The sequence below is a fragment of the Rousettus aegyptiacus genome, unplaced genomic scaffold (genome assembly GCF_014176215.1).
Source record: "Rousettus aegyptiacus isolate mRouAeg1 unplaced genomic scaffold, mRouAeg1.p scaffold_m13_p_4, whole genome shotgun sequence".
In the NCBI taxonomy this organism is placed as follows: domain Eukaryota; kingdom Metazoa; phylum Chordata; class Mammalia; order Chiroptera; family Pteropodidae; genus Rousettus; species Rousettus aegyptiacus.
This window is the reverse complement of record NW_023416307.1, coordinates 136,418,968-136,491,056: the sequence shown is the minus strand read 5'-3', so window position 1 is coordinate 136,491,056 and position 72,089 is coordinate 136,418,968. Positions and strand designations below refer to the sequence as shown.

General features: G+C 34.2%; 1 long non-coding RNA gene across 1 annotated transcript; it reads right to left on the bottom strand.

The window, feature by feature from the left end:
- Nucleotides 1-16,877: 16,877 nt before the first annotated feature.
- Nucleotides 16,878-51,960, bottom strand: LOC107517492. The gene is made up of 5 exons (XR_001598535.2): nt 51,838-51,960; nt 48,325-48,414; nt 29,420-29,587; nt 25,975-26,081; nt 16,878-16,972 (listed from the first exon to the last, which is right to left on the bottom strand). It is a non-coding gene; the product is annotated as an uncharacterized LOC107517492 (long non-coding RNA).
- Between the last annotated feature and the right edge of the window lie 20,129 nt (nt 51,961-72,089).

Genomic DNA, 72,089 nt, shown 5'->3' with positions numbered 1-72,089 from the left:
CTGGTCACCTCAACATCCCAAATAAGCACTCTAGTGACTGACACATTATAGCAATACATTTATTCTTTGAATAAATAAATAGTCATTCTGTGCCATAATATTAGATATTCACAAATTAAGTATATCTTGATTTAAGATATCAAATAAACCAATTCAGCGAAGTAGTAATGAAAGAAAATATAGAAAATGGCACTTTACTCATTAGAACTATTCCTTTTTAGAAGACACTAACCACCTGCATGTTGAAGCAGTAAAGGGCTAAGCTTTACAGTTTTTGGCCAAGTTTCTTACTTTCTGTTTCAATCTGTAGAACTGAATTCTGCTTATGTTCTAAGACATTGTTAGTTCATTGAACAACCATCTTTTTAAAACTAAGTATTTCAGAGTTGATTCTCAGATCCAGAAAGTAGATATTGTGGCAAATGAAAATGGATTCTAAATAGAGTGAGAGCTGAACAACTTTATTCACTGCAGTAGGTATATTTCTTTTACATCCTCTATTCATTAGAATTTATAAGTTTTTATTTCTCCTCCATTCAGTACTGAAAATTTGTACATAAGTTAAATATAGAATTTTCTAGGAATGAAAAGAATAAGATTTAAAGCCAAAAGACGTATTTTAGTACCACATATACCATATTCTACATATAATTTCTAAATTTACTCTTGCTAACCTAAGATTTAAAGTGGAGATAAAAATGAATACTCAATTTATAGCATTTTGTAGAAAGTTTAATGTGATAATGTAAACAAAACGTGTTCTATGAATAATTAAGATCAAGGCAAACACCAACCACTACTATTTCCTTATGAACTTGTCAAAAAGGGGATTACTTTCTCTAAGCTAATTATGTGTGTGAAATCATGATGTCTGCAACAATATTCTGAAACATGGCCCATCTGCAGACGCTTCACTAGAGTGGATGGAATATCCACCAAACAATTGTGCATGGTTTCACATCTGCGCAATGATTATTTCAAGGTTTCATTGTCCTTTTATACATGGTATCAAACACAATTCTCTTTTTTGGAACCAAGTTTTACTATGAGGGTCAGTTTAATCACAAACAGGGAATCAGATGGCAAGTTGGCAAGCAGAACTAATTCTCAGTCGATGTGTGAAAATTGGGACTATTTGTTCCATCTCTATCTCAACCTTTGGTTATCTCAACCTTTTCAAAGAGCGGGTTCTAGAATTCATCCAATTACCCACCTTGGACCTAGACACAGTAGAAGAGCAATGTTGCAACTATGACATTTTTTTTTCCCCCAAAAATGTAAGCAATAGGAGAGGAGTGAAATTCAATAGAAATCAGAAAAGGGTGAATGGGTAGAGATAGGATTCAGCTGCAAAAAGAGAGAATGGTGTAAGCGAGCTTCATTCTCTTTCAAAATTGCTTAAAGAAGTGCAAATTAGTGATTGATAGAGGGTTGTGGGGATGGGGAGCATGCCACAGGGAATGCAGTCAGCAGTAATAGTTATGTGTCTAGCCAGAGAGAACAGAGTAATCAGGGGGATCACTTCATAAACTATATAAATGTCTAACCAATGTACTATATACTTGAAACTAATAAATAAAATCTTAAAATATTTTTAAAATTGTATATTCCCAAAGTAGAGCTGAAGAGTAATTTGGTATGAAGCAAACAATGGAATGATAAGGATAAAAGAGCAGAGATTTTATAATTCAGAGGGTTGTATGGGATTTTGGAGGTGGTTAGGAAGATATTTGACTCAGGTAGGCCTTTTATAACTTCTGGGACTTTTGGCTGTTCTTTCAGGTAAAAGCCTTAGTTCATTAACAAGTGCTCCTCTGCATAGAACTTCCCCAATGCCATCCCAACTCAGGTAACTTCCCCATTTTTCTTACTGTTGTTGAGCTCCGGTGTGCTGTGAAACTGCTCCTGAAGTGCACATGGCTTCCTGACTTCCCTGTCATTTAAGTTCCTGGGGTTTCTTCCTGTGAAAAATGTAAGGGATTGATAAGAGCCGTGGGCCTCTCTAGATCTGAGCCACACACTTTCATTTACTAGTTTCATGACTTAGGAGAAGTCATGATGTTTTGAGATTTGGAACAAATCAGAAGTAAATTTACTTTCCTGGATTGTTGGAAGGAACACAATAATATAGTGTATAAGAACTTTTTAGTCTGTAAACTGATAATATAACCTTTAAAAATTAGCACTTTCCTTTACCAACTTCTCAATAAATTCTTGGCATTCCTGGTTTAGACCACTGTTTATTTATAGAAGATACAACATATATATGTGTATGTTTTTGTGTGTGTGTGTAATACATACTCAGACACACATTTGATGAAGGTCAAAATTTACAGGCTGTAAAGAACCATTTCTTTTTTTCCTCATACAATACTTCTGACACTAGGCATGCCGGTTTTCCACACATCAAGCAATTGTCTGGCACAGCTGAGTATCCTGCAATTTAAATCAATTCTGATACAATCTACCTGGAGATAGCATCAAACTCCACAATGTAAGGGCTCAGACCCATAAGACTGCTCCCTCCACTTCATATGCCAATCACAAGTCTCTGGTTATCTTTGATTGACAAGCAATATATTGGATTTCCTATGACCTCCTTCTTGGGTTTCAACATTTGCTAAAACAGCTCACAGAACTCAGGGAAACGCTTCCGTTCACAAGTTTATTATGTAAGGAAGGACATGAAAATGGATATAGACTGTCCTCAGTACAGGAGCTTCTGTCCCTAGGGAGCTGGGGTATGCCACACTCCTGGTGCATGTAGATGTGTACACCAACCCAGAAGCTCCCTAAATCCTGTACCTTGGAATTTCTATGGAGGCTTCATCATGTAGGCATGATTGATCATTATCTCAATTTCCAGTCCCTTGCCCCTCTCTAAAGAATGGCAGCTAGGGCTAAAAATCCCAAATTTCTAATAATTGGCTTGACCTTTCTGGTGACCAGCCTCCATCCAGGAGCCCACCAAAGGCCACTTCATTAGCATAAAAGACATTTTTCTTTTTTACCCAGGAAATTCTAAGGGATTTAGGAACTCTGTCAGAAATTAGTGTCAAAACCAAATACTGAAAAGAAACACGTTCCTAGTGCTCTTATCACTTCAGACATTACTAGAGTTTTAAGAGCTCTGAGCCAGGACCTGGGGCAGACCTTACAAGGTTATAGAATGATAATATATACTGTATATTCTATTATTTCACACAGGCAAACAAGGACAACACCTGAGCTTCACTGGTAGGGCTAGAATATACACTAGCAGCAAATTAAGATTACTTAATGAACCCCAGAAGTCAGTTTGATCTAGCAGCACAGGACATACCCTAAGCCACTTGCCTTTAAGTTCACAAAGAAAAAAATGTTCTAGTATTATTCTTTGAGATCCTTAGGTTTTCTACCTATTCAGCATGTCCTGGACTCACCGAGGCACCGAAATGCCTAGTAGATATTACTCTACCCCTAATCTTTTCTATCCCTAATCTTTTCAGTTCCTTTTGAGGCCACCTTTCTTTATTAGCTGATTTTATTTCTTTCCTTTTTTTTTTTTTTTTTTGGTCTTTTTCCCACCAAAGTGGCTCAATCTAAGGCCTAGAAACAGTATTCTTGCCTGGAAATGCCACTTGTATTTTTAAGGCTTATTAATTCTTGATAATTAGTTAAGCATGTTAACATATATGAAAACAGTTGGCAACACCTGGACCACATCAAATAGATATCACACATCCAGGTGTATCCAAAGCCAAGTTACCACTGATTGATTTTGTGTTCAGATTGCAAGTACCAGATCCAAAAATAATATCAAGAGCTGATTTTGACCACTCTATCATGCAGAAATGATTCATAATATGGCTAAAAAAAAATATTCAGTCCTCATAGTTATAAATATGTTCCAAGATCACCGTTGATTCTAATATATAATATTTGTATGGAAATAACGTATGTAACTTTTTATAAATATTAATTGTTAAAAATAGTTGAAATTTGCAGTTCAAATCACATTTGATCTTTGAACAATGTGGAGGTTTAAGGATGACCTCTTAATACAGCCAGGCACTCTGTATTTATTATCTGCTTTAATTCATGCAATTACCCCTTACCCCTTAGGTACTATTATCATCGCTAGGTTATACATAAGGTAACAGAGATTTCAACACATTAAGTATCTTGCCTAAGGTTTGGAATTCAGAGCCAGGATTAGTTGAATTTATAATTTCCTTTCTTTTCACCTTTATCAAAGTAAGCTCTGCTCAAGAGGACCTTAGAGGCTAATGAATAAAAGAGAACACATACTTATAAAACAATTAATGAAAAAGTAATACACAGTAAGATTAATTTGTGTAGCACCAAGAATATATATGAAAAAAACTAACTGCTAGGGGGAAAAAAATCCATGAATATAGGAAAAAGTTTCGATATTCACAGACATGGGACAAATATGGGTGCACTTACTTAAATAAAAAAGCCAGCCTAATTCAGAGCTGCTTACCCGTGCATCTGACTGCAGTGCTGCATTCCTTTCTCGTGGTTATTGTAACGAATTACTGCAAATTAGGTGGCTCGAACAATAAAAACTTCTTTTTTTCACAGTTCTGGAGGCTAGAGTCAGGAGGCTGGCAGAGTCACACTCAAAGAGAGAATCCACATCCTGTCCCTTTAGCTTCTGGTCGGTGCTGATAACCCTTGACTTGTACCTGTATCACCTTACCTTCTGTGTCTCTTGCTTATAAATCTCCTGCTTCTCTCTTATAAGGATGCACCTGAGTGTATTAAGGGCCCACCTAGATAATTCAGGCTTTTCTCCCATCTCAAGATTCTTAATCACACCTGCAAACATCCCTTGTTGGTTGCTTTGTTGCCACATAAGGTAATAGTCCCAGTTTCCAGGGATTAGGATATGGATATCTTAGGGTTTTGTCTTGTTTTCTTTATTTTGAAGAGGGGGGTGGGGTATTGTTCAACCTACTACAACTGTCTTGACAAATAATCGAAGACTAACAATACACAGGAAGAAAAATTTGAACCTGCAGTATATTCTCTTGGTTCCCTACTCTGTACCCTTAATCAGGCCCGTGAACCATCCCAGCTGCTATGAGGGCTGGATGCTGACTGCTCACAGCTGCCTTCTTCTCTGGAGAATTATCTGCTAATGGAAGATGCCTCCATCCCAGCCTGTAGCCAATGACTGACTGATACAAGGGTATAAAAGGCCAGCTCTACTGCCTCAATAAGTTAAACATGTCAACTTAAATATATGACTCTAGCAAAATGCTTCATATAGGAACCCAAATCAGTAGCAAATGAAAATCCTGCAGCCCACCTCTGACGAATGAAATTTTAAACACAACGAATTATGTAATAAATAACTCGAGTTCTCTTTCTTTGTCCTTACTGCCACTGTGCTATTGTTCACTTCAAATTTCCTACTTAAATGGAAGATTATGTAGCCCCAAAGTGATACAAACAATTCTATCCTTTACCAACTAGCTCTCAAATAAACACACGTAGCTGAATCTGCATGTGTTGGAACCCACAATATAAATGGGAGAATTTTGAATTAGTTTCCATGTGAAGTAGAACAGCTATTAAAAGATAATTAATAAAAATGTGTACATCGGAAGCTTACAAAGACTCAGCAGAAACTGAAACAATTATTTCAATTTGGAACTTAGATGAACCACAGGTTTTTAAAAGAGAACTCCAGGTATTGGGGGATAATGACACTGCTCTTGTTAGTTTTATTATTACTTTTAAGGTTTTTTTTTTTTTTCCAGAAAATATTTTCTATTTTCATCCATACCCAGGGCAGAACACTCAACCCTTGGATAAATAAAACAAGGAGTTTTGCTTTAATTGATGGCTAATGTTCAAGGAAATGTGAATTTTAATTTTTAAAAATAAATGCCATTAAAATTCTGTGATTTATTAGAAAATGAGGTAAAATAAAATTTAACAATTTTTTTACTATAGTATTTCTCAGATCTTTAACATGAAAGAGTACACTATAACCCTTTAATGAGAAGTTTTGCAGACTTTTTTGTTTTAACATGGAATTCTTTTCTCCAAGAGCATCTAAAGAGACTAATGTTCAAAAGATAATATTTTGGAAAACGCAGCTGTCGTGAAATTCCATCCAGTTCTTAAATAATACAGTAACTTTTGTTAGTACCATTGCTCTTTAACATAACTCTGGAGGTTCTAGTGAAAGCCATAAGGAAAAAAAAAAAAAAGAAAAAAGTAGAGAAAAGAACAAGTAACAAGATTAAACCTAGTGGAAAGAATGAATCAAGATGATAGCAATGATGCTATCATATCCATTTTTTAAAAGCATCTAGAGGATTAACTGTAATAGAATTAACAAGAAAATCCAGTAAAACAGCTAAATAAAAAAAGCAATAGATTCCCTACGTAGCAGTAAAGTCAGTTAGAACATAATGTATTGAAGTTTCCTTTAACAAAACAATGTAAATATGTAAAGTGTGTAGAAATAATCATTGCTAATGGGAAATGACTATATTTCATATAACCAAAGCTATAACACTAAGAGCTATTAAAATTTAAATAAAGAAACAGAATTTCCCTGGGTAACAAGATTGAATGAATACTGAAAAATGTGTTATTTATGCCAAAACACTTCCTACATTGGCTAAATCTAATTTAAAATTCCAATAAAAATAACTTAATATTTGACAAAGTACTTTTAAATTATTTGGAAGCATTTGGGGAAAATATTTATAAGAAGGGAAATAAGAAACTTTCATCAGATATGTATCAAATATATCTATTATAAAAGTATGACAATTTAATAAGTGATTTACTGGTGTAACAGGATAGGTAGATCTGTGAGCCAACATAAGTAGTTCTGAAACAGAACAAAGAATATGTAAGACTGTAATATATGATATGAGGTAATATATGATATGTCATATGATATAATAAGCATACAAATCAACACAGAGAAGGAATAGGGATTTTCCAATAAGCACTAGAATCCTTGTTTGCCTATAAATTGTGACTGGCAGAGAGATATTAATATAATTACATAATTATATTGATATATTTATGTGTATTACATTCTACATATGAGAGACCTGTGCTTAAGGTATCGTAAATACCTTCTCAAAAATCTTATTGAGAAGGAAGTGAAAAAAAGTCTTCATTTTAAAAGAATGTAGCTATCAGTTTATAGACTACAAAGTTATTTTATCTACTCTCTCTCCCTAACAAATTTGGAAAGTACAACACACACACATACCTTAAATGTTGATTGAGTAAAATACATCAAAATAAATCTAGAAATTAAAAAACTAACTATAAAAATAACTGAAAAATACCTAGAAGAAAATGAAGCTTTTAAATGATGACATCATGGGTAAAGATTTTTAAGTATGTAATAAATTCAAGAATTTCTATTTGCCTGCAGAATAATGAAAAGATAAATGGACGAAAGTAAAAATAAAATTTAAAAAAGATCTTAGAATATGTATCATTAAAATATATCATTTAAATCAATATCTGTAAAACAATGATATGCAAAATTTTAGAAAGTCAAATCAAAGAAGGAGGAATATGAATGGCTAATTAACAAATTTAAAAATATGTTGTCCTTTATAGAGAAATGAAAATAACATGATAAATACAATACGATCCCATTTTTCATCTATCAAATTGACATAGGTTAGAAATAGTAACGATGATCAAAGCCGACTAGGCCCAGGTAGCAGTGGCCAACGATAGGACTGTAAATTGCTACAGGTGACCTGGAGAGCAATTTAGCAATATATTTAGAGATTTTAAAAGGATTTATGTTCCTTGGTGTAGAAATTTTATCCCTAGGAATCTTTGATCAAGGAAATAACATGTGCATATATATACACACATTATAAGGAGACTTATCCAAGTAGGAGTTTTCCTCGTGTGTGTGTGTGTGTGTGTGTGTGTGTCGTGCACATGTTTTACAATAGTAAAATTTTGGAAATATTCTATATGTTCAAAAAAAAAGATTAAAAAACATATGACACATCTATGTGATGGATCATTGTACAGCTATTAAAATCATGTTTTCAAATAATATTTTTGAAATGGGACCATATAATAAAACATTGCTAAGAAAAAAGCACACCAAATTTATTTGTGCATATAGAAAAGAAAAAAAAACACATAACTAAATTTAAAAATTTTGAATGTTCTTTTACTTTTCTATAATTTAATTTTTTAGATAGCATATAATTTTATAATCAGAAAAATAAATATTCTTTCTTATACTAAATAGAAATACAAATTTGCCTGTAATTACATAAAGGAGTTTGAAAACTCAAACATTGAAACAATTCTCTGGATGCTACATTATGTTTTCTATCACTGAGCTTCTTAATAGTGTAATAACAGAAGACAAAAATCCCACCTCCCCCACAGAAAGCAAGAACAAACAACTAGTAAACACCACACACACAACTACATTGAAGTGTGGCTTAAAAAATAAATTATAATCAATGTCTGTATGAAAACTTTAACAGAACAATATTCTGATTTAGTGATTTAAACATTCCTTCAGTGATCTGGTATCACATTTGGGGATTATTTTACAAATAGAAGTTTTGAGTTTTGTCAATCTGAATTTAAAATGTCAACTTCGTTAGCATCACCCACAAACATGTCATTTATTGCTGCCAAGATTTGCAATGATATGCTAAGTACTGATTAGGAAATATGATTGATGTTTTTTTTGTTGTTGTTTTAATCCCAACTGGTTCAAGGTAGCTAGGTATATGCCACATTTTAGCAGTTACCTTTTTTCTATATATTTTATAGGAGTAAAATACCTCCTAACTAGAGCATTAGGTTATATGGAAATAAAAAAGGCAAAAAGGTTGACAAATTCTAAGAGGCACACTATTTCATTGCCTAAAACACACTCCTGATTTATTTGCATTGCAATAACTGAACTCTTCTCTACCCATAACCTTAATTACCACGATCGTTCATTCTATAATGATTCCTATTTCCTTTACTTCTTCTCTCCTTCTAGACTCCAATTTGTAATACTGCCTCCATGAAGATTCATTATCTGGCATTCTACATCGAGGCAGAGGGGATTTCTCTCTTCAAGCTCCACTCTGCATGCATTTATAGGTCTCTAAGGACTCTTGCCTGAATATATTGTGGCAGTCCTATCTTTATGAGGTGGCTAGCATCCATATGAAAAAAGAACCTTTTCCTATAAAGAAGAGTTAAACCAAATATGTTCCTTTTTACAACAGATGCAGATTTTCCATTAAAAAGAGAATCTTTCATTTCAAATATTTTAATGGGGTGGTCCAGGATACAGTCACTCCCACCTCACTATATTTTGGGTGCTCCAAATCTAATATGCATGTTTGCTGTACCATAAATATTATTATTAACTGGATATTTTTATATTAATTTTTTTTAACTTGCTACTCATATTTTAAAAGCTGGGAGCCATCTACGCTTATCCCTATCTAAGCTAGGAGCAATTAATTCTTGTAGGATGGATTACCCAAATGTTGCTGAAAGCTATCCTCTCTCTTTTTGCTATGAAAGTTCTGAAACAGAAGCTGACTACAGCCTTCCGATACGATGATCTTTCTGCCCACACCAATACATCTTCCTTTTTCAGAAACATACCTCTGATTATGTCATACCTATCTGAAAAATTCTCTAATAGTCCCTTGTATTAATTAGGGTAGAGCTAGTTTCAGTGACCAAGAAAATTTAAAATGTCAGGGTCATAACATAATAAAAGTTGACTTCTCATTTGTGTCCAGTGTAGGTGTTCTTGGTTATTTGGGTGGGTGCTATGATTCATCCAGTTTTTCAAGAACCCAGATTGCTGGGGACTCTGCTATCTTCTATGTTTAGCTTGCAAGGTTGCCCTGGATGTCATTATTCAAATAGGAGATGAAAGGCAGTGGAAAAGACTAAAAATAGTTTTTTCCTCACATTGACCTGGGAGTGACATGTAACCCTTCTGCTTACATTCAGTTAATAAACATTAGTCACCATCTAGATTCATCAGAGACTAAAACATGTAGTCTCCAGCTGGGAAGCCATTTTTAGTAGTAATTCTATATTACAGAAGGGGATCCCAAATTTTTGGTGGTCAGTTTGCTTTTTCTGACATAATTTCCATCACCAGACTTTTGAGTAGAGATGCAAGATGATGGTCTAGCACTTTCTTAATGTGCCTGCCTGCTAAACATGCCTCTTTTCCCAGGTTTCCCCTTTGCAGACTATATAACTCAGTACCTCCTAATGCATTTCACCATTAAGCCCCTAGATCTCTGCACAAGCTGTTTCTTTGCCTGGATTTCTCTTTCTCTTATTGATAGTTTCCTGAATCCCACAAGTAGAATTGGGGGTTCTCAAACTCATTTTTGTATATCAACTAATACACATAATATATATGATGCATGACTGTCGCATGTCTGAGTTTTCTACTTCATAGTGAAGTCTTGAAAACAGGAATCATTTTATGTTATTGGAGCATTTCGGAACTTGCCACCCCAAAATATGTTGCTCTGGCATACTGATTATGTTGAGCTGAAGACACTTGAGAAAGAGGAGATGGGGGAAGGTTTCTCTGACCTTCCCCTTTCTACCAAAAAGTGAGTCAAAATTTCCCATGAGTAAAATGCCCTCCCTGAACTGAGGAGGACTTTTCGTCACCTGACTGGGAGTCAACCCTGAAATGCATCTGTACAAACAAACCTACTAAAATAACTTTAATCTTCCATTGGTTTTCCCCATATATTTCCTAGACACGGCCCCATAATTTATTACCCTTAGTGACTTAACACATTCTCATAATTTATTATTCTTTGTTTAAAGAAGTATATAAGTTTTAGAGCCTAATAATTTCTTCGAGTCTTCATTTTTCTTTTAAAGACTCCTGTGTACACATAAAAATATGAAATAAAAGTTTTTGCTTTTCTCCTGTTAATCTGTGTTATGTTACTTTATATCTTAGGTTCAGCCATAGAACATAGGAATGCAGAAGGAAGGTTTTCCTCTCCTTCATTATTAAGTTTCTTTTGGGAAGGGAAATGCTTGCTTGGCTAACAAATGTATCTAAAATTTTCAGCACATGTCTGGGCATATAATAGATGTTCAATAAATATTTGTTGAAGTGAATGTGCCAATTTTTACATTATTATCTCTCTGTTGACAATAGACTCAAGAAATATACTTGCAAGGAAGAAAGTAAAAAGTAGGGGAAAAAAGGAGCAGGTGGCTGAGAGGGAATTTTGCTTGCTTTCGAAAGTCGCCTTCAATATTTTTTGGTTAATAAATAATACTGTTTTTTACATAAAATAAGTGAAAAAGCAAATAAATTCACATCACAATCAGACTTCTCCATGAACAGAGAAGGCAATGACTTTCCTTAATGCCCCTTATTAGAGGCTTCTCATTTATACACAGCACTAGCTAATCTTTAGTTTCTACGCCTCAGTAAATATTGTCTGAGGGAACCAGGAAGGTATTACCAAAAAAAAAAAAAAAAAAAAAAAAGCTAAAATGTAGAAATGTTCTGAATCTCAGACTGAAAATACTCAGAGAAAATAGAAAATAGGAATCTTTTATAGCTAGTATGAAAAAAATATATATTGTGTGATATCTTATCTATGTAAGAAACATAGATAATAGCTCATAGAAATCTCATAGTTACACAACTGTTTAGAAAGCAACTGAATGCTATATAAAACTCCTTATAAAAATCTAGAGTTTTTTTCAAATATTTGGAAATGTTCCATGTAATGTCTGTGAAAGTATTAATATGAAAGAATTTTGTTTTCCTCTTGGCTCTGTGCTAGTTGTCTTCAAAAGTGTCCAGCCAAAAGGCACTTAAAAAGTTTGGTGAATGACTTCATTATGTATAAAGGGTAATAAGCTTAAGTGTTTAGCACTGGTAGCTTCTACAAGAGAAATTTCCTCACTTGTTCAATCGCCTTTCCCTTTGGAAAACTTGACGTCTTTGCTCCAACAGCAATTCGATGATTGAAGCTTCAAAGGCAAAACACATTTTCCTCTGAGAACTGTACCTAATTATCAAACACTGAAGATTGCAAAGCAAAATGTTTCTTCTTTTTTTCATATAATCACTTAAATTTATATCTCTGATTTCTAATTAATGTATTCAAGATATGAACTTAATTACTTCTCATTGTAAGATTCCCTCATTTTATTTAATGCTCCTTAAGATTAGGGCCCTCTTAAATCCTATAAACTCAATCTCTTTTATAAACTCTATCACCTAGATTCAACTATTATTTTTATTTATTTAAGCTATTCAGGAAGTATATATTCAAAATGAAAATACAAAACGTCATTGGAGTGGAGTTAACTCTATGATCTTCACAAAATAATGGCAAATTCGAGATCTAGAAGAGGCACAAGGCTTCTTGCAATTGATTTTCCTGTGAAGCTGACTCTGAGTGAAGCTTAACATGCTGGGAGTTTACCAGGGTGTGCGCTGAAAAGTGCTCTCCCTATGGAAGGGAAATGAGAAAAGTACGATTGGGCAAAATGAGAAGCTGAATTTCAGTGTAATCTCAGTTGAAGTCACAGATGACCCTGTAGAGAATTATGTAGGCGGAATACTCCCACAAAGCTTTCCCCACTTTGATGCCGGATTGTGGGTTCATTTGACCTTTGATTAGTCATTGGCTGCAGGCTGTCCTGGAAGTGGACATGACTTTGGGCGAGGCAGATCTCTGTACTCAAGCAGTCCCTGGAGTGGGTTGAAAGCTGAAGCTCCAGCAGCTGGGAAATTAAGTCCTTCATTCCTGAAGAACGACATGGGCAGCAAGTTATAGCATCCACCGCAAGGCTATACTTCCACTTGGGTCAAGTAGCGCAGAGAGCCTAAGCACCTCAGAAGGTAAGATGCGAATGAGTGGTTGAAGTTCATGTCAAGAGCAGTAGTTGGGAGTGGTTGACATCAAACAATCACAAGGGAAATGCAATCAGTATCCTTTACTGGAGAAGCTTGGAAACATTAGGTGCTGTATACACAGTTCCACTTTTACTTCCTCAGTTGGAGAGTTGAAATGTTAAAACATTACTCACAATATTATTGGAAATATGTTTAAGACACTTCCCGTGGCTAAATGAACTGTATCTCTTCATTGATCTCAAGCACCGAGGGAAAAGAAGAAGGAATCATTCCAACCAACAGCATGGGAACTCTTTGCCGAGGACTCAGAAAGTGGCTGCTGCCTCAAGCTGATTTGATTAGCAGCTCATCGATATGAGTTCTAACTAGTTTCTATGCAACATTTTTCAGTAAGCACATATTGAACTCATCAACTACTGGGCCCCTGCTAAAACTCTGAGTCAACAAAGCAATGAAATTTCTCTAAATGGTAGATGACCTAGAAGGTAGTTTACATGCTAGAGGGAAGACCTGACTTGACTTCACACATTTTAATATTTATCTCATCCTTCTGATAATTAATCTTTCATGAAAGAAGCAGAATAACCCTGTACATCCTTACTGTTGTTTAAACATGGGAAAAATTTGGCAAACCGGTATGGTGGCCTGACCACATAATCCCAGTACACAAAACATGACATATTACAGTACCCACTGGGCTTGATATTCAGGTCCAAAGACCAAGATAATTATGTTTTCTTATCTAAATAAGATTATAGAAAGAGATGTAAAAGCAGTATTTATTTAAATATACATACAGAAAGTCATTTCCCATACAAGTGGCTACAAAAAAACCTTGATGAAATGTATTATATCATTAAAATTGTGATGTGAATGATTTTAAGAGTAATAAAAATTCACTTTATAATCTGGATTTTATTAACAATAAATGCTCAGTTACACTATTGTACTTTCACTAATCCATTAAGCTGATGTTTTAAAATTACTTATAAGAAAATGTTAGATGGGATATAATAAAATACCATACTGGTAGCTATAACACAGTAAATTTTAATTACTATTCTTATAAAATATGAATTAACATGGTAGCAATTCACTTGAAATCTAATTACCTTGCCTTGGTTATCTTCCTCAATGCCTGGAATAGGCAAATAATCTTTACAAAGTTAACATATTAATAAGAATATGATTATGCATTTTCCCCAATTTAATTTCTATTTAATTATATTATTACCAAACTTGGCTTTTTTCCCAGCAAAGTATCAATTTTGTAAATAATATCTTATAACAGTCACTTGATCATAGGTCTTAAAAACGACCCAGTGCCTTATTAATTCTGTGTAAATTAGTTGTATCTGTGCTTAATGTTTGACACCCCTATTTTCTGCCACTCCGCACTGTGCTCCTCTGGCTTCTTTGCAGATTTCTTAGTAAGCAAAATGAACGCTGTGGAATTGTAAGCCCCATGCCCTAGGCAGCTGCCCTGATAAATGAACTGATATGAATATACAGAAGGAGACTGGCAAGAGAAAGATGCCAGAGCGAGAGCAAGATAGCAATGTCAACTTATGAGTTATGGATAAAATAGTATATTTGTACAACTCGACACGGCATATTTTAAAAAATATTAATAATATGCTATTTTATTACTAAATAAATAGCAGAAAATTGGAACTCTAGTATACTTTACCAGCTACGCAGAGGCCCATCACAAGTCCCGTCTCCTTCATCACCTGGATCTTAAAGAAACTGGTTGACATAAGTTCAGGGACTTGTTATTTTCCTTGTGGGACATTACATATCATGAGAGTGACCAATATCCTTTGTTAAATTCAATTCTCACAGACTTTTTTTTATAAGGTCCCAATTACAATAACAACTCAAACCTCTTTGATCAACTACTTCCCATTCACTTGCATGTTAAGGAAAGGGAGATGGCACAGGGGAGGGCGGAAAGAAACTGTCCAGGTGAATTGATTGCATGTTCCACTTTTGCCTTGTATCCTGAGAGATTTCTAATTCCATCCTGTGCGTGCAAACTCCTGGCATTTTACGATCTTTAGCATCCGCCTAAAGGAGCTGTGCTAATGCTACATGCCAAACTTCAAAAGATGTCAATTTATATTCCTTCCTATAGTTCTGTAGACTTATTTACAGAGACAGCTGGAAATGATCCCAGGTATGAAGATAGGTTCTTTTTAACAGATTTTCATTCCATTAGCTAGAAAGGAGAGGAAAAGAGAATGCAGATGTGGATTCCTGCCATCAAAATCTATCTAGTCTTGATATTTGGCAAATACTAGGGGGAAAATGGCAGTGCATTTTTGGGACTATCAGGCATTTTAAAAATTAGAGGCTCCTGAGTACTCATATTATAATTCAATAACACTACCTTTTCTAATGGAATAGGGTCATAATATGGGATAGGTATGTAGATAGATAGATGATAGAGATAGATAGATGATGATGATAGATAGATAGATAGATAGATAGATAGATAGATAGATAGATGATAGATAGATAGAAGAATTTGTCAGAAAACCATCCCCACCTTCCCAGAAAAAAATATCATAGACTAAAGTATGGGTAAAAGTAGGTAGAGATAATAATAAACTTTAAATTTACATAGAGCCTTAATTTGTATTGACTATTCTCATCAATATATCTATACTAACTCATTTGAGGCCAGCAAAATCCTTCATTGAAATAGACATTATAACCCTCATTTTATAGATGAGGAAACTACAACTTTGTAGAAGTAAGTGATTTGCCGAAGTTTCTCTGGCCAGTTAAAAATATTCCTAAGATTTAAACTCAGAACTTTGAACTCCAAGCTGAGAAAGTATTTCTTCCACTCTCCTTCGTGTATGGGCATTATAAATAGATTTAGAGAAACCATAGAGGATACCATAACTCTTTTCTCCTTCAGCATTACTTCTGCTAAGAGACTGTTTTTTATAATATCTGTGTGTCCTGATCTTCAGTCTTATTACTTTCAGTGCATTTGGGACAACACTTAAAAAAAAAAAATTGACCTTCCATTCAGATTTTGGCCCATCCCAAACCAAAGGGAATTCTGTGGTCCTTGTTCAGAAAGAACCCAGTACTAACATTAGGCCTAGGTGGACCTTAGGGTCTGAAGCAAATAAGCCAGCTCTGCCAATAAGAAAATAAGGATTAAGACCTACAGTGATACGAGACAAAAGCATGTGGCAGGGAAGTTTTAACTTCAGCTTTTAGCCTTCCCACTAAGAAATTCTAGGACTTGGGGGCTGTGAAATAGGCCCACATCAGCATAAGAGCATCAAAAACAACGAAGACAAGAATATTTACCATGATCTATGTTATAGGCAATATGCAAAAACATTATCTCAATAATGCAATAACATGGGTTCTTCTAGGATCCATTTATAGAGTAAAGAAGAAAAAAGGAAAAATGCAACGCTGAGGTCTAGAGGGTCTCAATAACTTGTCCAAGATCAAAGATATCTTCTAGTAAGGGTGGTAGGATTTGAAAATATGCTCTATGACTTCATGCCTGTGCTCTGAATCACTAAGTTATGCTGCCTTCATAGCACTGGTAGAGAAATGTGGAAAATGAGGTGAGGGGACGTGATTCCTAATGTTCTAAAAAAGCATTTTGGTGACTGTAAGATTAACTAAGTATGTTGTAGCAAAGCAGGTTGTGAAGGTTTTGGTGAAATATATTTTACTGTATGATTCTGGTAATATAATACAGCAATGTTCGCTGTGTGCCGCAACATTTTCCTCAGCCCCTTTCCAGTTAGGTAGGTTCCAGACAACCAGTACTGGTCAATGGGCTCAACGCACAAGTAACAAGTCTCACTTTTAGGGTGTAGCATTCCAGAATCTGTGGCACGTGTTCCCAACAGTGCAGCTTCAAATTGGCAGAGCCTCCAATAGCCTAGGTCCCTGTGGGACAGTGCGAAGTGGCCCCTGCTCACCTGCATTAGGAAAGTAGCCTGAGTGAGAAACCAGCTCTGCTGTGTCAAATCATGGAAACTCTTGGGTTAATTTGTTACAGTCTCATTATTCATCCTGAAAAATACAAATATGATTCCAAGTTTTGAGATATGGAGTTGACATTGGGGTTTCAAATTTATTAATCCCTGCAGTGACATTATAGCCTTTGCAAAATATATGGGTGTATAAAGCCCTAGCTTTACGCATCTGATAGAAATGTTTCATAAACTTCCTAATAGAAAACCCACAGGTCTCCCCCAGAAGCAATATGTTCTTTTCTAGGTTATTTCTTAAAGAGCTCTTTTCAGCGATCTTAATGGTGAATGTTAATAATGGAGTCAACTCTCAAGACGGGGTTCACAGGATTATAGAGGAAAACATCTTAAAACAAATATTACCAGGGTCTGTGGAAATTTTTTTTTTTAATTTTTGTTGAAATATGCTTGGCTCCAGCATTCCTTTCAAACCCTGGGCCTGTAGGCCAGTGCTTATTTTCATGCTAATTACCAGCTAAAAGTACTTTATGTTGATCCAAGATCTTTAATCAATTAATGAACCAGGGGGAAAGAGATCTCTCTTTGGAGAACTTATTTCTTTCGTCATCATTATCACTGAATGATGTTCATTGTACCCAGTGCCTCTCACACTTCTGGCTCTTTCCTGAATATATAAGTAGAAAACTAAGCAACCAGTGGTTGGGTGCCGCTGAGTATCTTATTGCATATAGCTATACTTAGGAAACATGCCCAGCACTATAAATATGTAACTGATACTAAATGGGCAAAAGGAAAGTCTAAAAAGGACCTTCTTGCCATTCTAGAATCTTCTTAGAAGTAGTATTTTTACTTTGCCAAAGCTCTTAGATCTTTAGATGAGGCCCTACATAATCCCTTGATTATAGAATCGTTAATGGTATATTTAGAGACACTGCAGAAATAATTCTGAGAGTCTAGTGAGAACATAAAATAAGTAAGACAATGTCAAATACTAAATGGACATCTATCGAAGGATGAAAACTGAGATGTGGCTCATGATATGTAGACAGAGGATCTAAGTATTTGTTTTTCATATGTTACAGGAAGGTTCCACATAATCATGAAAGTTTTCTGTAATCTATAGCAGTTCATAGCTGTTTCAGTGACTTAGAATATACATAAATACAAACGAATCCCTTTAAGCATGGAGTTTCCCAATCTCAATGACTGAGGCAGTTTACCTATCCTATTCTTTGTCCTAGGAAGTTGATCTTTGTAACTAGAGACACAATTCTAGTTCTCATTATAAAGAGTTTTAGAAAAATGCATTAGGACAAATAAACAACAGTAGTATATTTTTCTCCATATCATTCGTTTCTTCATGATCTTAACTTTCTGAGTCCTCGTAGGTTGACAATAAGCAATGACAACACTCTATCTCAGGCGTTTCTATTCCCAGGTATTCTATTGTCTTACTATAACCCTTGTTTACTAATAGAGCAGAGCCGCAAAGTTGCTAACACATATGCTGAGAAACATAGCTTTGTTTGTTTCTTTGTTTTCTTAGAATTAATTGATATGCTCTAGAACATTGCTTCTGGGAGAAGGGAACCAAAGTTTTCTTTCTAGTTGAGTTCAGTAATATCAGACTAATCTAATAATTTATACTCTCAAATAACTCATTCTCTGGGTAATTCAATAGATATGTCTTTTCTTTAGATTTAAGTCAATCCTCTAATTAAACTCCTCTCTTCTGTCATCAGTGCTCCATGGGAATTGAGTGAGGCTGAAGAGTGCAAAGGAGACCAGCTTCCCCAAGTTTGAGTGCCTCCAAGTTGTAGGGATTTCTGTTTGCTGCTCCATGTCTGTCACTTAGAATAGTAATTAGCACAGACTAGACACTCAGCAAGTGTTGTTGAATGAGGAAATAAATACACAGGGTTCTCCTTCAAAAGCCCCAACCAAGGCAGAAAAATTTGAGCTTCTCTTCATGCGGTCACAACCTATCAAAGCTTGAAGCAGGGATATTGGAACATAATCAGAGGTCTTCCTTCTGTTACTATTTTTTTGTCCTTTCTGTCCATTTTTAGCAAACAGAAGGGAGTCTTCTTCAAACTTTGCTACTCCACCTACCAAGAATAGTTCTCCACCAGCTAAAGGGATCATGAGATTTAGTGAGTTCCCTCTTTCCCTACATCTTGTTTTCTGATCTAGTATCATGCTAAACAAGTCAAAATCAGACCATTCTATCTTCTATTTTAGAAGAAAAGCCTCTAGATTCAGTCTCAGAAAAAGAAGGCTGATTAAAAAGAGGCATGAGGTCAGAGTAGATGACTAGACTTGGTATTTACAAAATATTCTTTCTGTTTGACTACAAATTGTAGGAACAATTAGAATGACCATAAAATAAAGGTCAGGGCCATTTTAAATGGGAGTTCACATTTCAGTAGTTACTGACCTAGAGAAAAAAAGTATTTGATATAAATTTGGTCAGGAACCATGGTTCCATTGGTCACTTCACCTTTCTCTTGAGTAATGCCAAGGCTAATGACAATGATTGGTTCAGTGAAAAGAGGGAGTGATGTATATGGCAACGGTAAAACTAGAACACTCAATAGAGTCCATTACTAAGGACCTTCTCTGTGCTGGCTTTGTATGCTGTTCCTGCTCTTCTAAGCATTTAGTTGTTAGTATTAAATAACTCCGTATTTTTAATCATATTTTCACTGCTAAAGACATACCCTAAAATACTTGCTGAAGGAAAACAGGAGATGAAAAATGGCATGTCAGATGTTTTGTTTTTAGCCTGCTTGCTTGCCTATGTACAAGATGTTGAGCTAATTAAATAATTTAAGCTCCAGTACTAACAATGTTAAAGGAAGCCATTGAGATTAGTACTATGGATCCCACTCTGGGCTGCACATAAAATCTCCCAGGGAATTTCTATAAAATATTCATTCTTGGACCATACCCTCAGATACTATGATTTAATTTTTCTGAGTATGGGCCTGTGCACTGATTTCCCACTGCCCCGCCCCAAACTCCTCAGGTATTTGTAAAAGGAAGCTGTATGTGGAGGCAGGGTTTGGGACTGCTAGTGTAATGAAAAGAGCCTTGGATTTAAGGCAACTCTGTCGCCAACTGTCTGGTCCTAGGCAAGGCACATCACTCTCTGTACCTCAGATTCCTCATTTTAAAAGCGGAGTATCATAATGCTAACTTGATTAGGATTATTATCTGTTAGGTTTATTTTGAAGAATATATTTGTGCACACACACATGAAATGTTTGGAAATTCCAAAGTTTTATACAAACGTTAACTATATACCTTAAACTTAAATAATGACTCAGATTATGTTAAATTATTTGATTTGGAAAAACAAAAAAAACATTATTAATAATAATAATCCATTCTGTCAGCCTCAGGAAGGAGCCTTAGCAAATCTTATATAGAACATGCTTCCTGTGACCTCAGTGAAGCACTGCAGTGATGGAGTTATTTTCTTTAGCACTCTATAAATTTCTCTCTGGAGACCATTCCTAATAAAACTGAATTCCATTTTAAATTTATTTTTACCTTGGTAATTTTTATTTCTGTGTCTTCCCCCTCATATGTATTTCCCCTGTTCAAAATGGCATTTCCAACACTCTATGCTATGGATCCTCAGAGGGGATCTTGCAGATAGAATGCAAAATCTATGTATTTGTTATACCCATTACTTGTTTATAAAGCTAAAAGGCAATAGGGAGCAATTGGAATGTTATTGTTTGCAATGATAAACTGTAGGAATATGAAGAAGGAGAGGAATGATCTTAAAGCAGGGGAGGGCCAGAGGATAGGATATTTTTCTTGCACAACCATCCAATAAAAATATCCTAAGTAGATTGCTAGAACTATTCTGGATAGAAGGAAAGGACATGACTGACAAAAAAAAGAAAAAAAAAAAAAAGGAGCAAGGGGGTGGGGGAAATGGCAGAACTTTTCAAGTAAATGAAGAGCCTGTTTGAATGCTACCAAGAAAAGGTGATTTGATTCCTTAGTGAGGGCTTGCCATTCAGGCTGGAAATACACAGTCTTTTTAAGACCAACCTAGGAAACACCTGCATCCCATGGAATGATTTCTAGATACTCTCTCTAAGTGGCTTGGTCTTTAAATCAAGTTGCTCCAAATAAGCTCAAATTCTTAACCAAGGCCACAGAAATTAAGTTGAACCCTGGCTATGTTCCACACATACCACCACAGCTAGAAAATTCCTAGGCAGGTTTCTACCAGAGAACCAAAATGGAAGTCTTCCAGTGGTTTACCCAAGGATTCTATGCTTAACTTTCCATGTGGCTGAAAGATAGTCTTAACATGTTCATCCTTTCTGATGAAGCTTTGGCCTGGAGAGCTGTATTCCACTTAGTCTCTGACTCAAATCAGCAATCAAGGACCAACTATCATCCTTGGAGACCTTATGGTAAAGACATCAATGGCTACTACAATAATCTTAGCATGTTTGAAACTTGACATTGTACGCTTTGGAGGTGAACTCTCCCCCACCTGTTTTTTTTTTTTTCAAAGGAAATATCAGGCTACTTTTAGGGCCACTAAAATGTATTTATGTACGAACAGTCATAGAAGAAAACAGGCACATGGTCTTGCAACTATGTATGCAATAAATAGCCTCTTTAAATGAATCATCCCAGGAAATAGAGTGTTATTTCAGGCCTTTGCTGATCTACATTTGCTTTAAGCTACATATTTCAACATTGCTGACATCTAGAAATGCAGTGCATAAGCTATAGCTCTTACATCTGTCTCATCTCACACTCCCCTTTTGCCTCAATTCTAAGGCATGCCATATATTTCACTCCAAATGCTTCCCAGGTTCTTTTGATTATCTTATGGTCAGATGATGACCATACTTGGTGTCAGAGAAGGCATTTCAGAAACTTCAATAAATAGGCTTTCAAAAAGAATGCCAGTGTTAGAAAATAATGAAGTAAAGACGTGACTTCCCGCCAAGGTTTAGAGTTGAAATCCTTTCTGAAAAGATGATGAAGAGCAGGTCCTTCTGTCTCACTCAGGGTTGTTCAAGTGCCAACCAGATGCTCAGTAGAGCCAGGCTGTTAGCACATGCCTTGCCAGGGAACTTTAGAGAGAAACATGAGAAACAGCACATCAAGACCTTGTTCCAAAATGACGTTCTCTAGGAGAAAAAAAATTAGCAAAATCATCCTGATAGTCTAATAGCGTGTATTATATGAACAGCCTAAATTAATAAAGTGATGGTAATACAAACAGATTTTATTCTTTATTTATGCCCTAAGTATTCCAGAAAGTTTTTGAAAGCAATTGGTAAACAAATCTAGGGTGCCAGCCTTCCACTTACCTACTGACATGAATATGGAGACAGATGCAGGAAAGGCTAAAAATAAGTGATATTTGTTCTCCACAGTTTTTATGTACCTGTAAAGATTTGGGTTTTAGTCCCAGCTCTATCATTACCTTAACAAATGGTCCTGATCAAGTGGGTGGGCTCGCTTATTAGTTTTTCTCTCCAACCCTTTATAATATTTGATGACTTCTCTAGCCTTTTCCCCCTTTCTTTCAATCCTTAGCTTCGAGTTCACTTTCTGATAAAATTTTTGGAGTAGAATCTCACCCCAGTTCAGGCTTTCTAATCTCTAGGTCAGTGCTTCTCAAAGTATGGTCCAATAGCATCAGCATCATCTGGGTATTTGGAGAAATACAGATTCTCAGGCCCCACCCTGGACATGCTGAATCAAAACTCTTGGTGGTGAGGCCCAGCACTCTGCATTTTATCAAGCAATCTCAGCTGGCTCTGATATACATTAAAGTTGGAGAACCACTGCTTTAAGCCATACTCTTTCATCTCCTTCATGGCTTTCATTTAGTAAAGCTTTTCTAGTTAAGGTGTAAATACCTGATAATAAATTACTTAGAAAAGTAGCAGAGTCAGGTTGGAACCTGGAGCCTGGAGAATCTGGAATTAAACATTGGCTTTGCCACTGTGCTTGGTCAAAGCTGTGTGAGTTCATCCAAGCCATTATCTTCCCTCTTCTCATCTGTAAAATGGCGATAAATGTAACACCTACTTCATGGGGCTGTTATGAAAATTATGTGATACTATTTCTTTCTAAAAAATAATAAGTGCTCAGTAAATGAGAGCTATTTTTCTAGGGTTGCTTACATATTATGGTAGTTTTATTTATTATTTTACCTAGAAAAAGTAGAGCAATTTGAAAATTTGGAATTTTCTGAGTGTGGTAGGTAGAATAAAGACCCCTTAAAGATACCCATACCCTAATCCCTGGGAACCTGTGAATTTCTTTACATGTCAAAAGGGACTTTGCAGATATGATTTAAGGTACAGACCTTGAGATGAGGAGATTATTCTAGACCATTTGGGTGGACAAAGTTTAACACATGCGTCTTTAAAAATGAAGATAATCTCCCAGCTGTGGTCAAAGAGAATATTATAATGATGGAAGAAAAGTCAGAGAGATGCTAAATTGCTGGCTGTAAAAATGAAGGAAGGAGGCCAAGAGCCTAGGAATGTAGGTACTAGCTAGTAACTGAAAAAGAAAATGGATTTCTCCCTACAACCTCCAGACAGGAATGCAGGTATACTTACACCATGATTTTAGCTCAGCAAGACCCACGTCAGGCTTGTGAACTACAGAACTATAATTTAATTAGTCTATGTTCTTTAATTCACTATGTTTGTGGTGATTCGTCAAAGTAGCAATAGAAAATTAAAATATTGGGTCACTATAAAGATATTTGGGCAGGTTTCCTTTTATTTATCCAATACAAATAGCCGCCTAAAATGCTTCAAATGTATGACTGACTTTATCCCCAAATCATTTCAAACTTCCTCTTGGCTAACAGTTTTACTTTACTCCTACACCAAAATGCGTCCAACACTACTTTGAGCTCTAGCTCCTCATTCTTTCTCCATCTATTAAAAGAAAGAAGAACTAATGAGCCTTAAATTAGTGACAGGAAAAGTAAATGACTGGGATAATCCATAAAATGGATAAGCAGTCCCTGGATAATTAATTGCAATTTAACTGTGGTTAGAGCTTTTTATCTAAGACAAAGATATAGTATATTCCAGGATATTTAGAGCTGTAATGTAACAACAGCTCTTTCTCTAAATTCTTCTTAGAAGTCTTTGTGAAAGATACTCGAGGTATATTACATTATAACTTGTAGAATATTTCTAATTTGAAGAGATATATTTTTAATTTGTAGAGTATAAAACACTACTACTGATAGAGTATCATCATGACAATCACACTTTTTAATAGAACTAATTAATAGCTTTTTAATAGTACTGATGAACAGAGATCTAAAGAGGAATATCAATAGTAAATTTAGGTAGAGCAACAAACTTTTTCAACTGTTCTTTAAAAGAAAAAATGAGAAATAATGCAGTACGCTTGAATATTTATGGTTCTGATACTTATTAGTTTCCTCTGATGCTGTTAAGTCAAAAAAGGAAGAAAATGTTTTAGAAGTAACTTTATAGTTTTCTGAGTATAACTCTCTACAAAAACAAACAAAAAATTTAACAAGTTAATATACACAATTAAAAAATGATTAGTGTATACTCTAGTATTAAAGTTTTATATACTGAGTGTAGGCTTCTGCTATGAAATTCAGGATGTGTAAAATTTAAACTAAAAAAAAAATTATTCCCATTTTCTTTTAGTGACAAGCTCTAATGAATCAATGACTAACAGGCAAAAGCAAATAAATGATAGGAAATCACAACCAAAGTAGATTCCGTTCATCTGGTCTACTAATTCATACAGTGGCAATTATTTTCCTATCTGTACTGTCTAAATTTTTCATCGTTATTGTTTAAACTAAACAATAACAATGTATGCCTTACTTCTATATGTATGTTATATAGTCTCTAAATCTTGTGCCACAACCAAATCATGGAGGAGATATGGAAACAGCTCATGTTTCTTCTCGCCTTTGTAACGAACACATTTGGAATGCATAGTATTTCAAGCACACAATGGATAATAGCCAATGTGATAGAAAATAAATTAATCAGCAAATACTGGCATTGCCATAACTTTGTTTCCAGAAAGACTCCCTGGTCACTCTGATTTACCATATTGAATTCCTCAAACCACAAGACATCATATTCTCCATCAATCACTCCGGGTTTCTTCAACTTTAAAACCACACAGAATGTGAATTGAGCAAAAAGTAATGATCTGAAAATTTAAGAGAAAACACTCATTTTTCAACCAATAATTTTTTAAAATTTTATAATATTTTGAAATTTTTTACTTACACTTATCAGATAGTTGGCTTTACTTTATTCTTTCAGTCTAAATCCAGTTTTTGAATGCAGGATTTCACTGCAGAAAAAACTAAGGTTTCTCGGGTAGCATATAGGTGATTTAAGGATATTTATTTTTGGACAGAATTTTAAAACTGACATATTTAGTAATAAATTAAACATTGTACATATTTAATTTTGAAGTTTCCAGGAACTTATCTCCTTTTAATCTACTGGCTAATTATCCAACATATAATGGTTGGTTATTGACATCTAAAGTAAGGCAAACATATATAGTCATATGCTCCCAGCCAATTTCTAATGTATACAGAGTTTTCTACCTTGAAATAAACAGAAAAAGTCAAAACAACTAACTTTAAGTTGAAGTACCAAAGGGGACTGTACACACTGGTTTTAGGTTAGCATGTTCAGATCTGTTGCTAATTCTCAAAAATGGCTAAAAGAGTTATAAGAAATGCATAGTGTCCTCTAAGCATGTACATGCTGGAGTAGCCTGTTTCAACCAACTACCCAAGCATGCTAAAACCTCACACCTTGCTAAAGAGCTTTGGCTTCAGATACATGTGAATTATTGCCAGCTAGTTACTTCACTAACTGAATAATACAGTTAGTGTTGATAAGCCACAATCCAAGGAGGTTTCAAGAAAAGAATTCTTTCTGTATGTACATGGTTACTTTCTTCTTTATTAATCTTTACTTGCCCTATTTCTTTGTCTTCTACTTTACAGACTATCATAATAATTTAATGAAGTGACTGGTTTCACGTTACCTGGTGAATTTTGCCTGAATGAAAACATCTTCGGGTCATTGATCAAAGATGACAAATGGGGTTATTTTTTTCTTACTGTTCATTGCCACATTTGTGTATGCAGAGCCCTAATAAAAGATCAAAGAGTATAATGAATGAAATAGAACAGACCATGAAGAAGTGAAAATCTGGATTTCTCACATAAGTGAAAATTCTTTCGATATTAATCCACAGTCCAAATGCACCAGATAGCCCATCGAAGTACAAAAGTTTTAGCCTCATTCATGTATGCGATGAATATATATTGAGCATGTAACATGGCACTTATGCATTCTGTTAGGTATGAGAATGTAATAGTGAATAAAATAGACAAATTTCCTGCTCTCAGGTGATATATATTCAACTGGGAATGAGGAACATTAAACAGAATGGCTAACTGAAATATACCTGTTAAAGAAGGTTATAAATGATAAATGTTAATTACAAAACAGGGTAAAGGAAGGGAAGTATGAAGGATAAAGGCTAAAATCTAATATTTCTATTATATAGAAGCATAAATATCAAAGTTCATTCATTAACTCCCTGGGGGAGTTTACATTCTAATGTCTGACAACAGAAAATAAAACTTCTAACAATAAGTAATATGTTAGAAAATGAAAAGTGTTGAAAGAGAGAGAGAAGAAAGGAGAATTATGAATGCTAGGGGTAGAGATAGAATTGAATAACAAATTAAAATATGCTGATCAGGGTAGGCTTTTTTGAAAAAATGAAAGTAAGCAAGGAATTGAAGGAGATGAGAAAGTAGCCATGCAGATATTTGGGCAAAAGCATTCTAGACAGAGGGTAAAGCCAGTGTAGAGAACCCATGAATGGAGTTTTACAGTCTCTTTAAAGAACATCAGTAAGGCCAGGGTATTTGGGGTGGAGTGAGAAATAGGAAGAACAGCAGAAGCTGGAGTTTGAGAGATAATGGGGTCAGGGTCTGTATGAGTTGGAACATTGTTGTGTTTACTGTATGGGAAAATGAAGGCATTGCAAAGTGTTCTTAGATAAATAATATATTCTGACATATTTCCTCTAGTTGCTATGTTCAGAATAGAAGGTAGAAGGTAGAAGGAGGAAGTGGATTCCAGGAGCTATTATAGTAATTGAGACAGGAAGTTATGGTGGATCAGAAAAGGGTAATAGCCATGAAGGTGTGAGGTCATGGTTAGATTCTGTGTCTACCAATGTAAAATGTCAAGAAATAATTAAAGTAAAGGTAAATAAAGTTAGAGGAAAAAAAGTCCTTCCCAAAAAAGAGTAAGTTCAATATGGTGTTCTGTTTGTCATTTGCATAGGCAAAATGATTGTTATTTTCTGGACTTTTGAGGGCCTCTGATGCATGAGTCCATTGGCCTGGAATTACTACTGAAACGTATTTAAACAGTTTATTTCTCAATTAAATGATAATTCATTTCTTATTTCAGTTACAGACCTTGCCCACTCACAGATGTCTTTTAGGAGAACTTAAAAAAAAGATAAAAGAGTGTTGTCTTCTCTTTTTTGATGGATGTGATCTATTATTACATTACTACAGTAGTACCACCCTTATTGACACTTTCATTTTCCATAGCTTCAGTTACCTGAGGTCAACTGCAATTCGAAAATACTAAATGGAAAATTCCAGAAATAAACAATTCATACGTTTCAAATTACCTAACAGTCAGAGTGATGAGATGATATCTCACCATATCCTGATGTTAATCATCCCTTTGTCCAGTGTCACCATGCTGCAGACACTCCTCCAGTTAGTGACTTAGTAGCCACCTCAGTTATCAGATGGACTGTCACAGTACTACAGTGCTTGTATTCAAGTCACCCTTATTTTACTTAATATGTAAATGGCCTCAAAGTGCAAGAGTAGTGATGCTGGCAATTCGGATTTGTCAAAGAGAAGCTATAAAGTGCCTCCTTTAAAAGAAAAGCTGAAAGTTCTCAAGGAAAGAAAAAAAAAAATTGTATGTTGAGGCTGCAAAGATCTACAGTAAGAATTAAATCTATCTATGAAATAGCCTAATTTATAAATTAAACTTTATCATAGGTGTGTATGTATAGGAAAAAAAAAACATAGTACATAATGGGACTTAGTACAATTTGTTATTTCAGGCATCCACTAAGGGGTTAGAATGTATCCTCCACAAATAAGAGAAACTACTGTACTATAGAACTATTGCAAACAGTTATATTTTGTTCTTGATTTCCACACAATTACTGGCAATTTTTGGTTTACAAAAAGAAATAAAGACTTGAGGAAGAAATAAACCAACTTTACTATTTAATTGCATAGCACTATTAAATCTCCATTCTAATCTATAGATTAACATAGCAGCATAAATATATCAAAATTGTAGGCATGCCAAAAATATTGTGGCTGTACGTGAAATCTTTTTGCATAAAGAAAATATTTGCTATTTAGTCATTAAACTTAGATGCGAGAGCCACTAGTCATTGGCTACTGAGCTCTTGAAGTGCTAGTCAGAAACGAACACATTGCAAATATAAAATACACACCAGATTTCAAAAAATTGATGCAAGAATGTAAAATACTTTACACATTTTTATGTTGAGGACATGTTAAAATAATAGTTTGAGTATATTAGGTTAAATAAAATATATGGTTAGTATTAATTTTTTCTGTTTCTTTTAATTGTTAATATATCTACTAGAAATTTTTAAATTACATGTATGGCTCACATTATATTCCTACTGGACAGTTCTTCTCTAAGGTATAAAATAAGGATAAGATCTCAAATATGTTCTCTTTTCTCCAATGTCTCCTTTTTAAACGTTTCATGATTTTAAAGTGAAGAAAAAGAAACCTACCTATATCACATATGATAGAAATTTCATGTACCATATTCTAACCCACTTTGCCATTCTCTTTCAATTGGTGTTTTTCAACTTTTTTTATTTAATGCAATAATTGATATGTTAGGTCTTCAGTATGCCAATTTATTTTTTTGTTTTCTTGTTTTCTTTTCCCTATTTTTTCTTTAGATTATTTGTATACTTTTTAGAATACCATTTTGTTTTGCCAATAATCTTTGTAAAGTTTTTAAATGGCTGCTCTAGGCATTATATTACATATATATATAACTTATGCAGTCTATTGGTATTATCATTTTTACCAGTTCGCATGAAGTAAGATACATTACCTCCTTTTATGTTCTTTTTATCCTCTCTGTTTATAATATAATTTTCTTAAATATTTTCTCCATATACATTTAGAACCCCTGTGGATAGTGATATTATTATTATTATTATTATTATTATTACTTCAAAGGTCAAACATAATTAGAAAACAAGAGGAAGAAAGCTTATTGTATTCACCAATATTTTTTGTTTAGTATGTTTTTCCTTCCTTCCTGATATTCCCTGGTTCTTTCTTTTATCTTTACCTCTATGTTTAGAAAAATTCTCTTACCCATTTTTTTAGGGTTGACCTGTTGACAAGAAGTTTCTTCTCTCTGAAATGTCTTGATTTCGCCTTCATTATTGAAGGATAATTTCTCTGGATATGGAATTCTGGGTTGATAGTTTCTTTCTAGCACTTGAAGAATATAATGCTACTTCCTTTTGGCCTTCATGGTTTCTGAAAAAAAAAAATCATTTTTCATTCAAGTTATTTTTCCATCTAAGTATGGTATTCATTTTTTCTTATTTTCAAGATGTTTCTTTGCCTTTAGTTTTCAGAAGTTTGGCTACAATATGTTCTTGTGTGAGTTTTCCTGGGCTGTTCTTGTTTGGAGTTCACTAAGACTCTTGAATGTGTAGATTTACATCTTTCCCCAAACTTAGAAAGTCATTATTTCTTTAAATATTCTCATTCCCACTCTCCTCCTCTTTTTCAGGACTCCAGTGACATGAATATAAGATTTTTGTTATAGTCCCATAGTTCTCTGAGTGTTGGTTTTATTTTCCAGCCTATTTTTTCTTTATTGTTCAGATTGGATATTTTCTATTCTAATTCTCCTCTCTGTCCCTCCATTCTGCTGTTGAGTCCATCCATTAATATTTTTATTTTGGTTATTGCATTTTTCTGTTTTAAAATTTCCATTTGGTTCTTCTTTATATTTTCTATTTCTTTGCTGAGGCTTTTATATCTTTGCTGCAACTTTTAATTTTTTGTTACAAATATTTAAAATTTCTCATTAAAGCATTTTTATAATAACCATATTCAATTTTTTGTCAGTTAATTTTAACATTTCTCTCAGGTTCTCTCAAATAATAGACAATCTATTAATTGTCTTTTATCAGTCAATCTGAGATCTTTCTACTTCTTGGTATGATAAGTGATTTTTAAAAATTAAAACCTGGACATTTGGATGCTAAGCTTCTGTTTTGGCCTATTTTTTTCTGACACTGTGTGGGAGTGGGGAGGCGGAGTATGTTACTTTGTCACTGCCAAGTAAGAGTTGAAGTTCAGGTTCTCAACTCAGCCTCCAAGGACACTCAAGTAGTAAGGGTTTACTCATTACTGAGCGGATGTTCTTGTTTCCCACTGAGTCTTTATTAACACCTCTTGGTGGGAAGGCTGGAAATATCTTGTTACTCTTTCCTATGAAGCTTCCACTGACATCATGGGAGGCAGATCTGTTTAACACTGTGTGATGGTGAACGTCCTAACTCTCCATTGGACCTTCTCCAACAACACCTCAGTTGGAACTGAGAGTTGTGCTTCATTACTACCAAACGTATGTGGAAACTTAGGCTCCCTACATGGTTTTTATTGACTCCACAAGGAATTATCACCTGGTGGAGATGAAATTCCTGGCTCCCTATCTGGCCTCTCTGAAACCATGCTGGCAGGAGTGGAAGTCTAGACTACCCACTCAGTCTTTGCTGTGGGGGGGGGGGGGTGGAATAGAGTTCTGGGGGGAGGGGGGGGTCACAATTAAAAAAAAATGTCCTGTGGTGTTTGGCTTAAGTCAGGAAGTACTGCGTAAAGTAGTCTGTCTTCCCCAGTTGCCCCTTTTCTGGTCCTTTGGATAGCGAGTTCCAACTTTGCGGGGGCAGTTATTTTTCTCCATTGGCATTTGTCAGTTGTCAGCTTCTGTAGTTCCAAGTCTGAATATATTAGGCAAAAAGGAAACCCAGAGAACTCAACACCTTATCATCCCTCGGGCATCAAGATCCCTAGCCAATTATCCTTCTCTCTACCTTTCAGAGTCTTCTTATATATACATGTCTATATATTTCTAAATATATATGTCTATATATTTCTATATATAGAAAGATTTTTAGTTGTACTTGGTGGGAGGAATAGGGAAAAGTATGCTTATTCCATCTTCTCAAAAGAAGAAATTCTTACCTCTAGATTTTGTTACTCTTCCAGGCCTAGTTCTTTAAGAAGAGAAGAGGCACCTTGAAGTTTATATGTCTTGCCCTAAGCTCTGCTTACGTACAAATGCAGATCCTTGTACATGTAGAGTCGAGGGCAGATGTGGAATTTGAGGCATCCCTTTTTTTTTCCTAGCTTTGTTTTGTCTGATCCACTTTGCCATTTTGAAACTATACAACATCTTCCAAAAAAGAGCTGTATCCAATACTTGATTAGAGAGGCACAAGGAAATACAAGTACATAAGGCCTGTTTCCTGACAGCATCCATCACCTGGAGGCAGTTATTTAGCTTTTTCCTCAGGCAGGACTTCTAATTATCATGAGGAACCACAAATTACCATGAATCATCTGAGATACAGGGTCAACCAGCCTATCTACCTGTACTGTGGGAGGACTGATTTTATTAGCGCTAACCAGGCTTGATAGATAGATATCAAGGCAGTCACAAATTCCTTTATACAAAAAGATGTATAATATTACTTAGCAGGTTACTTATTTATTCTGGCCAAGTTGTCACTGGACTTGATTTTTACCGAAGCTGGCTAATAGAGAAAACAGTAAAGAGGTAAAACAAACAAACAAACAAACAAAACAAAGAGGCATGGAGTCTGTCACTGAGAAGTGATTTGAAGAAAAAATGGTGTCCTGGCATTTAAATTGAAAGAAATTTTCAGTAGGCATGTGTAAGAGTAGAGAAATGAATTGATAATACTAGTTCATGTACTCACTGCACACCTCAACATCCTCGAACTTTAGTGTTCTCTAAATTGGGATCATAAGTTTTACCCCCTTTGTCTCTAAGGTTTTCTGTGAGGCCAAAATGAGGTAAAGTGTCTACTTTTCCAATAATAAGTGAGTAAAAATCCCTCAGAATTGTCAAATTTGCCTTCGTCGGTGACTCCTCTGTGTCCTTTTTTGCTTTCTCATCCTCTTTCCCTTTACTCTTCCATTTAGGGCATTAAGAAGAAAATGGAGAAGAAGAAATTTCAGGATCAATGAATTATAATGAAATAGACCTTTTAATGTCAGTTTTATTTTTTTATCATAAGCCCTGGTGGCATGGGAACAGAAGAGGATGAGGATGATGCAAATGGAAAGAGAAATGGAAGTTAAGGCAGGAACTTTCACTATTCATGAAATCTGTGTTAATCACTTTCTATATATCGGGCTCTATGCTAGACTTTGGAATAAAGAAGTGTTTGTGGCCTGGTCCTCAACAGGACACCTGTGTAGAGGTGCAGACAATGAAACACATAGTTATACACATAAGTATTATCAAAGAGACTTATGCAAGTGTCTTTGAATATCTACATAGATGTGTAGATACTGTGGGAGGACTGATTTTAATTCTACATAGATGTCCAGGGATGGAAAATTTCACTGAGATGATTATATTCAAGCTAAGTCTAATAAAAGACGAGGAGAAATTAAGAGGGATAGGAAATACTGGATATAAAAAAGGTGAGGAGGAAGGTCAATAGCACCAAAGAGTTGAAATATTAATAGAAAGGCTATAATTTACCAATAGCAAAGAAACCATTTTTTTTTTAAGACAGAGGCAAAACAGGTACAAGGTAAAAATTGTTGTATTTTAAATTACCATAAGAAAAATGAGTATTCATGGCTTTCTTTTAAAATTAGCACCATTTTAAGAACCAGAATTTCTTCAACTTGCCTCTGTTCTTAAAGCATCAGAAACTTTATGCCTGAGAGAGGAGAATAAAATTCTTCATTTCTTGATTTCTTCACATAAATAGACTATGAAAAGCACATGATGCCATGTTGACTTGCCTATTTTCTTGGTGGATTTGATAGGCCATGAGCCTTGGAGTTCTTTCAAGAGTATAAAAGAGCAGAACAGGAGAAGATCAAGAAGTTATTGTTGAAAGTAAATGTCATCAAAGGAATGGCATTTATTCTTGCATTTGTACATGTTTAACTCCACTAGGATCCTTGCTTCAAATCTCTAATCACTGATCACAAGCTGTTGTTAAACACGTGTCAGCACCCCACTAATAATATCTGTACTAAATATGCCATAATGTAGTAGAATAAAAACCTCTGAATATTCTTCCATTTTCTACCTTACTGAGATTCTGTTTCACGAGAATAATTCCATATGGCTTCCTTTAAAATAGAATACCACTCATTTATTTTTATCATCAAAAGAGGTTTCCCTTCCTTTATTTGTCATATCTGGTTTTTCAAAAAAGAAACGCATGGTATTTTTTATATCCCTAGTCTGAAGGCTCAAGAAAAAAATTACATTGGAAATAAAAATTGTGTTTTGCTATTATGAAATTGTGCATGGCATTAAAATAATAACATCCTGCTGGGTTAATGTGCCATCTCTAGATGCTGTAATGGAGTTAAAGCTTAACTGTCAATGAATGAAATAAGGCCTATTCAACCTAGCAAAAAAGTGAGGGTCAATTCAGATACCTGAATTCTAATATCGTGTGTGCTATTCACCTTTAAATTCCAGGGCACTAAAATCATCTCTTTTCTATAGTCTAATTCAACAAATGAATAGGCAGTATTGCACTCTACTTACTACAAGGAGAGAGAGATATAGTAGAATAACACAATCAAAGCAATTTGAGTTTTTGAGAAGAAAGGTGCTTTATAAATAGCAAGCATTATTATTCATATTCAGGAATTTTGCTAACTCCCACAGGATTTTTTTCCTTGTGATTATCTGCCATTTCCACTAAGCAACATTTTAACATTTGATGTTAAATAGGCGAATATTAAACAAGAAAAAAAGAAAATCAAGCACATGGAAATGTCTATATATTGTATTCTGCTGTATCATGTAATTTAAAATTCAGAAAGTATACAAGATTGATATAATTTGAGCCTATTTAAAGATATTCTGTCATTTTGGAATAAATGTTATTTCTCATAAAACTAGATATTTTATGAGGGTGTGACATTTTAAATAAATACCCTGTTCAAAAAAGAAAAGAAAGTTAATGTTTAGATTAGGTGATGCCCACTCATCATAGATACCTTCCTGAAATTGGATGTACTCACTCTGTTGAAATCTCTGAGATTTGAATGGTGGGTGAGAGGGTAAGAGCAAGGATGGTAGAGGACACTAATCTGCTAATAAAAAGTGAGTGTTGAGGACAAAGTGAGATTTTGCTTTTACTTGGATCTTTGGAATATGCCAAGGGTTTTGCTTTAAAAAGTAAACAAGAATTACATATATCCAGAAAGCTGTGTTTATAATCCTAGCCAGTAGGTCGATGGGGAAGACAAAAGAAAAATCTCAAAAAATCTCTCAATCCTCAAAATGACATCTTTCATTTTTCCAGTAGAGCTTCATTATATTGTGTCTTTAATATTTTTTTGTATCTTCATGAATTTTCTTTTAAATTAAATATATCCTTGAGTTAAGAAATTATCATTAAATATTTTATTGGCAATGAGCTCCTTAATTCCCAGTTGATAACAAAAGATCAGAGCATGTTTGGTAGATGTTTGAGGGGAAAAACATGGTCACAGAGGACACATCTTGGGGTGGGCACCAGGAGAGCACCAATGGAGTGGAGAGGTTTGAATGAAGACTAAACAAAATAAGAGAGGGGAACCTACCATTTGGTTTTGTGCTTTTCAAGTTATGCCATGTGAACAGATTTCTTTGTTTCTGATCTAAACCAGGTTTCTTTGCACACAATGGAGATTCTATCTTCTTCACTATTTTTGTCTATCTGTTTATTTTTACACATAACATACACACAAATGTGTTTCCTCCTTGAAAATTGATATACAAAACATGTTATATGTGGTATCTTATTTGATTTTGATAACAATTCTATGTGGTATATATAATTAATTCCATTTTACTGATGAGATAATTAAAGTTCAGAGATGTCAATTTCCTAACTCTATGTAACATATTCAAATACAGAACTGTCAAAAAACCAAAACCCTTTCTTATTTGTCATGCTACATTATCTTTCTCATATAGTAAGATGATTCATGAAGAAAAGTTGTTCTGTGATTTAGTATGTTTGGAAAGGGATACATACTATAATCCCATGCCTTTGGATAATGAGAAATAACACGAACATATTAAAGACTATGAGAAATCTCATCATTTATTAAAAATAAAACACTTTTGTATAACTGTATCACCCACTATTTTAAAAATTTTATGACCTCAAAATATTTTTCTGAAGAATTCTAGCTCCAACTTCTCATGGAGCTAGTATTTTTTTAGAATATAACTAGATTCTTGAGCTAAAGAAAAATGACTTAATACTATTCTTTCCTCTGTTCTCTTAATACTCCAATTATGTTTATACTTTATTAAAAGTCTTTCTTATTTGTTCATGAAGGTTTTTAAGTTTAGTATAGAAACTTGAATAGAATTTAGAGAGGTTATGCCTAAATATAAAGTCTTTTGTGTGAAACATAATCAACTGCTGGTCCAGAGAACGACAAATTACTAGTAATTTGCAGGTATCCTTCTTTTAGAAAATAAATTTGGATTTTGGCTCACTATGTTCACATTATTAGATTAGATTTTTTTTATTTCATCATTTTTAACTCATATTAGATCTTAAGCTCCATGAGGGCAGAGATTAATATCTATTTCACTTGCTATCAGATAGCCTATATTAATTCTTGTGCCATTAAGTTACTAAATAAATATGGATTGAATAAAAATCCTGAATGATTGAAGAACTAAAAAGTGGCTTAAAACTGAAATATATTCTCAAAATTAATCTCTGCTATTAAAATCCAGGAAGTGGTTGAGGATAAGGGGTAGTGACTGGGAGGAGCAAATGGGGCCTTCCAGAGTGCACATGATATTTGTTCCCTGGACGTTGTGCGGGTTTCATGAGTGTGTTCAGTGTGAAAATACAACAACCTGTGGATTTTTCCAGATGTTGATTGTACTTTAATAATATTTAGTGAAATAGTACCAATCCAAAAGTGACCTATGTTTCCATCTATTTCACCAATCCCTTCCTAATATGCCAGGGCTCACAGGCACACGGGGATCAAAAATTCACCGCCAACTATTGATGAAGAGTAGGGCATAGTTAAAATCTCAGCCAGGTAAGCATTCCCTAGATGGACCTTAAAATGAAAAAGATAACATAATGGCCTAGGCCTGGTACTTTCCATGGCCTGGTACTTTCCATCCTGTTCTGTATTTTCGTTAAATGCTGGGGCTATAGTAGAGAAAGAAAATTACCTATTTTGTGATTAGAAATTTTGATTTTCCTTGCATCACCTAATTTAGTCCATCCAACAGTTTTGAGTTGGGTATTATTGTCTCTGATTTATAAAGGAAGATACTGACATCCAAAGTGCTGAGACCAAAGCAACTCAGACTCTCTAGTCTTGAAGACCTAAACTTTTCTAAATACTGTGCTGCAATAGAATGGATTTTCAGAGGTAATGAGAGGTACCTCTGTCTTGGATTAAAACAAAACAAAACAAAACAAAAAAACATTCATGGTTCATTACAAATTGGACTCCAAAAACTCCATGGTCCCAAGATTTCAATTTACTTTATATATCAATGTTTGACATATGTGATTTTACTTTATTTTTATTCTTTTAGTGATCCTTAATAAAATATGTATATACCTTGTGTGTGTTTCGTATGTATTTATATAAAGACAAATATATATATGCAAGATATGAATGAAATAGTCATAACTATCAGTCAATATACATGTGCTCTGTGAATTTTTTAAAATGATGTTTAACCTTTCAAATTAGACATGTTTACAAAATTGAATAACATCCTCAACATCTCACCCTCTATTTAAAATTAATGTGTATTAGATTTAAAATATTTGTCAGCAAATATCTTCTGTTGTTTAAATGGTATGATAAATTTAGAAGAGGAGTACATTGGATAAAATATAGCTTATTCATGTTTGACTTAATCAGAAAGTGGAACAACGATAATAAAAGAAAATTTTTAAGTTGCTTTTTAAATATATTTTGATAAGGCCATACAAAGGCAAGAGATTTTATCAAGTAAATTCTGGATACAACTTACTTAGATTATGTTTTTTTCTGCCTTATGGAATGTGGATCAGAATCAAAACCCTGGTGCAAGTTTTCTTCTTTGATTTTTAAAATAATATTGTCAGTTAGATGCTGGGTAAAATCACAAAAATTGGGAGAAATCAGTCAACTCTGAAAGGTTCATTTAGTTTCTGACAATATTTCTCATACATGCAATGAACTATGCAGAAAGAGACTTGATTAGCATGTGCCATTAATCATTTAGGGAAAAGAAAGGGGGCCTTTCATTTTCAATGAGCAGAAACACAGTGGCAAATGAAGGCAAAAATGGTAGATGGCGAGTAGTTTATTTATCTCCTGGACTAAAGTCTGATTTGTAAAAAGAAAATATTGTGATTCCAGCAGCATCTATATGTGATTATTGAAGTCATTTATTCTCTGTGGCACACAAATATATCATTTGCTGAAATATATTGGCTTTTAAAATTTATATTTCATTATTTATTTTCACTGTTCAAAGAGAACATGAAGCTTTTTTTATCTACAAGCATATTCAGTAGAAACTGTGGCTTTTCTGCCTTTCAGAAGGGCTCTTCAGAGGCAATTAGCCTACCACCAGAGGTCAGAGAAAACCTCCAGAGTCACGTAAAAGGTACAAAGCCTGATCCTTTAGAAATAAAGGAAAACAAATAGTATTCAAACAAAATTCTAGGTTAGCCTTTGATTAGAGGGGATTTAGACTACAAATTAATATAGAAGTGGATATAGGTCAGATAGTTTTTGAAAAATTATAGGGCACTTATCACAAAAAGAGATTTGATCTTTGTATCAGTTGGGGTCCAGTAAGGAGATAGAAAATCACACAGTAAATTGAATAAGAAAGGTTGAAATGTAAAGTATTATTAAATGACAACAGGAGACTGACTACTAAGAAATAAAGAGAATTCTAAAGAATTCAAGAATAGGGGACTTAGGAAGCAGCCACTACCTCCAGAGATTAAACCAAGTACTCAACTAAGAAACACATTTGAAATATGTTCCCTGCACCCAACCAAAGTTGAAATTCAGACTTCGTTGGAAAAAGGTAGCTTTAGTGCACTGAACGGCAGAGAAATTTGCCAAGGTGATGCAGGATGGGGCTGGAAGGTAGGAAACTGTCAGTTAGGGTACTGGTGAGAGCCACTGAAAAGCTGCTTTTTAGGGGCAGCACTAACACTCTAGAAAACCACCCTCTGGGGAACCACCGCAATTCATTTGCGGGTGAGTGCCAGTGAGTGTCCTGCACATCAGCCAAGTGCTGCAGCAGCAGGAAGAGCAAAGCACGCTGGAAAAGAGGTCACTTCCTCAGTAGTGTCCCTCCAGTGCCATCTCACAAACCTGAACACTGGTCTAGCTGCAAAGAAGAAATGTTTCCAGGGTCCAGGTACAGTACCTCAAAGCAGCGCAAAAAAGAGTAAATTTGGAGTTAGGAAATTAATTGGTAATTGACACAAGTATATATTTGCATATGTTTATTTGAACGTTCATGCAAACAATTACACACTATGGACTCCTCACGAAAGTATTTTGTGTTATTAAAATTATTAAGATTGGCAGTTCTAACTATAGATGAGAAACATCATATTTGCTCAAAAACTATAATCTCATTTCTTCAGCAAATATTCACTGAGCTAAATACACACACATACACACACACACACATACACACACACACACATACACACAACACATACACATATTTAGTCCAAGGTATTTGATCTACATGATTAAAAATACTTTCCTAAATCGACTTTCTTTTTTCTATAAATGGCCCCCATATCCACTAAGTTGGACAAGGTCACAAACTGAGACTCATTCTAGAAAACTAGTCTTATTTGATCACAATATTAAAACAAATACTGTCATTCAAAAATTATACTTGTTATAATTCTCTAGTCAAGTATTCTTTTCTGTCTCCACTAGGACAAGATACTATCACTTCTTTCCTAAAAAATCCCAGTAGCTTCCCAAGTGATTTTTTAAATCAAATATCAACTTATTTGTGTAAATTTTTAAAAAGCATTTTAAAATTGTCAGATATATCTTAGAAAAGAGTGTGCATAATGTATGTTCATAATATAAATAATAACAAACATCGGTGTACCCTTTAATCATTATACCATTACCAACACCATTGAATATCTCTGAGTAACCTTCCCAATCTTGTTCTCTTACTCCCCTGACCCCCCATCAAACGTCACCACTTTTCTGACTGTTTTGTTAATAATGTTTTAAAAGTTTTCTACATATATATGCAACTTTGAACAATTAATTGCTTAATTCCATTTTAAAAGACATATATAAATAGAATCATGGAATCATGTTTTACGTTATTGCTTTTTTTACTTAAACTTTTATTGGTAAAGTAGCTATGACTGACTTTCACTGCCATATGATATTCTTTTTTGTGACTATTTCATGCTTTACATATCCATTTTACTGTTGAAAGAACTTTAGGATATTTCTATATATTTTTTTCCTTTTAAAAATAGTGATATTACAAATATCATATACATATCTCCTTGTGCAGGTGTGAAATAGCTTCTGTTTGACGAATGCTGGACTAGAGATAGAACACATTTTCGAGAAATAGTGTGCAAGACTACCCGTTGCTTTATGTACTCGCCAACGCTAAGTATTTCAGAATTTTTAGTTTTTGCCAATCTTGTGTCTTTGACATAGTAATTTATCGTGGATTTTCTGCAGTGTTCTAATCATTAATGAGGTTGCACACATTTCCATATATTTAATGGTAATTTATATCTCTCCTTTTTTGAAGAATTTGTTCAACTCTTATGCCCATTTAACAAGTTGAATTACTCTATCTTCCTACTAATTTGCAGTAATTATTCCTCAATTCTGGAAACAAATCTTTTGTCAGTTAAACATGGTGCAAATATCTTCTTCCATTAAATGGCTTTCCTTTACAGTCCTTAAATACTGCATTTTAATTAACAGACTTCATAATTTTACTGTGGTCTATTTTCTCAATTTTTTCCTTTGTGTTCTTCATGTATTTTTGTGTGTTTAAAAAATCTTATGCTATTCAGAGATGAACCAAACTATTCTATATTTTCTTCTAATAAGCTCCAGAAAAGTAGAGGCTGCTTGCCTTTTTTTAATGTTGTATTTCTACTGCCTCGCACAATATTTTTTAGATAGTAAGCAGTGAATAAATATTTTTAAATGAATGCATGATTTAAATTATTGCATAGGAAATTCTGAGGTAAAAGTTAAACTATTTTTGTCACTGAAGATCTTCTATGTAACTTAATGTTGTCAAATATCACTAATAAGATTAAAGATATATAAGATTTTTAGGTAAAATTTATAAAAATTTACTACAATACTTTTAAAAATTACTAATTTTAAAAATATTTTACATTTCAAACAGAATGCATATGTAATTTGAGCATAGCTTAAGGATCACTAATTTTCAAATTTAAGGTGAACCAATACCATATGTCATATACAGTGATGAGGATCATATCATGAGTAAAGCAAGATAGTAATGAAGAAAAGAAGGAATAAGTCCATGAATAGAACTTGGAATTCCAAAGTGTGCAACTGAACAATATGATGGAACCTGACCTAGTGGCTGTCTTTGATGGTGTGACTTTGGAGGGTACATATGATTTTATATTATATTTAACCTTCTAAGTCATTTAAGTATGGTTACTATTATTTAAAAAGAAATCGGTCATTTTATTTTTCCCTAGAAAATGTTACACCGTGCCTAAACAATCTTTATATATGTGTTTATGTACATGTATATGTTTGTTTTTTTTTTTAACTCTAAGAAAAGTTTCCCCATATCTTTACTGCATGTGTTCTATTCTCATATATTTTGGTCAAGAAGTACTTATGTAATTTATGAAAATCCTTATTGGTGTAATGGTAAACCATTTTATCCTGATTTAGCAGAAGTGGAGAAAAATCCTCCAATATTAAGAAATAAAATATTTTATATGGTATAACATTCTAATAGAAATCCTATATTTTAACATTTCATTTTTCTTATTTGGGTCAGAGAATCTCAATTTCTATAGTCTATTTTACTATTTTTAATTCGGTTCAAAATACTTCTTAAAGACTTATTATTCTGTACCAGGCAGGGTGCTACTTGCTACAGAAAAGCATATAAATAAGTTAACAGTCCCTGCTTTAATTGAAACAAATCATTTCAACAGTAGATGTATGAAGAAAGCCCCAGATCGCAAGATAACTTAGTTACCTGTGGGGGCAGGTGGTCATATAAATTTCATTGCCATACTAGGAAGTAATTTAATTATTTTACATGGCTCTGTATGCATTGGTTCAGCTTCAAGTTCTTAATGACATTCATATCCTAAGGATATGAGTACGGTTCCATTGCTACCTTTTCCACTTATGACTTCTTTGCAGTTGCAAGTTGACTGAAGGAAAAGGAATCCATATCTGACTCTGTTTAGTTTGGAAGATACATTTCTGAACATAGGAACATTACCAAAATTAGCGCTATGTAATATTATCATAGTCCAGTTACAGTGGAGCTGTGTTCTCAGAATTGTTTTACCAATTATCTTTCATTCTGTTTAAGACTCTAAAGTCATGACCTACCTTCAGAACTCGTTTCTGCAATGAAGCTTATGATGCCTTCATAATGTCAAAGGATGCATACCTATCCCTATGTGCTGACTGATCTTTACCAGCGGTTTCCTCAACAACCTCCGTGTAAAACTAGCATTTAAATAACCAGCATTGTATGGTTCCCTTATTTATTTGGGTCATGTCTATCACTATCGCTTGCACATCTTTCACCAATCAATATAGGTTCAAAACAGTTAGCGAGAACACAAAATGAAGAGGGGTTGCAGTGGAGTAAGTAACGTGTTACAGAAAAGGCTTGATTCATGAGAGAATGGTAGAACATTCTTTGACAAAATGAGAAAAAAACCCAGAATGTGTGAAAAAAAGTACTATAATGAATGTAAATCTATTTATATTTAAAGTATTAAAACAACAAAAATAATTACAACAAATCGGCATGGCAAGAAGGACAGGGTAAATGGGGCATGTATGTGTATTTTGTTTGTATATAATAAAAATGAGAAAACTGACCACTTATCATGTGCTAAGTCACTTCATGGGTGTTTTTTTTCTTTTACTTATCACCAAATTCTGCAGTGCAGACATTATTCCCAAAGGAGCAATCCTAATAATTAGATTGCAAAACTCAAGATTATGTTTGAATCTTGTAAAAAAATTCAAAATTCAAACCCAGGTGTGCTCACTCCTAAAGTCTGCAATGCTTCCCAGTAATTAAGAATGAATAACTATGAAATGAAATTATCATTGAAACCATTTAGTGTGGGCTGTGCATACTATCAGTGCTTAACTAATGCTAAATGCTGTTATTTTGTGTGTGTGTGCTACCATACAACTAGAATTTTCTAGGGAAAGAGATAGAACCAACACAGAGTCAGCAGGATCACCGTCACTAGTTGTTTTGTAAACCCAGTGTTTCTCCTGGTGTGTAGAGTACTTAGAGCAATGCTTTTCAAAATATATAGGGCAGAAGAGGGCAGCTTAATAGAGAAAAATTAAATGTGCAATCCCAGTAAGCATGCTGTTGGAAATGTGTGATCAAAGAAAATCTATCATGCAAATAAATCTGGCCAAAGAATTAGCAAAGAATCATTTTGTAAAAACTCCTTTGATAAATCTTGACTTATTTTTACTGAATTAGCTATTTAGGAAAGAAAAAATATATGATTAATTTAAACTTCAGTTATCACAGTTTAATGTGACCACTATTTAGCATACAGAAACTGATCTGATTTGATTGATAATGGATCTCTTTTTTAAATGTATTCTATTATAAAATTAATGTAACACATTTTTAGCAATTACTGAAACATAAAAGATAAAAACCCATAATCTTTACAACTTAACATATATTGTTATATTCAATGGAATGATGGCATCCTCTCCTTTCAATTCTATATAAACACCCTAGAAGTTATTATTTTAAAAAATTGTGTCAAGTTAAATGGTGGGAATGTATGTAAGACAGCATTCACTGCAATTTGTTTAAAGATCCATGAAATATAATCACAAACCATTTAGTAATTTTTTTGTTTGTTTTTAATCAGAAAGCTGGATCTGTAATAAAATGTTTCTGTCTCTTGGACTTTGCCTGAAAATTTGTTCTGTTAACGTACTTTGTTGTGACGTTGCAATTTTTGCTTTAAATTTTGGTTTAAGATAAAAATCAGCCAAGCAAAGAAAAGGTATGATTACCATGAATAGAAAAGGAAAAAGGTCTCTGGAATTTATTTGCTTTTAGCTTCATAATAATATCCTACTTCCTATTAAGTTAAAATATTTTGATGTATTATGATATAGCAGTCTTCTAAAATATATCTGAATTAAATGTCTGAGTTTGCTAATCTCTTCATTGTTTTCTAATGATTGTCTTCCTTTCTGCTGAAATTATAAATGGGTAGATAGTCATGTATGGGATGCTTGCATCTTTAATATGCCAACACCTTCTGTCTATAGGTCTAGAGGTCTATTGTGCCAGATGGAATGTTCCATAAACACTATAACAGACAAATTACATTAGATACCCTGACTAGCACAGTGACACACAGCACCTTGATATAACTCAATTTTGTCTCTGCCTACATTTCCAACCACTGCATTTTAAATCAGCAGTAGGACAGTATAAACTATCATCTCTGAATAGAATGATAAATCTGTCTACTATGTTTATAAAGCATTCAGCCTCTATTAATTTCCTCATAGCAATATTTATGATAATAGTCAGACCTTACAATAGCAAAACAAAATTATTTTTCCAAAAAACTATTCTTAAAATGCAATATCTTTATGTTTGTGTATTTTAAAGATTATGAAAGGAAACAATGGAAATAAATTTAAATCTTTGTTTTGATATGTGCAATTGAGAAAATAAATTAATGTAGACATTTTTAAAAATAATTTTTAAAGAAAATTAATAGCTGAAAGTTTGAAGAAAAGATAAATAATACCTATCATGAACTATAATGATTTTTTAGCAAAGAAGAAATATTTCCCTTCAATATATAAAGGGGGAGAGTAACAGAACACTCAGGGCAAATAGCGACTAGATAGATGATAGATAGATGATAGATAGATTGATTGATTGATAGATAGATAGATAGATAGATAGATAGATAGATAGATAGATGATAGATAGGTAGATAGAGATAGAAGAGAGAGAGGCAGACAGATGGGTGGATGGGTAGATAAATAGATGGACTTCAACCTCATCCTGTGAAGTCAAGAACAGTATGTTTTAAACTTTAATAAAATGCCTTCTTACATAGTCTAAATGCTTAATTTAAGCAAGCATTTCTAGTTTAAAAGCTTTACTGTAGATGTTGTTTAGATTGGAATTAATATCAAAAGTCACCAGCAGTTAAAGATAGAACAAAATACTTTTAAAGAAAATGATTTACTACAGAGATGAAGTTTTGACAGATCCCTTCCCTCACAAATACCTTCCTATCCACCGTTATCTGCCCTATTAGCCTCCAGAGCACTTCTCCAGAGGCCTGACTGTGTGACTGTCAAGGATTCACAGCACACCCTCCCCATGTCCCATTATGGGGAGCTTCTGTAGGAATCTGTTTCCATTCCCAAGACAAGGCGATAATTATTTTTCCTCTAGATGTGGCTTGCCTTTACAATCTAGTTTATTATGCAGTTTAGTAGAAACCAAGAAAAGCTTAGGAAATGCCTCATGAATTCATGGATTAAAATCATTGTCTTAATTGGACACTCCTTAATCTCATGAAGGAGACAATGAAATTTATAGCTGCATGACTAAGTGCAGAAAACGATCTTTTTTTTTAATGAGTGCACTAAAATTACATTTCAATGCACTAGTGGCAGTGAGTTAATTAAAACATAAAGCAATGGTAAACTATGTAAATGAGAAATTACATAAATCATAATGAAAATTTCTAAAATTAACTCCCTTTTAAAAAAGTAACTTTTCGGCAAGCATACAGTTGGAAATGTGTGATCAAAGAAAATGGATCATGCAAATGAGTCTGGCCAGTGAGTTAGCAAAGTACCATTTTGTAAAAGCTCTTGATAAATCTTGACTTATTTTTGCTGAATTAATTAGCTATTTGAGAAGAAAAAGTATATGGTTAATTTGAACTTAGTTATCATAGTTTAATGTAATCACTATTTAGAATATAGAAACTGATCTGAATTGATTGATAATCTTTTTTAAAAATGTTTTCTATTATAAAATTAATGTAAAACATTTTTAGCAATTACTGGAATATAAAAGAAAAATATCCATAATTTTTACAACCTAGCATATTTTCTTGTATTTTTTCAGTCTTATTTCCTATTCAGTCTTTTTTTTTTTTTTTTTTTTTTAACATCATGCAGTCAGCTAGTTTACACACAAAGGTTTTTCTTACTCTGTTATAGTCAGGTTTTTGAGTTTACTAGCCTTTGTAATACTCAATTTTAATGGTTGAAGAATATTCCATTATGTAGTTTTAAACTATTCTTTTATTATGGGATGTGGATATTTTCTTATTTACCAGCTGAAGCACATAAACTTGAAATATTTCTTACTTTTTGGTTATGCTTATTTCTTGTTAGACCTTGAAAAAGAGATACTTAGTACACATTTTTAAAATACATAAGTGAATGAGTAATATTACTGTTAAGGTGTTTTTTTCTATTCTAACAGTATTCCCCCCCAAAACTAATGAAAACCATGGAATCACAGGGAACTGAATTGGACTCCTCCTCTACTTATTTGTGACCAATGGCAAACTGCTTACATTTTCTTGGCCTTGGTTTTTCCAAGTATACAAAAGTACAGTACTAGTAACTTACCTTTTGAGGGTTTTTGTTTGAATATTAAACAAGAAATTGCATGGAAAATACTTAATATGGTGCCTAGTAAATTATAAGTCTCAATTATCAGTATTATCAATTCCTTAAAAATTTATGTTAATATTGATGATAATACATATATTCAATCCTTCAATAAATAAATTCATTAAATAGCATGTTTAAAATAGTTATCTAAAACCACATGATTATTTAATTAATACAATTCAATTAAACTATGCTGACTAAACAGTCTTAGATGGGCCGGGCGTTTTTTTTTCTTCCTGGAATTGGCCTAATTTGGGCATCATCAAAACTCACTCTTTGGATCAGGTATCCGTATAATTGATTGAATTGGCCAGGTAGTCAATATGAATTGGCTTTTGAGACAGTATTTATCAAATAGATGTGTCTCTGAGTGACATGTATAGCTGTAGGCATTCACATCTCACATTCCCACAATGACATGAGGATGTAATGTGCTCCTCTCAAGCTTTAATTTGGCAAGGATTCTCTGCCTCTGAAAGCAAGGCTGTGACAGCTGTCTGAGGAGGCATACAATGTAAGGGAGGAATTATACAGCTGCAAAGACAGGGCTCAGCTCTGTCATTACCATCATCATCATTTAGTATTTACCAGGGTGTCCATAATGTGCCTTGTGCTTTACAGGCTGCAGGCATCACTATGCCTCAGAAGAGAGAAGCAGATGAAAGTCAGCCCATGCCAGAGATGAAACAAACACCCAGGCTTCATCCAAGGTACATGCAATATTTAGAAAAAAGCTACTCATGTCTGAATCTTGAGAATGTACATGCTGGTGGGAAACTTCCCCGCCTGCATAACAGGACTTCAGAAGGAGAAGCAGCAAAGATGAGATTTAAAAATCTTTTAAAACAATGATCCTAATATTAAAATAAATTTGAATGTTATCTTGAGGGTATGCCATCTCTCTTTTTTTCCCAGAGGTGAGGTAAAGAAAGTGTATGGGATGTGTTGTTTTTCAAGTGCCATAGTTAAGATGTTAAATCACTCTGAGAATTCATTCATTTCTGGGAGTTTACTGCAAAGTCATGGCAAACAGTCTTTAGCAAAAATTTATATTTCAATGTGAGCCAATACAATATAGAAATTTTTAATTTGATTATATACTTTTTTCCTAACAACATTTTAACATTGTTTGTTATAAAAGTAAGATAAAGTATGGAAAATATAAAAATGTATAAAGAATATAGTAATAGCTAATTCTTTAAATTCACCATGTTTAACAGTTTGCATAGTATATTTCCATTCAGTCATCTTTCCATGTAGGAAAGACCTTCCTTCTGAAACTTAACATTCTTTTCATCATTAAAATGTAAGTACTTTCTCATGCAATATTCTAATAAATTATTTCTATTATTTTTAATAGCTAATTAATAAGTAATTCTTTATGATAGATAACTAGAAATTATATTCTTGGGACAGAGAAGCATGTCCATTTAAAATTGTGATGGATACCAACCAAGTCTTAAAACACACATACACTAAAAATCCACTCCCTCAAGTAATATATGAGAATTTCCCTTGCCAAGCCTGAATATTTGTTAAAGTTTGCTGTTTTATTGTTGTTATGATTTGCAATTCCACGATAAAAATCTGTTATTTTTCTTAGAATTATAAACAATCTAAAATGGCCAATAAAAACTCTTTTATAAGTTTATTGGCCATTTTAGATTTTTATTATGTCAATATATTGTTTATTTTACCACTTAAATTTGGCTGCCTTTTTTTTCAGATCTGTGCTAGCTCTTTATATTTTCTAGTATTGAAGCACAAATTGCACTGGACAAAATTAAACACAAAAGGAAGACTTTGTTCAAGGCTATTGAAATAGGGTAGGGAGGCCATAGCTCAGTATTAACTCAACTCTGCTGAAGAGAAGAACAGGGAAGGTTTAAGTGCTGGTGTGAAAGAGAGAACATAGGCCACCTGTGTTTGCTAATTAGTTTAGCCCAAAGGAAAATTAAGTTTTCTCATATATTCTTGATGGAAGAGTTTCACAACTTGGAAGAGGCTCTTACCTTCCCATAGAACCTTGTAGAAGGAGGCACACTCTCTTTTGATGCTCACTTTTCAAGGAGGTAGCGCCCAGGTTTGTGAAAAAGACATTCCTGGTTATAAAACAAAAAAGAGGCTTTTAAAAAATATTTAGAGAGGATTCTGGGATGATGGCAGAGTAGGAAGGACCATGGACCTATCTCCCTATCTAGGCAACAGTTATATTGAACAATTTATCTGTTGTAACTATTTTGGAAAACAGGAGTCTGTCAAAAGCTTTCAACTTCCAGGGGAAGATTTGGTTGGTAAATTGTGATTAATTTTGTTCAATTTCACCTCTTACCACAGTCGCAGCTACCTATTCCCCACTTCTAATCATGACAGATAACTATGCACATGTTCCACGTATAAGCTTGAGGGAAATAGGATGGGCAAAAGCATCTTGTCTTGGAAATATTGGGGATCAGTGCTTTGATTGCTGACTGTTGCTTCTGATGACAGAGGTGCAGATTAAAAACATGTGGCCATTGTTGTTGCACTTCCCCCCATTGTTGCAAGACCCACCCCCTCCCACTGAAGTAACTTCAGTGAAACTCAAAAGCAGTGTGAAACTCTTAAAGAGTGTGAATGAACAACTCTCTGGTCACTGCTCCTCTGGAGAAGACTGGGGATAAATAAGGTCTGTCTTTTCTCCAAGCTACCCTGGAATTCTCTTCTCCTCAGACCAATCAAGTTTGCAGTGGGTTACAGGAGAATTTCTATTAGTTGGTCAGGCAAACCTCATTAAAGTACACTGTGGAGAAAGGGAGGTGGAGTCCTATCCCAATAACTTGGTTACTTAGATTACGCCGAGGCTCCTGAAGACTCAGCTATTGAAGTGAGACTGTTTCTAGTTGCCTTCTCTCTCCAGATCTCGCTGTCAGGTAGGTCTGATTTCCTCCCTGAAGCACTCTCTTTGGAATTCATCAATTCTACATCCTTGGACATTCCCTAGCTAAATACATTGCTCTCCCAGAAAACCAGAGCTTCCACCTCTTCAGACGCCTTACAAAATTGTGAGCATTGGGATCTCTTTGGGTGCCAGATGGTTCCTCCACACAAGGACGCCTGTGGAGGAGGCAGAGTTCATCAAGAATCATCAAAATATTGCACATAGGTTCAGTTTCCTAAAGTCTCAATATCCAATGGTGTTGAATACTTATATTTAAATGTTATAGTATTTTCCTTCTTTCGAATGCCTTCATATAATTTATAAATTCAACATTATATAATTTATAAATTCAATATTAAATTCAATGTTAGTTAATTTATAAATTCAATGTTAATATAATTTATGATTATTTAGAGATGTGTGCTTATATCATGGATTGCACGTGAACATCTAAAAAGAAACATAAAATTTCAGAGCTTTTAGTGCTTTAGGGAGGGGGAGCTGGTCATATATACTCACAGGTAAATGCATCAAAATGTAAAAATAATGGTAATAATACCTTCTATTTTAAAATGTAAACGTACATGATCACATATACTGTCACATCTGAGTCTCATAACATGCTGAGAGGATGAGTTCAATTATTACTACCCCCACTTTACAGATAAGAAACAAGTTTAAAATTACTTTCTTAATGACATATACAGGCACAATAGTTCGGTTTTGAACCTAGTTTTTCTAATTTTGTGATTGTAACTCTTTCAAATATACTCTTCTATTCTATTTAACTGGGCAAGGAGCAATATCATCACTATGTTCATTACATTTTTTAAGGGCTAACATTAGGAAAATGAACAATTAGCTAGCTCACTATTATAGAACCAAAAACATCGTTACTTCTTATTCAAGAAGGCAGAAAAATTATATTAATAGAACCTTGAACTAATGAATAACCTTTTGTCATGAATTATAATGTAACACTTGTAACATTTAGCTATAACAATATTTTACTTTAGAGGAGCTTTCTCTGGTAATGTTGGCAACTTATGTAAAAATCAAGTAGAAAGAAATATTGAAAAAGTCCTAATGGAAATCATTACACAGGTGACCTACGCTTGCAGAATATTTATAAGTTAAAAAAAAATTCTATTTTCCCATTTAAGAAATAAAAGAAAGTAAGACAACTTTGGTCTTAGGTAATCTTGAGCAGCCATTGATTGCTCAATTGGACATAATTTTGGAATCAATGTGTTCATTCTCCTTCCTCCTTTCTTGTGATTCCTCTTCCTCATTTCTCTTACATCACCTGAGGTGTCTCCATGGCAGAGTCCATCCAGACATGAGTGTTCTCTAAGGATATGCATTTTGGAGTGGTCTTTACTATTTTTGAAGGTAGCATTAGTTCTCTGTGTGTGTGTGGGGCGGGCGGGGGAGAAAAACAAACACAAGGCACTCTTTAATTATAAGCTGAACTTCCAGACAACAAGTGTTACCCCTACTGTATCATTGGGCCATATACTTTCTATTTTGTAGGCACTAGTTAGTATATGTAGAATAATGGATATTCTTCCCGAGTATTAAAAAGTTTAAGAACTACTTAAATGCACTGGAGATGGAAACTTGTTCCTTCATCATATTAAGAGGCTAGGCTGTATTTTCTTATTTCATAGGTGCTTTTTTCTATCCCAAACTCTTCAGAAACATAGGTCATTTGATTTTCTTATAGCAATTTAGAGAGAATAACACTTGGCATATAGTTGACAACACATTGGGATACCAAGTGTACGTTTGTGAGAGAAAATACCCTTTTTGAGAGAATAGATAATTTTCAACATGCAAAGCCACTCTGACAAAGTGAGCTGGGTAAATTGGCTACTTCAGGTCAGCTTGGCTGCCCTGATGTTGTATTGAATGCAGAACAATGTCATAATAACACTGTATTTTAAATCTACCATCCCATGCACTATAGAAGAAGAACCCCTAGGTGCTAAACAAGATTAATAGCAGTGAAAAAGTTGGTGTACAATAAACTTGCAAATAATTCAGCTATTCCAAGTGGATTCACAATATACCTTTTAGTGTGGAAATAACATACCGCAATAAAACAAATCTTAAATAAGCACATATAGTAAATAATATGTATATAATTTAAATTATATATTTATAAATAAATTAAATTTATATGTATGTGTGTGTATATATAATTTAAAGAAAATAAAGTTGACTGGCATAGCAGTGTGTCTCTCCTCACAGCCAGAAGGGCCCATTTCCCTTCATCGGCAGGACAGAGAGAATCCTCCTGATTCTTTTCTTTTCTTCCTTTCTTTCTTTCTTTTTTTTCTTTTCCTTTTTTTTTTTTTTTTTTGGCTTCAACTGTTGTTCTGAAGCTCTTTGTTAGACATTCATAGCCAGATTAGGAATCTAGATAAACGAACTATAGTCCCTGTTTTTTAAATTAAGATTAGGAAGCAGCCATAGGAGTTCTTTAAAAATAAATTACAGTCCATTTTCTACAAAAGACAATCATGAAACTAGGGGACAATGAGAAATAGAATGGAGAAGTAAAGGACGTGGGAAAGTGCTGGATGATACTATTGATTCTTACCAAAAATTCATTTGTTCTTTGTTGTGAACATTTTCGTTAGGAGAATCTCCATCAAGTGTAACATGTTTCCAATGAATGTCCTCAAGGCAACAGGAGGAAAAACTCTCTGTGTCACAGCAAATGCTAACCCTGAAATTGAACAGGAGCGATCAATTCAAGTCCAAACAATAACATTTAAACAAATAATAAGAAAGACTCCAGGTCAAGGAATGATATAAATAAAAAGCAGTCTCTTGAGAACTGAGAAAGTTTCGGGTTTAAAAAAGAAATTCAATGAAAAGAAACCTGTCGAACAGTGTAATCATATTTCAACATAACTCATTTTTAGAGAAAAATGCAAGTTTTTTTCTTTGTTACACATCCAATTCAGAACAGAATATTGAACCTGAGTATACAGAAGATAGCAAGAGCTACTTTGGAGGATTTTCATTACAGTCGTTTTGATTGTCTTTGTTAGGATTACTTGTAAATCTTAGAGGGGGATGATTTTTATCTCCATTTTATTTCAAAGAAAATGGACACAGAGACATCCAATGATACATACATACCCAAATGGTGGAGATAGAAACATTGTTTTTTTGAGTACTTGTTAAACATGAATTCCTAAAAAACATGTTTTTAAAGAAGCAAATGACAACATAATATTTTCATACAATAGTTTCTGATTTAATGCCAAAGTTTAATTTAAACAGTGTATAATTTCTAAACTTTGGTCCTTGGTTTTGAGATTTGGGGTTGATATGTTTCTGATTAATGTATGGATCACTTTGAGTGAGTACGTCTCTGATACTTTAGAAGTTTTTTCCTCAGTTGTAATTTTGAAAGAAGTCTAAAATTAATACAAAGAATTCTTTATACTCTTTACCCAGATTCTCCAAATGCTAACATCTTACATAACTACAGTTCAATGATCAAAATAAAGAAAAATTTTATCTTAATACAATATTAATACTTAAATCTACAGACTAATTTTTCCAACTGACCCGCAAGTGTTCTTGTACTGACCCAGGAGCCAGTGTAGGATGAGGGTGCGTTTTGATGCCACAGCTTTTTATTTTCCTTTAATCTGGAAAGGTCCTTTCATTTAATTTTGTCTTTCATAGCCTTGACATTCTTTGAGAGTACTGAATAATTAATTTGCAAATGTTTCTTAGTTCGACTTAGTATGATGTTTTTTCATGACTTTGTATAGAAGTATTCCGTGTTATCTCAATGCATCATGCTTATCTCAGGCTTATATTGCTTATATGTGTTATTATTAGTAAAGTTAAGGTAGTATCTGCCAGATTTCTTCTCCATAAAATTACTATTCTTTCCTTTGTAATTAGTAAGTATCATTTAGGGAGATGCTTTGATCTTATGTAAATATTTTTTTTTCTCATTAGACTTTTACTTAGCATCTGCAGATAATTCTTGACAGAAACAATTATTATATTTCATTCCTTCTAAATTTATCAGTTGGAATTCTGCTTTAAGGAAGAACCATCCCCACCCCAACATTAAGTCTTTCTTTACATTTTTTAATCTGTATGAATTCATGGCTTCATATTTTACTCTATAGGTAATAATCCAATACTATCATTATTTATTTTCTTTCTTAACATTTTTGCTCTAGGACAATTTTGGAAATTAATCTTAGAAGTGGCAACACATACACACACACACACACACACACACACACACACACACACAACAGGCTATGAAGGTAAATTGGTGTGAGCTGGTAAGGTCTCTTTTAGGGTTAAAGTTCTCTGTTCAGGATGTTCCCACACTTTGGAATGTATCCAAAGTACAATTTGCTATCACTCCTTTCTTTGCCTTAGTTATATACATGAAATGAACCCAGGGATCATTACTGGGTTTAAAAATGTTTTTTTTTTCTGAGCTGAGGTCTGATGATCTGCCTTTAGGCTCAATCCTTGGGCTCAGCTAGCCACTTGCCTTTCTTTACTTTTAACCCTGCCTCAGGCTATCACCCAGATCTCTTCACATATTCATTTCTTATATGCCCTTGAAAAGCCCAATACACAAAAAGTTCTTTTAGCTTTAGGTTTCCAATTTATCAAAATAAGAATATCACCATTCCCCTATCAGATGTCCTTTCTCAATGTACAGGCTGTTTTTTGCATTCTCCTAAGTGCAGATTCTGAGACCAGGATTCATTTGTAAGTGGTCTATTTGGGAAGTTCAGCTAACACAAGTAGAAACAGGATAAAAGGAATGGAAAACAGCCAAAGAAAGGTGTGCTATTAAGCCAGCTGTCACACTGTGCAACTTAAGCTAAATCTTGCTTGGATTCTGGAAATTGATACAAAACACACATATTATAATTTACCTCCACCACCACCAACAACAAAACAGTGTCTGCAGAGCTCCAGGTACTAGCAATTGGGTACTGCCAGCGGACACCTCAAGATGCGGTTATAGGCGGGGCATTGACAAGGTCTGCTACCCAAATCCCTTTGCACATTTTATTTAATGCTCAAAAAGAATCATACCAAAGAAGTAGAATAAATGTCACTGTCTTTTATAAGTTAAGTAGCTAAAATTATGTGCGTATACTGTAATATATGCACATAAAGGATAGAGCTAGACAATTGCAGAACACAGAGAAAAAATATGAAGTCTTCACTTTCCTTTTCTAGAGCTCAGAGTTGCTGGTATCAGGTTGACTCTTACAAGGAAGAGATTTACTCCTCAACTTTCTAAAGTAAACTCTGAGACCTTTTAGCCATATGAAATCTTCAGACTTAAGTGCAAAATAGCATGAACCGTTTCTATGTCTCAGTGATTTACATATATTTTACTTTTCTCCTCAGTTGATACCACTGAGTGATGACCTATATTTCATTTCTTGCTAGTTTTACCTGCATACTAGGCAGTTCCTATTAAAGTCCTAATATACTGAAGAAAAGGTAAATGGCTGATCAGAAGATGGGCATGTACAGCCTAAAGTTTCCTTCGAGTCATCCGCCATGAGATATAGTCAAGCTAATGCCTTGAATAAAAAAAAAAAAGACATGCTTGAACTAATTCAGTACTGAAAATAAAGAAAGCGTTCCATATTTTTAATAGACATAAATGCAATTACAGACCTAAGAAAAAATACCGGAATTATTGAGCAGTCAAAATGTCCTGATTAGGACATTCATTCATTCATTTATGTACTCAGCTTATCCATTACACTTCATCTATTGAATCCCTGTTATTTGCTTGATCTGTGAGAAGCACCAACTGCAAAAATACATGTGACTATCTCTGCTTTTATAGAACTCACTCTTAAGAAAATGTAGGCTGAAAAGAACTTCCTCACAAGTTGGAAACATTCACAATACAGCATGTTGCCACCTACAGTGGAAAACATTGTGGTAGCAAATGAAGCTGGAATGATAAACTAGGTTCAGATTTTGAAGGGCCTTGAATGTCATAACAGGGATTTGGGATTATTTTGGGTAACAAAGAATCACAGGATTTTACTTTAAAGCAATGAGACTCAAATAGCAATATCAAAAAAGTGACGAAATAGCTCCTCTTCAAACAATTAAGCAGCCTGGTTCTTAACTACTATTCTCTACTTTAAAGAAATGTCATATTATTAAAAATGACCTGTTATGATTCTATGAGCCATTTGATCACAATTTTTAAGTAACTTTCCCTTGTGCATATTTTTAGTAGGCACACCCTTTGCTTACTGACTCTGGCCCAACTGCAGACAGCATTAAACAAACCAGCAAATACATGTGGGGAATATTGTAGACTATGGGTATTTCTATTGCTTTCTCTTTCACATAATTTTTTCAAGGAAAATTTTGGGTATGTATTTGAAGAATAATTCTCTATTCTCTCGGCTCAGTGCAGCAATAAAAAAATTAGGAGATGAGAATGGCTAAGAGGAATATAAACACCAAGAACATATAATTATTGAGGTTATGCTTTCAGTGCTACCGCCCAGGCACTATGGATACAATTGTGAGCAATTCGGGTAGATTCATTCCAATCTTCACCTGAGAATTGGGTACATGGTGAGGCAGGGCTATATCATGGAAAGTGCATGAGATTTAGAGACAGAGAGATATGGATACCACATTAACACTGGGAAAAGTGCTGACTCTTCTTATTCTTAATTCCTCACTTATAAAAGGGAGATAAGATAGCCAACTTTTTATAACTCCCAATCATTATCAGTCTCTTTCCACTTATCCTACTCTATGCAAGTATTTATCTATTCTTAAAAATTTATGATGTGTTTCTATATTTGTTGACTTTCTCCCCCATTAAAATACAATTTCCATCGAGGCAGAGATATTATCAGTTTGAGCTACTATGATAGACATAATATGGTCCTTCAAAAATATCCATGTCCTAATCTCTAGAAACTGAATATTATGTTATATGGTAAAGAGTAATGAAGGTGGCAGATTGAATTAAGTCTGCTAATCCACTATTTTTTAGATAGGGAAATTATCTGGATTGTCCTGAGCCTTAAATAGAAGACCAGAGTGATGGCAATATCAGGACTCAACCCAGGTTCTCTGGCTTCGAAGATCAAGAAATGGGTCCACAAACCAAGGAATGTATGTGACCTGTAGAAAATAGAAATGGTAAAGAAATAGACTTTCCCCTAGAATCTCTAGTAGAAACACAAACCTGCTGACACTTGATTGTAGTCCAGCAAGACACATTTTGGACTTCTGACTTACAGTATAATAAATTTGTGTTGCTTTAAGCCACTAAATTTGTGGCAACTTGTTATGCCAGCAATAAGAAACTTATATTGTGAATCAGGAATTTTTTCTCATACTGCTCTGTCACTAGGGCCAAGAATAGTGACTATACCATACCTAAAACAAAATTGTGTGTATGTGTGTCCATGTGTGTTTTATAGATTAATGAAAAAATGCACAATCGACCAGACCCTAGGGGCCGAAGATTTTCATTTGTGGAACCAGTGTTATGGTAGAAATAAATTACATGTACAAATAATTAAAACACAGAATTGAACATACAAGAAAAGAAATTTGAACAAAGGTCTTTGGAACTTACTTAGAGGAGTAATCAATAGGGTGTTGGAGAATGCTTGGTATATAAGTGGGGTTGTGCCTGGATATGTAGAAGCATGCTGAAAATTACATGGTGCCCTCAAAACATATGGTGTATCAGTAAGGGAGGAGAGAATAGGATTGTTGTTGTATGTGAAGGGGAGGGAGATTAAAATTTTCTCAGAATGTAATTTGAAAATGATGTCTTGAGGGGCCTTAAGTGCCAAATCTAAGATGTATGTTTCCGGTACCAGAAATTTCTTACTATCACATAAATCTTAGGATATTCTATTAATTTGCTCCATAAGACATATATATATGCTTAATTTGCCAAGGAAATGGTAGAAATTGCTTTCAGGGTACAGTGGGTTTTTTAAAAAGATATTTTTATCTTATTATTTTTTGCCTTAGAACATTGAAGAAAAATGTGTTTATAAACTCCAAGACCTTTTAAGATATTAAATGCATTTTTAAAAACTGATGAATAATAATGAAAATGACCTAAGAGGTTTCTCACTCTTTTTGCCAGCTTATTGTTGTTCATGTTAATAAACTTTGCTCTATGTAATCTACTCTGGTTTAACAATGCACTAGGAATGAAACTATTGAAATAATTTGCAGTTTCTTCCATTGACAAGTCATTGCTCTGGTCAGATCAATTTCTGTTATTTTCAGAGTAAATTCTTCTTTCTCTTACTATTAGCCTATAATTCCTCACTTTGTTCCTAAGAAAGAAAATGATTCCTTTTTCCCTTTAAGGTTTATTTATTTCACCTTTTTGTATACTTTTCTCATGTAGCTCCAACAGTTCATCATTAAATCATATAATACTATGCAAATTCAGCAACATAAGTATATCTGTCTTCCGTTACTTCCTCCTATAATGCATTATGTTGCAAAAGAAAAGCCTAAGGATATCACCAAAGTATTGCCTTCTGTGTTTCTTCTCATTTGTTGGAGTTTGATATAAGAAATAGTGTTTGGTATCTGTCTATATTAGTAGTCCCCAACCATTTGGAGCACCAGGGACCTGTGGTCCTATGAGAATCTAATGCCTGATGATTTGAGGCAGTGACCCTAGCGCTGGGGAGAGGCTGCAAATACAAGTGAGGTTTCCCTTGCTCCCTGACCACTCACCTCCTGCTGTACGGCCCGGTTCCTAACAGGCCATGGACTGGAACCGGTCCGCAGCCTGGAGATTAAGAATCCCTGGTCTATATGACAGAAGAATAACAGTTTTAAAAGAATTTAAAATGAAAAAAAAAAATACTGCCAACCAAAAAATCATGGCTTTTCAATTTTTAGGCTGAAAGCATGTTTGGGATCATTTGTGTGCTTGTGTATTTGGGGTGTGTGTGTGTGTGTGTGTGTGTGTGTTCAGATGAATCTTCCAGGACTCTAATTAACTAAAAAAACAATATTAGCAAGAAGCAATTAATATGTATACTGTATTTAAATAGCCAATATCTTTATTTACAAAGAACCACTTAATTTAGGGTGTACTTATGGTTTAATAGTCCTTTGCAGAAATCGATTATAAAACAAAGTGGGAATCTTATAGGAATAAAGAGAATTGTGGAGGAGAAAGGTCGAATTAGGTGACAAAAAGGAGGAAGAGTGGTATTTGTAATAACCTTTAAAGTACTCTTTCTCTGACACTTGAACACTTGATTCTAATTTGCTATTGTCATAACAATGTACTCTCTCTGAATTGACTCCTAAATTGCCTGTTCTTGCTCATAACTCTGCTATGTTTCTCACTCATGTATAGAATCTTTCAATATATTATCATTCTATGGGTGTCTCCTTTATTTTCCCATCTAGGCCATTGATAATAGAATGCTACCTATGTTAAATACAACCCCATTTGTCTTATGAAACAATCTAGGTGTTGTTTGATCAAGTGAAATCATAAAAAAGAATTTAGCCAATTTTGTATCCATTCTTTAAAGTCAAAATGTATTGAACCTCTATTAAGAAACTTCATAGATCCAGATTCAAAATATACAACATAGTCTTTCCCATTGTTATGTACTAATTACATCAACAGAAGCAATAAAATAAGTTTGGTTTACTTGTTCTTTTTAAATCTCAGCACTTCTTTATTCATGACTTTGAGGTTGACATTTGGAAGATTTCTTCAGTATTTTCAGTATTAGAATTTCTATAATATTTAATTCACAATTCAAAATAAGTTAGCAAACATTGAAATTTCTATTTTAAATAATTTAGGTTAACATTAATTATTAGCTTTATAAATATACATTAACAGCCAACATCATCTATTTCATTTTGAAGTATTCATATAGTTGAATTGAACCATGCTATAATTTTATGCCTTGTCTTTTTATGTTAGCATTACTCTCTGAACTAAATGGACATATGAAAGTGCTCTGTGCTCCAAATTTTGGGAAACATGTTAGAGTAACTATGATTTTTCACTTATGTTCAGAATTCTTCAGATGTATATAACAGATGTACAGCAAACTTTATTGTCTTTTCTATCATCCTTCATGTGAATTTTAATAAAATATAAGCTTTCTTTACCTGTTTATGTTTTTATTTTATATATTTATTAGGAAAGACCATTAGGAAAAAAATCACAACTTGGTATCTAAAACTTGCTATTACTAGCAAGTATCAATATATTTTTCTTACATGAAGCAATGTGGATAATAAACAGTCTATGACTTTTAGTTCATGTTTGTAAGGCTGACAAGACAAACTTTACTGATTTGTATGTGGCATGATTTCAATAAAAAGTTGAACCTGAGGAGTCAGAACACACTTTGTTTAGAATTCACACATGCTTGTTTTTTATGTTTTTCTAAAATAAACAAACAGACAAACATTAAAAAAATATGAAAACACTTTTCCATCAGTGCCCAGACCAAAGTAAGAAATATTTGCAGCTAGAGATCATTGTGGGTCCTTAATTTCTTCCTCAAAGTAAATTTTTAAAGAAAGTAAAATATTTTAGAATATTTTTCCCCTTAGAACTGGCATGAGGTTGTTCTTATAACAGATAAGCTCTAGGTTCTGAAAAAAATCACAAACCTAAGCAAGCTTGTTCTGTATCACCTCCCAGCCCAGGACTCTTCAGATCATTGAAAGATTCCACATTTGACAGAAGCTGGAAGCAATGTCAAAAAAAAAAAAAAAATAGTACTAACCATGATAATTTATAAATATTAGAGGAAGAGAGACAGAGTTCTGAAGGACCAATTGAGCTTTTAAAAGACATCATTAAATTTTTAAGCATTATTTATATAATTTTATTATAAAGATAATACCTATCCTCAATCAACGGACAAATATATATTGAGTATCTACAGTATAAGACTGTGGGATAGGCATTGTGGGATAGGCCATGTGGGAGGCAGAATTCTAAGATGGCCATCAAGATTCCTGCTCCCTGCTACACACACCTCATGTAATCCTTTCTGCTGGCTGCGGGCAGAATATGTAGAAATGATGGTATATTGGTCCAGGGATTTTGTAGGTGCAATGGTGTTACTAATCAGTTGACTTTGAGTTAATCAAATTAAACTCACTAGACCAACAGGAAAGGAGTACATAAAGAGAGAAAAATGGAAAGGAAGTGACAGAAGGAATAATGTTTCTATTGTCATAGGAATAGCACAAGGTATTCCAAAGCTAGGAAAGGAGGATAACAGGAGAGCTTATGGAGAAGAAAACACATGGATCCTCACTGGGTTTCTAAGGTGCTTTGGAAACATCAGTGGCAGGTTTAGTTTAGGACTTTTCTGAGAGTGATTCTGGAGATAAAACAAAATGCTTTAATACCAATTAAAAAGCTCATTTGGTCCTGCTTTGTCCACCTTGCTATCTTCATCTAACTCCTGTGGAGCCAACAGCCTCAATATATGAATATTACTATAGTTGTGCCCACTTTATCTGGGGGGGAATATGTTCCAAGACTCCCAATGAATGCCCGAAACCACAGATGGTACTGAACCCTATACATATTGTTTTTCCTATACATACATACCAATGATAACATTTAATTTCTAAGTTAGGCACAGTAATAATAAAAACAATAACTAATAATAAAATAGAAGCATTTTAGAGCTTTTCTTAGGCATATCTGAATTGCCAGCATCACTATCATGCTTTGGGACCATTACATATTAAGTAAAATAAGGGTTACATGACAGAAGTACTGCAATATTGTGACAGTCAATCTGATAACCTAGATGGCTTCTAAGTGACTAACTGGCAGAGAGCATGTACAGCCCGGATATGATAAACAGAGGGATGATTCACATCCTGACTGGGAGGGAGCAAGACAGCTTGAGATTTTATCGCCCTACTCCGAATAGCATGCAATTTAAAACTTATGAACTGTTTATTTCTGAAACTTTCCGTTTAATATTTTCACACTGTAGTTGACTGCAATAATTGAAATCACAGAAAGTGAAACCCTATATAAGAGGGAACTACTGTACTTAGCCCTGTTTCTAACATACCATGCTTGGTTTTACCTGTGTACCTTTGCAAACACTGTGTTAGCTCATTTTTAGGCATCCCCAGTCAGGTCGATCTGCCTGTATTTACAAGGAGCTTCCATTGGACATAGTGAATATCTCTGTCATAGTATTGATTATGCTGTTTTGTGATTATTACCTTATCTGTCTTCCTCACTCTACTAGGGCCACTTTGAACTTATAAAACAGGTTTTTAATCTCTATAACTGTAGCCTTTCAAACATCTGACACATATTAAGGGAATAAAATCAGCTTTTATAAATAAATTGGTGTGACCAAATATTCATTTTTAAAAACAGTGTGAAACATTATAGTTTCTCATCCTGTCAGTATCTCTTTCGCTAGAGTTAAAAAGACATAGATATTTTATGAAGACCCCCCCCAAAGAAGTTGGTGGTGCAATCCAACAGATGTCTTGAGAATAAGGGAGTTGGTACAGTGCCACAAGAAAGTGTTATAATTGGAAGTAGATTTGACTTGCTGTGGCTAAAGTAAATCAAAACAGAGAAAAATGCTGCAAAGGCTACAGTCAAAGATTTGCCAAACATGCTGCAAGGAGATTTTTTTCTTTTTTCTAATTTTTTGCAGTCTCTTTAGAATATGAAGTGTCAAGTGTAAAGTACTATGAATGCTACATGGAAACTTCAGCTGATCTTTCTATTTAAATGTAAACCTGATGCTAGAACAGACTCTATTTTGAAATATGACAATACCTTCTGATCTCTTTTCCCTTGTACTTCATTATGGAGTACATTTTCAGGATAATAGGATGTCTCGCTTTTAGTTTCACATCTGTTCCTGCTCCATTGTCTTCACTTGAAATCATAATTTCCTCTTTGGAATGTACAATTGGTGGCAAGTAGAGATGATTATGATGTAATAAACAGAAACGATGACTTCAGGTGGGTAATAATAGTTAAGAAACCAAGGCTTTTGCTTCCAAGTCAATTCCTCTGCTGATTAAAATGAGAAAAAAGAAATCCAAAGTATGTGCAAAGCCTGAGCAAAACGGCCTCAGAATTGAACGCTTTCTCTTCATCAGATCATCTGTGAGCTGAGGGTGTCTGGTCCTCGTGGTTTGTGTCACAGTTATTATGACTAAATACATTCATATTGTCACATATAAATATAATGTGTGTGTGCATAAATTTTAAATCACTTTCGGTTTATTATTAGATAATATAGGGAGTAGAAATGTTCTTTGGAACAGACATGAATTGAATCCTGGCTGAAACACTTTGTTTTGTGACTTTGGAAGTATTAACCACTCTGAGCATTAAAGCTGGAGCAATACTTCAGTAAAACGTCAGATGAAAATAGCTTCTTTATCCTGAAAATTTTAGATAATGTTTGCAAATGCATGGGCCAGATGTCTGACCCATGAAAGTGCTCAATATACAACAGTTAGCATGATGATGATGATGATGATGATGATATGAAAAATCATACTCAAACCTTATATGATAGCTCTGCGTTTTTAGTTTTTAGTTTCTAGTATTTACTATTGTTCTTGCCAGTGTTTATCTCAGGTCTCTCAGTTCTGATTCCACATACTGCCTTTCATCCCAGGTCATCAAGCTTCCATTTTCCTACCTGCTTATACCTGTGTGCCCAAACATTGGCTTCTACCACTTGAACTTGTACACAACAGTATTTGAAGAGCTTAAAAAACTAATGGACTCTTCTTGAATACAAATTCTTATGGAGCTCTAATTTTGGCTAACTTTATAAATATATATATCATAAATATAAAAATAATAAATATAATTTAATAATTTCTTAACTACATATACATATAAAATAGGTATGGATTTTTCCTGTTTAAAGCTCTTCAAAATTATAAATCACAAAAATGAACAAATTAATGATAAAAATTCTACCAATTAAAAAATATATCAATATAATCCTGACTCCTAACACCCATATGTTGACTTTGTCAGTTGATTTTTAAAACAGGAAAGTGGAAATATAAGATATGTACCCTTTTATATCTGGCTTCTTTTGCTGAACATTTGGTTTCTGAGATCTAGCCATGTTGTTACCAGAATGAATGAATTCTGACCATTCTGTTTTCTCTTGTATTATTAGTTCAAGATTTAATTTCTCAGAAAGGGATCTGTTATTGCACATTGTGGACACACCCCTTCATAAATGAAGGACATATTCCCCCTACTGCAGAGAGTGCTGTTAACAGAAAGCCCTGGCTAACAGCCACTGTGGGGCTTGCTTAGCTGAAGAAAGCTACAGTCACCTTAGTTGAAGTGGTGTGCCGACAGTGACTGATCTGGGGCTTTCCCCGCATCCTATCTCAGCACAGTGCTGAGGGGTCATTGCAGCTCCAGGACTCCCTGTGGCATCACCTGAGGCTCCATTGAGACTATTGTAGTCTACTTTCACCCTCTGCCCAATTCTGCTTCCTTCTCTTTCCTTCCAAAAGTATTCTCCACTCAGGGTCCTGCATGGCAATCTCACTCTAACAGTTTCCTTCTCACGGCAAATACTGACAGATATTCATTCTGGACAAGGATAGAGAAGGCAGAAAACAACTGACAATTTATCTTCCTAGAAATGGGAGAAAGCATACTTGTATTTACTTGCACTTACTTATTTGTATTTTAATGCTACCCCCACGTTATTAACTCAGTCGTGTCCCCCAAAATTCATATGTTAAAGTTGTCAAAGATAAAAATGACAGGCATTAGAGTGGTGAAAACAAATTTTACCCAGTAACTACTGACAGTAGGGGAAAGAGCTGAGCTCCATTTGATTTGTGCAGAAGTGATTGGTCATTTTTAAGGAATAAAGGAGGGGGAATAGTGGGGATTCAGTACAGTTAGAAAAGTGAAAAATTACAAACAGTTGGTCAGTGCACATGCAATCAGATCAGCTGTGTCTATGAGCTGGCAGTTATCAAGTTACGAGTCTGTCTTCCCACAAACACTGGAAGGTGTTGGTTCTATTCTTCCTGATAATGACATTTCAAAGACTTGGCTCTCAGGCTCTTGAAAAGACGTTGTAAGAAATACATATTCACACTTGTAAGCCCTTTTTATTGAATGTTCTAAGAAAGGGAGGTCAGAGGTCTATCCTCCAGTGTTGGCTAGAACAAGCAGTAAATTCTCTGGGCAGCATTGAGAATTCCCAGGCAGGTATTTTAATGAGGGCTCTGGGGTCATTGCAGCAACATGGATTAGACTCGCATGGATACTAGAAGCCACACTATAGTTTGGTCAAGTCTCTTAGTAAAGGATTTGGAGAGAGTTGTTATGTGTTAAGAGTTTGGCAGTTCAAAAAGAGCTAACAGGTGACTGTATTTAAAGCTAGAACCTTAGGAAATTAAATAAAGTAAAATGAGATCATAGAAGTGGGGCCCTAAACCAATAGAGTGAGTGTTCTAATAAGAAGAGCAAGAGACTCCAGAGATCTTTCTCTCTACATGCACAAAGAGATGAAGTCATGTAAGGACACAGAATGAACGCAGCCACCTGTAAGCCAGAAAGAGAGCCCTCACTAGAAACCAAGTCAGCTCGTATCTTGATCCAGGACTTCCAGCCTCCAAAACTATGATAAAATAAATTTCTGTCATTTATTTCTGTCATTTATTCTGCCACCCAGTCTGTGGAATTTAGTTATGGCAGCTCTAGCAGACTAATCTAGCTCTGTACATACTACATTTGAAATCATATATCAATTTTAATATGCTGTGATAATAAATTTGCATGAGTATACACACAGACATGTTTTTATCTAGAAAGCACAAACAAAAAAATTTTTTTAACTAAAAACATTTACTAGATATGCTAATTTTAGTCTCCATCTGGGACTAAAAGTTTTGTTTATAGTCAAGCAGTATTTATACTCATTTATATTAACTTCAAAAACTGAAGGCATGGCCAAAAGATGAAATGTGAATTGCTTTTAATATCACCAAGTAGACCAAATCAGAATGTTTTCATGACAAAATATTCATGTATTTGGATGGATTAACTGCTCAAATATAGTCAATGAAAAGTATCCAAAGAAAAAAAGAATAAATGTAAAGTATCCAGAACAGTGCTTAGAACACAGTAGGTAGCCAACAGTAGTTTTCTTCCACCCACTGCTTATCACACTGCTACAAAATACATGAATTCACACATCTCCCTGCCTTCTGAGGTTTTCATGACCCTTGACTATGACTACACATAACTTTTATTTTATGTTTAATACAGTAATTTACAAACAGAAGTGATGTCTCATCATTTGATAGGTATCAAATGATTCAATAATGATATACCAGCAACATTATAAAAAGTGTAGAGTTAGACCATGAGAATCTGTAACAGAAAATAATAGTCTAATTCTATATTTTTATTAAAAGGTTGGATGTATTTCCTAATCCAGGCTAATCTACAAAATTATATCTATGGAAGAATTAAGACTTACTGAACAAGTTATTTGTGATGATGGTCCACAATAGACTCTTTGTTCTTTAGAAAATTTTGGTAAATTTCCCTCATTTTTTATCAATATTATCTCACCATTTCTACAATTTTGAAAAGAAAGTGACCAAGACCAAATTGCTCCTTACTGTTTTGCCTGATTTAAAAGCATTCTATACATATTAGATAAATATTAACATGCAATACAAAAAAGCTAGTTCACAGTGTATGTATTTAAATTGGCCCATATATCCATAAACAATAAGGTTAAGAATGATCTTCCAATTGTAAAATAAAATAATTATATTTAATCTGTGAAGACTCATTCAGGAAGAAGGTTGTATTGCTTTGCTTCATCCAGAAATAGTTTAGGAACCAAAAAAAAAAGTGACTGATTTTCCTTTGGATGGCATCTGACACAAATATACAGATCACCCAAAATCCACACAATTTTGCTGAAGTGATCGGTTCTTCTTTCTTTTAGACTTTTTTATGCTACAAAGCTTCAGTCACTGGAACTTACGGGACTTAAGTATCTGACTAAATAATTTCTGTCAACTTCTACTTAAATTTAATTCAGGTCTGTCTGAGTCAGTTTGGGTAGCTATAACAAAGTACCATAGATGGAGTAGGCTTATTAACAAGAGATTTCATTTCTCACAGTTCTTGGGGCTTAAGTTTAAGATCAGGGTGCCAGGATGATCAGGTTCTAGTGAGAGCTAGATTTTCAGGCTGCAGACTACCCTCTTCTCACTGTGTCCTCAAATGGCAGAAGGAGTGAAGGAACTCCCTGGGTTTATTTAATATGGGCACTAACTCCATTCATGAGGCCTTTGTGTCCTCATGACCTGATTACCTCCCAAAAGTCTCACCTCCAAATATCATCACATTAGGTACTGAGTTTCAATGCATGACTTTGGAGAAGACATAAACATTTAGTCTATAGCAAACTGACATTTAAAAAACTTGTTTCTTCTGGTCAGTAAAAAACACTTCAAAAAGATATTTTTAGATAAACATTGTTAAGATAATTTAGGTGCATTCTGTAATAGAATTAAATGTAAAAGCTAGCTAAGAGTTAAAGAGCCTGCTAGTTTCTCAATGGTCCCAAATGCAGCAGGAAAAATCCATTCTTTCATACCACTCCCACTGTCAGATCTTTCCAAATAAAGCAGCTCATTTTACTGAGTTATATTTTGGAACTCTAATGAGATCATTTTACTAGTGGGAAAGATGACTGCATTAAAAGATCATGCACATAGACATGGATGTAATCCTTCTATATTCTTGCTCCTTCTTGCAGTACCCTAGATATCAAAGCAAAAAGCTATTCTAGGGATTGCTCTGCATGAAGTTAGGGGATACTCTGGAGCTCACATTTTGCCTGTTCTTTTACGTTGCAAGGTTGGTTAAGAAAAACTAGGCTACTCATCTCAAAATATTTCTTTTCCCCACAGTGTACTGTGGCTTGGTAATCAATAAGCCTCTGAAAAGCTGGCTCATGGCAAAATTTAGACACAAGAAGAGGGAGGTACCCTTGCAGCTTTGGGCTATATATATGTTACAAATTCCAGCTCACTTTTCCAGAACCTTGCACATTACATATATAGGCACAAAGGTCAGTCAACAATAAAATCAGCCTTTAATTTCCATTTGTGATTGTTTTTTGTTTAAAAATTTTCCTTGAGGTCTTCAAAGGCAGTCATAGATATATTTGAGGCAGTATCTAGTATCCTGGGTCTCCTGATCATAATACTATATTAATATCATCAATACATTGAATATTACTTTAAACCCAAGATTAAATATAAATACAGTGTTTATATATATATATATATATATATATATCTTTAAGCACTAATTTCAGATACATTTATCATAAAATATAGAAATGGAAATTTCTACAATGATCTTTAGAAACAGTACTGCTTTCACTATAATTTTGCTTTTGAATATCTGTTAATGACATTATGAAATAAAAAGTAGGTCCAGTCAATGGGGATCTGGTTTGAAATGTGTTGTTAACTCACTGAATGACTCAACATTTCCATTTGTGAAATGGAACAAATCCGTGCTCAGATACTTACCTCATTGGGTTGTAACATCATTCATTCAATCTTTCATTCACTCAACACCTATATTTATTGAGTGTGTATTATGTGACATTGTTATTCTAAACTAGTGGTTCAGAAATTAAATGTATAAAAAGAATTTGCTTACATAGAGTATAAATATTTGTGAAAGCATTTTGACAGGTGTTCGGTTCTACTTAAATATAAATATCATGATTTTAACTGTTACGAGTTTGGCCATAAGGAAATCTATACTCTATGACTCAGAAACCACACTTATAAGAATATCTCCCCAAGGACATTCAGAAGAAGGAAAAAGTAAATGTGCAACTACTTGTCGAACTCTTACTATATTCTAGCCAGTGTTGTCCAATGAAATATTCTGTGATGATGTGAATGTCCTTTACCTTCACTGTTGAATATGGCAACCACTAGCAACACATGGCTATTGAGCACCTGAAACGTAGCATGCAACTAGGAAACTGAATTTTTAATTTTATTTCATTTTCATTAATTTAAACGGAAATTTAAGTAGTCATATATGGCTAGCGACTACTATATTGAACTTCACAGTAAGAACCATATTTAGCAATTCACAGGAAATATTTTGTTTCATTATTATCAACTCTTCATAATTAAATTAATAAAAATGTATGTAATTTACTTTAAAAATTAATGAATTTTAACTTAGTATTAACTTTGTTCAAGTTATTTAACAGGGAAGTTCGGGGAAGTTAAATAATTTGCAAAGGTCACCCACTTTGCAAGTGCTATGACTGAAATTTCAGATCAGGTAGGATTATGCTATAGCTCATGATCTGCTGGGTGGCTTCCCTCTATGCTACACTGACTTCCAATCATAGGAAAATTGTTACATATGCCTGGGGCCCACAATTGATGAAAAGCTATGAAGCCATTAAGTGAAAGTTATTAAAATGATATAGAAAATGGGAAAACATTTCTGACAAATGAAAATAGCAGGATATAAAAGAACACAAACTTTAGAATTATAACCGTGTAAAAATAATATGAACAAGTTAATAGTAATATGCAAATTTCAAAACAAGTTCTTTTTTTGTGTGTGTGATCAAGTTATGGATACATTTTAAGTGTCTTTAGTGTTGTTAACTTTTACTGGTTTTAATTTTATATTTGTTGACCTTTTTGTATCTAACAATTCTTGATACTGGGATATGTGAAGACAGGTGAAGAAATTTGCTTGACTAGTCTTCAAATTAGGACAAATATAGGATTAATTAGGAGTTTTCTAATAGTGTTGCATGGCTAGCCTATAGCTTTCTATTTTCCTTGCTTAAAAAAATCCTCAAATTTCTTCAACAAGAAAACTGCACCCAACTCCATGAAATTAGACATGCTTCATCTAAGCCAGCTATGACTATTTCATTCTTCTTTTCCATCTTTTCATTTTTCCAGCAGCCATCGTACCCAGAGATGGCTATAATATTTGATTTTAGCTAATTGGAAATAAAGCTTGGGAAATGTAAAAATGATTTTACTTAACAAAAGGACAGACCGTTTTCTACATGCCTTCTTCCCCTCCTGTTTCCAAAGTGCTATGTTAAATCCTGCTTTCTGGGAGCTGTAGCTGCCATTTTGCACCCATGAGGGAAAGACTAGAGATGATGAAAAATACATTCTATATATAATTGAGATGCTGTTCAAGGAAAAAAGTATACCTTCATAATTTGCATATAATTTAAAATTTTTATTTTTTAAGCCACTTTTTGTAGTGTTCTGTTACCTGCAGCTTAAAACTTTTCTAATAGATTCAAGGTCCCTTACTTCATAAACTTTGGTTTCCATTGTGTAAAAGACACATAAAATTGGGAGGCTGGGTATTAGCTTACCTCTGTGGTACAGGCTTTCTATAAATCTCCATTAAAGAGAAAGTCTCCATATAAACCATCTTACCACAGCTGAAAAGACATGCTAAGCAGAATAGTTAAAAACCTATAAAGCAGCAGGGACCTAAAAATCCGCAAATGCCTGTTTTTAAATTCAGCTTCTGTAACGTGAATGTATTAAAGTTGCTGAAGTCTTTCTAGATGATATTTGGGCTGGCATTTCTGTAAGTGGAAGAGATTATCTTTTGCTTACAATTTGTCACTTCTAACTGACTGTAGATCACAGCAGTTTAGAAGCTTAACCCCTTTAAAAGTTAGGCTTTCTTCCATCATTTACAAAAATCCTTTTAGTAGGCTGATAAAATAGCAGCAGCAAAGCAATTAGGTATAATCCCAAACATCTGCAGTCCAATAAATGCTTTCTCCTATTCTCATTTAAGATCCTGACAAAGTGAAAAGAATGGAAGATCCTTCAAATAATATATGGCAAAATTCAACTCTAAATACTTCCATCCAATTCTCATAGCAAATATTGGCCTTCGACGTCAGTGAAACTTAGTGTAATAAAGTTATTTTGTGTGTGGATTTGCTAGCACAAAATAACCACAAATTGAATTTCAGTTCAATTTAGGAAACATTTCACAAATGCCTATCTGTCCTGAGTGCTCTCAAAAATTGCACACACGCACACACACAATAGTACAGTCCTTGCCCTCAAATATCTCATAGTCTAGAGGCAGATTGGAATCTTGTTTCTTTGTTCCTACACACACAGTTTTATCATGTATTTATGATATCATAGACCTTAGCATTTGAAGAAACCTATGGCAAGACATGTTCTCATTGATAATTAGTCTCTAAACAGTTATTTTCTAAGGTATTATTAAATAAGTAAACAACCCATATGAAATTGGTTAACTTCCAAAGTGGAAAGTGAAGTTTCTGACATGAGCCAGTGTAATACAACCTATATTAATAACAGTAATAATGAGGAGACAGCATAAGTTTTGTTACATCACACAATGTGTTGAAATTTTATAGACATTTAAAATGTAATTTTCTTCAGCTAAGCATACACAGACTCTCATCCTTCTGCCCAATCAAATGAAAAGGTTTTTGTTTGCCACATAACTTTCTGCAAGTAGCTTTCTGTAAGCAAAGATGTGATTTCTGTTGCACTAATTGTGTTTTACTGATTTCAAGGTTATTGAGCTCTTTGAGGATCTTCCTTGAGCTAGTTCAGAAGTTCACACATCTGCATCCTTTCTCTCTGCCCTCTCCATCAACAAAAGGAATATGCTACAAGTACTCTGTTTCAGAAAGGTAAGTAACAACTCCCAAGTGACAGTTACGAGTCTCTGGGAAACAGGCATCGAAAAGAAAATAGAAATGTAAGAATTACTGGTGGTAATTCCTGTAGGGGGAAAAAAGAGAGAGAGAGCAAAAGTAGTTATGGAAGACTTCTCACCATGATGCTGGCCTCGCACCTGGAAAAGGAAGGGAAAAACATCTGGATTGGGCAGGAAGACTCTGAGACTGCAGTACAGCTTTGAGAGTCTCAGCCAGCCCACCAGAGAGTTCCAGTACAAAAGACTGCTCATAGAGGAGAGCCAAAATGACCACATTTAGTAGGCCTTTGAATCTCCATCATGTTCAGTCATTGGCTGGAGGTGGCCGAGAAAGTGTGTGGCCTTGACTTGAAAACTAAGACAGACCCTGAAGTGCTGGGACTCCAGGTAACTGCACTCCTTGCAACAGATTCTATTTCAAAAGGCTATATGAGTGGCTCACCACTATGTAATAGTGAATTGGTAATACTTTTTAACCTTTTCCCTCAGGTACTTGGCAGATACCGAATAACTGATACTTAGCAGTTTCTTCTAATAGGGCTCTATGTTGATGTAATTTCATTTAATGAAATATATTTTGTTTAATGAAATTCTCCAAATGCTACCTTAGTGAACTGTACCATTGCTTTGTAGGACCATCTTCTAATACTATGAGAATCATGAAGAGACCCTAGCTGCCATTAACCAGTTGAGGCTGCCATTTTATTTCAGGAATACATATGGGAATCAAAATTCTTAAATGCAAAATATAGAACTGAGTTCCAATCATGGACCTAAAGTGGAACTAGATCTTGAAAAATATCACCAGGACATGGTGACATTGTTTACTTTCCCCCCATCTTTCTCTTGGATCTTTCATTCTCCACATTGGTTGGAGATTTTGCCAGTCGTTTCAACAAGGGTTCCAGTTTTTTGCTGCCTATCAGTTAGAGGTTGCCTTTAGGTCCTAGAGTACATCTGAGGTTCCTAAGAACTGCCCACACTTCCTTGTCAGATGG